We start from the raw sequence: 72089 nt of genomic DNA, 5'->3' as shown, positions 1-72089 counted from the left end.
TTTGCAGATCTCGCCCAGAACTGCAACAGGGACAAGAGAGGCTTCAGTCACCTCGTCAGGAGATGCCTGCCTGACTTACTGATAAAGTTACACAGCAAAGACCAGCAGGTTAAGGCATCCGGTATTGCAGCCTTGTTGCATTGTCTGCCTTACATCGGATGTTACAACGTAGAAGAACTGTTATGTGCTGATGGCGAAAAGTCCTGCAAAATATATGAACAACTCGGGCAAAAAGAACCTGCCCTTCTGGTGAAGATGATGATCCACAGTACCGAAATGCTGTATATGGTAGACGAGGTAGACGCTGTCCTGAAACACCTCACTATGATAAGAGACGCTTTACCCTATGAAGAACTCTATCCGTCAAAATTAGAAGACGTGTTTAAAGGGTTGAGGAGACTCACAAGTCAAATCTATAATCCAGGGCTGAAGGAGGCAAGTAACCGTGCCGTGGACATCCTGGCCACCAAGTGGAAAAGCATTGGAACTGTTAAAGTAGTTAAAGTTGGAACACGCAGTAACGAGATCTATGAAAAACTGGAGAGACTGGAAGTCATATTTTACGAGACTTCAGTGTGAAACATCTATCAATGGACATCCTGTGCACAAAGTGGAGAAGTACTGGGACTGTTAGCAGGATGGAGAAAACTTGATAGTCCCCAAATGTATATTTTTTTAAATAAATATTATAAAAAATACTCTTTGTTTGTTTTATTGCTGATAGTAACTAACTATGTCTTCTACATTTCGAAACTGTACCTATATCATAGAGATGAGCGAATAAATTGGAGTGGAATTCTACTTGAATTTTACAAAAATCCACATTCACCAAAATGTAGAGTGTTTGTAATTTGCTTCCAAGCGGATTCAGCAAAATTTATTTTGCAGAACCATAAAAGGCCATCAAAATGTAAAAAAATAAATGCCGGCTCCTCCGCTCCTCATCGTAACCTGTCCGGTCGTCTTCAGATCACCGACGGTCTTCAGAGCGTGCACGCAAATCAGGAAATCAATTTCAGATCAGTTGTGGATCAGGCAACAGTCACCCTTGGAGATCCGATGTTAGCAGGTCCCTGGTAGCAGAATTTATTCAATGTATGGAGCTGGAACAGCACAACTCCATTGTGTAATGGTTGTTCAAATGCTGAGGGACCTGATAACCTAGCTCTATCACTAGCCCTATATCTGACCCTGTACCTTACCCTAACTCTAACCCAACCCTAGCTAGGGGTAGAAAAGGGGTGTGTGTGTAAGAACATAAAATAATGAATACAGACGAGCAGATTACATTTACATTTACCAGCTTCACCAAACTTCTCCAAGACATTTGATTTCATCCAAATCAATGGCACTTCAAATCCCCTAGATGCCCTGATAAAACATCTATGACAGTCCTCACTATTCTCCTCCCAGCTGTGGTGTCACACACTATCTGTACAGTTCTTCAGTGTTTTATGGCTTTTTCTCCGTATCTGGATGGCTAGGCTGTGAGCTGTGATGTCTTCTCACTATGCATACGTCTTGTACGTACAGAAGTGTTGCACAACCAAGAAAACTTGTTGATTGCTGTGGATCCAACCTAACCATAAACCTAGATGGGCGGAAGAATAGCGAGTGAGGAAAGAGTGTCCTACAATCTGATGGCTAGTTACAATATGCAGATTGTTCTTGCCATATAATTAGGGCCAGTAAGTTTTGTGGTGTTGCCCTTCAATAATGCAGTGAACAGCGCCCTGCACTGGCATTAGTATCCTCGTACGGATACTGCCGAAAACCAACACTAAAGTAGGTGTCTACACTTAGCTCTAACTTCAGCAATGCCACATAGTGATGTGTAATGGCATAAAAAGGCCAATCCACTTCAGGGCTTACCTTCCGGAGAAGCCCCCTATCTCACTAGAGATGGCAGACAAAGGTAAGCAGCAGCGTATTTCACAACACATTGCAGTATCAGACTTTTTAGGCTAACTAAATTGTTTCAACAGTCTAAAAATTATCCCTTTTTTGGGGGTTGGGGGGGAAGAAAAGATGCAGGTCTTGCTGTCGTTTATAGACAGGTGGTGAAACTGGAAGTAGCCGTGGCATTTTCACATCGTTAAGTGTAATAATTATCCCTGTTTGAGTGGCTTTGCCCTTTTCTAAATGAATGAGCGATGTCCAAATAATTTCTATTTAATAGGGAGACAAAACAGGTGTACTGTGATGTTTTAATTGTGAAAAAAAAAATGGCCTGCCAACCAGAAGTGAAAAATTGAAATTGACATATCACAAAAGAACAATAGTTACAGAGTATTTGACAAGCAATTGTATAATAGTGATATATGAATTAGAATACAATAAAATAATAAATCAGTTCGGAGTCTAAAGTGCAAACTGGTTCTAGTGGGGGGAAGGGGCAAGCACAGTATTGGCAGGAACACTCTCTGGAAATTGATGTGGCTTCCTGGGCGTTGACATAGGCCACTGCTCCTTCTTGTTAGACGCACAACCCTCACAAAGTCTTTTAACGCTCTCTGGACTGCTCTTGTGTCGGGGGACCACCTCTGGTCTGCAGCCCTCCCTCTAACCATGCCTGGTACTGTATGTCTGTGCAGGAAGTGATGACCCATCTCACAAGTCTCCTTCAATCACTGCCCCATGTTAGAGTCTCTGACTGGGTGTTCTCAGGGCTTTTTGGTGCTTGACCATCGACGAGTGTCCCTTTGGTCCACACCGGTGGGGGCTGGTCTCAGACTGTTGACCGCCGTTGTCTGGGGTGGAAACCTTGACTGGCGTAGTTCAGGTCTTCAGTGCTTGACTGGCGTAGCTTTGGTCTTCAGTGCTTGACTGTTGTCGTCTAGGTCCGGGCCTGACTGGTACCCACTGCTGCGGCCTACTATCTCGGCCACTGGAGCTGCAGCAAGAGCGTCTGCCACCTCTCTTGGTGCCAAATCTCCTTCCGATTTGGCACGCTGACTTTTTATATCGAAGGCCGGTTTCGTCACTCACACCTGATAAATGGTACTGCCTAATTCTGTCACCTGCGCATCTCTTCTCTTTAGAAATAGTTCCGCAGGGTTTCTTCGAGTCCAGATGCTGCACGGTATATGTAGCACCCTGAGGATTCGGCTGCTACAGGGGTATTACACCTCAAGCCAGAGGTGTGGTATTCCACTCCCGGGTAAGGATGGAGTGTGGGACTGAGCTTAATAGGCTGCATGCACTACATACATCCCATTTCCGTGGGACAGAACTACGGTACTCCCACCAAGTATATGTGCAGGTACGACAGCGTCTGTCCCTGGCTGGAGTGGGAGGGGGGTGGAACATCCCAGTAGTGTAGGGGCAGATAGGGGGAGTAGTCTGGGTAAAGTTAGGAGCTCATTGGGTGCTGGTCACCTGGGCTCACACATAGAGGGAGTATATATGGTGGGCACCATCTTAGAATAGGGTCTTTTAGCCTGAGGAGCAGAGCAGAGGAGCTCAGCCAGGAGGGCTGACAGGGAGCTGTGGCTCCGGCTGGGCCCAGCTCCAGATCCAAGCCTGCAGAGAGAGAGAGAGGAGTAAGAAGGACCCAGAGAGAAAGACAGAGGGAACCCTAAGAACCCAGAATCAGACCAAAAAGGGTGAAGGGTTGGCGGACACGGGTACCGGAACCCGAACTGGTGGAGGCCACTAATCCTCAGCCAGAAACCGGAGGTCGTGGTCAAGATTTGCCACAACCCTCACCAAATCCACCAGAAAGGCACACCAAGCATAGGGTCAGGGAACCCAGAGGAGGTTTGACCACCAAGAGACCCAAGGGAGCCGGCCAAAGGTGGATCCCTGGTGGGAACGGCCAGGAGGAAGAGTGAGAGACAGGGAAGCTCAGGACCACGCTCCGGACTGCCTGGGATTTAGCCGAGTCCAGGACCTGGTGGACGCAGCACGGCTCGGGTGGTCACTCAAGGCCAGAATGACCAAAAGAACACCAGTGAGTAAAAACCCTGAAACTGCACCTCAAGTCTCTGACTCTCCTTTCTACAACATAACTACACCCATCATCCACACCTGCTGCCCTGAGGCCATACCCCTCCCGTTGGGGGTTATACCATCACTGCTGCACATATACCACCGGCCTCAGCGGACTGCTCTGCAGCGGCGGCTTCAAAGCCGCACTCAAAGGGTGGCGTAGTCGATCAAATTAACATCTACTGCCATAGACTGCCACTTAGTTTGACACCCTGGGCGCGGACCGGGTCACCGCCACAAGGACTACTACCCCCATCGAGATCCGGCTCCGGGTATCCCTTGCACATGGCCCAGGGGGCGCGTCATATATACTCCATTCTCCTACACAGGGACAAAAAAGAACCATCCCTATCTTTTAATAGTGCACATGTATGTGCCTTTCCTAAACCCACATAACAATTAAAGCAGGCCACTGGACATATAGTGGACCCTTCTCAACGCACCCAAAATGGGCCTTTTGTCATCTGCTCTTTTTTGACCTGGCACAACCAAAATCCAACAGAATCTACAATAAACAGAGCATCTTCACCCAATAGAACCCCCTATTTAACTGAAGATGGTGACACCAATTCCCTTTATGCTATGTTAATGAATTACCGATGATATCCTGGCTACATCACATCCTACCCATTCCAGAAATGAACTGAACACTTCAAACAAGGCACATGAAATTCAGCAGCCCTTTGGAAGACACCTACAGTATCCACAAAATAAGCATTGTTATGAGAAGATCAAGAAGCTCACTGGGTGAGGTGGATCCTCTAAGCCCAAGGTCCAGGTGGACACATGGGCCAATGGCATGGGTTCAGCATTTTAGTGAGTAGAGGGACTGGAAACAGTAGGTAGACAGGTGGAATGCTGGAAACCAAAGGCAAGCAGGAAACTGTAGACAGGAAACTGTAGGCAGGCAGGTGGCTGCCAAGAAACCGCAGACAGTCAGAGAGCGTCAGGTAAAAGCAGGAAGGCAGACAACAGGAAACCGCACACAGGTGGAGGACGTCAGGAAACTGCAGCGAGGTGATGTCAGGAAACCGCACACAGGCGGAGGACGTCAGGAAACTGCATGCAGGCGGAGGACATCAGAAAACCACAGTCAGGCAGGCGGATATCAGGAAACTGCAGGAAGTAAGGTGGATGTCAGGAAACTGCATGCAGGCGGAGGACATCAGAAAACCACAGTCAGGCAGGCGGATATCAGGAAACTGCAGGCAGGCGACGTACAGGAGACGATATGTAGCAAACCAAGTGTTAGAACCTTGCTCTTAGGTTTTTTCTATTGCTGGTCACATGACCTTGTTGGCCTATTTAATCCTGCTCCGCCCTTCTGGTTTTGCTGGACTTCATTGTATTACTACTCTTTAGCTAGCCTGTGCTCTGTATCTAACTCTGTTAGTTTGCTTGGTCTACGGACCTCTGTGTTCTATATATTTTGTTTGTTCGTCTGTCTGCTACTATTTCTGTTAGGAGGTGTCCCATTTTCCTCCCAGTCCTTAGTACTTGTAGGGATCCCTTCCCCCACATCTATAGGTCTCCGTACAGACTAGCTTAGGACTTTAGCAGGTCTGATCGCAGGATCAGGTCCCCTGTTACATCGTAGGGATAAAGCTGAGTTCTATCGTAGGGACAGATCTCCTCTCTTTCCTTAGCTCTGGTAGCAGAACATAACAGTAAGTCCAGCCTGCAAATTCTCTAAGGAAAGATTTTTCTGTTCCATCATGGTGTCGGTTTAGGATTTGGCTCATCGCCTGCAGGGACTCTCTCTGGAGGTGGCCGAGCTCCGTCAGCACGTGAGTAACTGTCCTGGAGCACATTTCTTGGAGCCTAAGGTACGTTTGCCGGATTTATTTTTTGGTGAACACTGAGAATTTTTTTCATTTAAAAATGCTTGCTTATTGTATTTTCGTTTGAGAATCAAGTCCTCTGGGGATGAATCCCAGCGCATAGGGTTCATAATGTCACTTTTGCGCAAAGAGCCTCAGGAGTGGGCCTTTTCTTTGCAACCTAGTGATACATGCTTCAGATCAGTGGATAGTTTTTTTTCTGCTTTGGGGCTATTATATGATGATCCTGACCGTGTCTCATCAACTGAGACTGAGTTAAGACGTTTGAGACAGGGATCAGGTAATGTGGAAAAATATTGTACTCATTTCCGTCGGTGGTCTACTCAAACAGGGTGGAACGATTCTGCTCTGAAAAGTCTGTTTCTTGCTGGGCTCAATGAAAGGGTTAAAGACCTGCTAATTGCTTATCCTACACCTGAAGATTTGCAACAGGCTATGCAATTAGCTATACGGGTGGATAGGAGACTGCGTGCAAGGGTTAATGAGAGCAAATCCTCTGCTATGTCAGTTTCTGGTTATGAGAATGTGTGTACTAACAGTGGTGAATCGATGGAGATTGCAGCGATGGCACCTCGCTCTCAAGAAAAGGACCGTAGATTCTCTGAAGGCTTGTGTTTCTATTGCGGAAAATCTGGTCATTTGATTAAAGGCTGTGAGCTTCGTATGAAGAAAGAAAAAAAAATGGTCAGTCATGCCCGTATTGCCTGTTTAAATTCCAAGGGTGTATTTTTAGCTGCTTCCACGATTGCTCAGGAAAATTTAATGGAATTTCGGGTGTTTGTTGATTGTGGGTCTACTCTGAATGTAATTGATGGGGGATTCTTGGAAAGACTCAATTTAAAACCCAAACCTTTATCATCCCCCATTGCTGTGGTTTCTGTGGTTGGCTCCCCTTTGAAGAATGTTACTCTCAAGGTCTGTGAATTTCCTCTCACTATTAATGGTGTTCACCATGAGAAATTGGATTTGGTAGTCTTGAATAACTTGCCTTCTCCGGTGGTCTTGGGATTGCCCTGGTTAAAATTGCACAATCCTGTACTGGATTGGTCTACCAATGAAATTAAATCCTGGAGCCATAAATGTTATGACAAGTGTTGTAACGGGCGTATTGCAGCTGTGGATAGGGGGGAATTGCCTGTTCCTATTCAGGATTTTTGGAGAGTTTTTTCTGAGAAGGAATCGCAGGTTTTGCCTCCCCATAGAGACTATGATTGTTCAATTAAATTTGTCCCTGGAGCGACTCTTCCTAAAAGTCGTTTATTTAACCTTACTATTCCTGAGAGGAAGGCTTTGGAGGAATACATACAGACAAGTTTGGCCGCCGGTCACATTAGGCCCTCTAAGTCTCCTGTGGCGGTTGGATTTTTTTTTGTAAAAAAAAAGGACGGCAGTTTACGTCCTTGTCTGGATTTTCGTGAGATTAACAAAATTACTGTACGCAATCCTTACCCACTGCCATTGATTCCTGATCTGTTTAACCAGTTAGTGGGGGCCAAGTGGTTCTCTAAAATTGACCTTCAGGGGGCATACAATCTGTAGCGCATGAAGGAGGGTGATGAATGGAAGACTGCTTTTAACACTCCTGTGGGTCATTTTGAGAATCTGGTTATGCCTTTTGGTCTTACTAATGCTCCTGCATTTTTTCAGAATCTTATTAATGACATCCTTAGACCTTTGATCGGCAAAAATGTGGTTGTGTATTTGGATGACATTTTGATTCATTCGCCGGATCTGGAGTCTCATTGGCGGAGCGTACGTGAGGTATTACAGTTATTAATGGACAATTCGCTTTTTGCTAAGCTGGAGAAATGTGAGTTCGCTGTACAGAGAATTAGTTTTTTGGGCTATATTATCTCCAGCGAAGGTTTTGAGATGGACCCGGTTAAAGTTCAAGCTGTGCAGGAATGGCCTAGGCCTATTGGTTTGAAATCGATACAGAGGTTTTTGGGTTTCGCCAATTATTACAGAAAATTCATAAAAAAATTTTCTATTATTGTCAAACCTCTGACCGATCTCACCAGGAAAGGTGCTGATGAGGTTCAGTGGTCTTCTGAGGCCATTGAAGCTTTTGTGTATCTCAAGGAGAGGTTCACCTCTGCTCCCATCCTTATGCAGCCTGATGTGACTAAGCCGTTTTTGGTTGAGGTTGATGCTTCCTCTGTGGGGGTTGGCGCAGTATTGTCTCAGGATAACGGGGATGAACTACATCCCTGTGCCTTTTTTTAAAAAAAAAAAATTTCGGAGACTGAACTGAATTACGATATTGGTAATCGGGAATTATTGGCTATTAAACTCGCATTTGAACACTGGCGCCACCTCTTGGAAGGTGCGGAATTTCCCGTTCAGGTTTTTACGGATCATAAAAATCTGATATATCTTGATGCTGCCAAGCGCCTGAATGCCCGTCAGGCTAGGTGGGCACTGTTTTTCTCGCGGTTTAATTTCTCCGTTACTTACATCCCAGGTACTAAGAATGTTAAGGCGGATGCCTTGTCTCGCAGTTTTTCTCCCATAGTCGGTGCTGAGAAAGAGGAGAACAATTTACAAGAAGGTGTTGTGATAGCTGCTTTGGACTCCATTTTGGAAGATGAGATTCTTAAAGCACAGGAGAATGCCCCATCTAACACTCCTCACGGGAGGTTGTTTGTGCCTGGGACCTTTAGGAGAGATTTGTTTGTTGAGTGTCACGAATCTCGGTTGGCAGGTCATCCCGGAATCTCTGAGACCAAGAGACTGGTGGGTCGCAGTTTTTGGTGGCCTGGATGGCAGAAGGAAGTCATTAAGTGGGTGCGTCAATGTACTATATGTGCTAGATCTAAGTCCTCACATACTCCTGCTGCGGGGTTACTTTGTCCTTTGGAGGTTCCCAGTGCTCCTTGGACACATTTGGCTATGGACTTTATAACTGACCTTCCCCCCTCTGAGGGTTTTACTGTCATCTGGGTGGTCGTGGACCGTTTTAGCAAGATGTGTCACTTGGTTCCCTTCGTCAAACTGCCCTGCGCTAAAACTCTCGCTAAGGCCTTTGTCAAGGAAATTGTCAGACTTCATGGCGTTCCTACTGACATTGTTTCTGATAGGGGACCTCAGTTCGTGGCTCGTTTTTGGCGTGCCTTTTGTGACAGGTTGGGAGTTCATTTGTCGTTCTCATCCGGATATCATCCTGAATCTAATGGCCAGACAGAAAGGAAAAACCAGGATGTTGAGCAGTTCTTGCGTTGTTTTGTGGCAGACAATCAAGAGGGGTGGTCTGAGTTTCTGCCACTTGCTGAATTTGCTCTGAACAATCATACATCTTCTTCTGCTGGTTGTTCGCCTTTTTTTTGTTGTTCTGGGAGACATCCGTCGTTTGGGTCGTTCTCCAAGTTGGGATCTGCCGTGCCTGAGGAGGAGAATTTTTCCGGTGATTTGGAGAGAGTTTGGATGGATGTGCGTGGTAATCTTCAGCAGGCCAACAGAAAATCTAAAGACTACTTTGATAGGAAACGACAGGAGGTTTTGTTCGCTGTTGGTGACATGGTTTGGTTGTCCTCTAGGAATCTGCGGTTGAGGATTCCTTCTAAGAAATTGGGTCCCAAGTTTGTAGGGCCCTTTAAGGTGCTTCAGGTTGTCAACCAATCTGCTGTTAGGTTGGAGGTTCCTACCTCCTGGAGAATTAATCCGGTGTTTCATGTCTCTCTGTTGAAAAAAGCTGTTGTATCGGATTGTGACGCCTCTGCCTCTGTTCCTCCGGTGGTGGAGGACGGGGAATATGAAATTTCTCGCATCCTTAACTCTAGACGGTATAGAGGTAGTTTGCAGTATCTCGTGGCCTGGAAAGGTTTCGGACCCGAGGATAACTCTTGGGTGAGGTCGGATGATGTTTCCGCATCCAGACTTATCAGAGCGTTTCACAGGAGATTTCCTGAGAAGCGCGGGCCTAGGGGATCCGGAGGATCCTCTTAGAAGAGGGGGTACTGTTAGAACCTTGCTCTTAGGTTTTTTCTATTGCTGGTCACATGACCTTGTTGGCCTATTTAATCCTGCTCCGCCCTTCTGGCTTTGCTGGACTTCATTGTATTACTACTCTTTAGCTAGCCTGTGCTCTGTATCTAACTCTGTTAGTTTGCTTGGTCTATGGACCTCTGTGTTCTATATATTTTGTTTGTTCGTCTGTCTGCTACTATTTCTGTTAGGAGGTGTCCCATTTTCCTCCCAGTCCTTAGTACTTGTAGGGATCCCTTCCCCACATCTATAGGTCTCCGTACAGACTAGCTTAGGACTTTAGCAGGTCTGATCGCAGGATCAGGTCCCCTGTTACATCGTAGGGATAAAGCTGAGTTCTATCGTAGGGACAGATCTCCTCTCTTTCCTTAGCTCTGGTAGCAGAACATAACACCAAGGTCCAGCAACACAGAAGTCTTAATGCAGTACTGACTCGCCCCCTGGGCCGTGTGGGGAACCCGGAACCGGACCTTTTGTGGGATGCTGGGGGTTGTAGTCTCCACGTGGCGGTGACCCGGTCCCGTGGCTCAGGGTGGTCAAACCAAATGGGAGTCTATTTATGGTGTTTGTTATTATTTATAAATTGTCCGACTACGCCACCCGTGGATTGCGTTCAGGTTGAACCGCCGCTGCAGGGCAGACCGCTGAGGCTGGTGTTGTGGGTGCAGCAGAGTGTAGTACAACTCCCCACGGGAGGAGTGTAGCCTCAGGGCAGTGTATGCGGAGGATGGGGGTGATGGTGCAGGAGTAGCAGTGACGACACAGAGTCAGTGATGCAGTCCAGGGTCTTTACTCACAGTTCTTATTATCCAGACCACTTCTGCAGGTAACGGCTGCCCACGTCGTACTGTGCTCACCAGGTGAGGGGCTCGGCCGACTCCCAGGTATCTCCGGAGTGTTTCACAGGACCCCCTTTGTGTGTCTTTTCTCTAGCCTGTCATACCCCGCCAGTGACATCGCTTCTGTCCAGCTGCCTCGGGCCTTCTCGGGCAAACGCAGGTGCCGTTTCCCTGACCCTATGTGGTGCTTTCCTAGCGGGTGTAGCGAGGGGCTGCGCCACTTGAAATGTTGCATCCTCCGGTTTCTAGCTGAGGTTAGTTCCCCGCCTCCACTAGTTTCGGGGACCGGTCTCCCCCTTGGCCTGACCCCTGTACACAGGTAGATACGGGCGTATGGTAGCTACCAGCCAGTCCACACCCCTTGGGTCCCTTCTTTCCTCTGTGTTCCTGGAGCCTCTTCCGCTCCCCTTCCTTCTTCCCTCCTCCTTCAGGCCCAGTCCTCCTGACAGAGCCTGCCTGTGGAGCAGAGCACATGCAAGAGCCCTGCTCCCTGTCTTCTCTCGGTCTTGGGCCTCTCAGGCTCCACAGAACCCTGCTCCTGCTCTTTTCCTCCTCTGACTGGCTACCCTCCTAAGATGGCCCCCACCTTTTATCTGCTTCTCTGTGTCTGAGCTCAGGTGACCTGCACCCAATGAGCTCCTTCCTGTGCTCCCAGAAACCGCCCCCTTACTGCTCCTACACCACTGGGTTCTCTTCCCCCTCCCCACTCCAGCCAGGGACATGGTCAGTTGTGCCCGCAGCTGGGAGCACGGTCGAGCTGTCCCCCGGAAATGGGGTGTAATGCATGCAGGTGTCGAGGTCCTGAGCCACACTCCATCCTTACCTGAGAGTGAGATATCGCACATCTGGTTGAGATGCAGTACCTCTGTAGCAACCGAGCCCTCGGGGTGCTACAGTACCAAGACACAAGGGTTGGTCTCAGTGAGCCTTATATACAGTACAGTAGGACTGGGCTGATGCTCACATGGGAGCACACCAGGCCATCTGCAAAGCCTGGAGCACAGCAGAATTTAGCGGACCAGAGTGAGGAAAGCAAAGTACGGATCTGGGACAAGTACATAACAACCACACTTTCTCAGAGTTCATTGAGGATGAGTCATCTTCTGCAGAAATCAACTGCTTGTCTGCTACAAACTGCTTTACTATCATGCCTCCTAAGCTTCCGGAATCCAGCGAAACTGTCACAAATTGGGGGAGCTGTCCAGCAGTCTTCGGAGGTCGGAAGTAAGTTCCAGCTTCAACAGCATTTGTGTTCCCTTGAAACACATACAATTTATTATGTTGGTTGAGCAGGGAGTCATCAGATTTCTTCTCCATAGGTCACCATACATTTCTTTACTACTTCTACTTTTCCATCACCTAATTTAACAGGGCGGGCAGGACCTTTTCCTGTGGTACCTATGTGCAATTTAGCAATCTCCACCCCTCCCTAACTATATGTAGGCCTGCTCTTTCCTACAAACACTCCCCTCTAAACACCCCTTAAACATTTAAGGTCAAACAACTTACACCCCTTAAAAGCTATTTTAATTAACCTCTGCTTTGCCCTAAAAACTTGATTCCTGGGTCACTACTAGTGATGAGTGAGCACTAAAATGCTCAGGTATTCATTGCTCGGGTTCAGCAAATTGGAATGGTCGAGTGCTCGGTCCGAGTAACGAGCCCAATGTAAGTCTATGGGAAACTCCAGCATTTTTCTAGCGGCCGCCCCCCCACCAGCGGTCTGCAGAGGGCCTCAAAATTGTCCAAATCAATGGGAGCAGTGGTCAAATGACATGGGAACAACATGGGGAAGACCCCTGGGAGCATCTCTGACTCCCAGGTCACTGCTGTCAACAATGTGGTCAGAGTATTACGCCACTTTTACGGACTCACAATAAAACATACAAAAACAAAACCAAAATGGATTGTTCTGGAAAAAAACGTTAAGGAACATCCTTTCCGGGGTAAAGACTTCCATATAAAGCAAAATAAATAACCCCCCAAAATAATGCTCCTCCACACCCTTGGGCTATATTCACACGTAGCTTTTTTGCACTTTTGCATTGCTTTCAATGGTGAAAATGCATTCACTGGGAATTGTCATTTTAACATTTTATTACCTTACCTGACCATGTGGTGTGTGAGGCATCATCAGACACATCCTGTTTCATTTATTGAGGGACTCTGAAAGTCACAAACACTATTTTTACAGCCTCACTATTCTTAAAGGGCCAGCAGTCGGCTATGCTTTGTTGTTCCCATTATTAAAACCCCTTTCCGATGTGGCCAGTAACAGTATGCACCACGTCAGAAAGGCAGGTTCAGCGGGGGCTCCGGCGATGAACCGGACACACTCCGGCGGTGAACCGCACTGAATCAGGCACATGTCAGCTGATTCTTACAGCTGACATGTGCCTGCAACAGCCGCGGGTGGAATCGCGATCTACTCGCTGCTGTTAGCCAGCTAAATGCCGCTGTCAATCTCAGACAGTGGCAATTAACAGCGCCACTCCGGAAGCGCGGCCTTAGCCCCGCCCATCAGTGACCCTGTCACGTGATCGCTGGTCACTGATGAGTGCGTATGGCAACCCCGAGTCTGCAGCAGACCCCTGTGGTTGTCATGAAAAGATTGCTATGAGCGCCACCTAGTGGTTGGCGCTCATAGCACAGGAGCATTTCTCTTGCATACAGGCGATCTGCTATCACCTGTGTGCAGTAGAAGCAATCAGAAAACTGCAGCTTCTAGTCTCCTATGGACACTATTGAAGCATGCAGAAAGTGTAAAAAAAGTTTTTAAAAATATAACAAAAATAAAAAAATATAAAACTTTAAATCACCCCCCTTTTATCCCATTCAAAATAAAATAATAATAAAAAAAACAACATACACATATTTGGTATCGAATTCTGAATCGCCCAATCTATCAATATAAAAAAATAATTAATCCGATCGGTAAACGGCGTAGCGATAAAAAAAATTCCAAACGCCAGAATTACGTTTTTTTGGTCGCCGCAACATTGCAGTAAAATACAATTAAGGGCGATCAAAACATCGGATTTATCCCAAAATGGTATCAATAAAAATAGCCAAAAAATAAGCGCTCACCCGGCCCCAGATCAGGAAACGCTACGGGTCTCGGAAAATGCCGTCATTCTTTTATATTTTTATTAAGCAAACTTTGGATTTTTTTTCACCACTTAAATAAAAAAGGGCCTACACATGTTTGGTGGCTACGAACTCGTAATGTCCTGGAGAATAATAATGGCCGGTCAGTTTTAGGATTCAGTGAACGTGGTAAAAAAAAACAACTAAAAACAACTGTGGAATTGCATTTTTTTGCAATTTCACCACACTTGGAATTTTTTTCCCGTTTTCCAGTACACGATATGGTAAAACCTGTGATGGCGTTTAAAAGAACAACTCGTCCCGCAAAAAATAAGCCCTCACATGGCCATATTGAATGAAAAATAAAAAAGTTCTGGCTCTGGGAAGAAGTAAAGCAAAAAACGAAAATGCAAAAATGGAAATTGCTCCGGTCATGATGGGGTTAAAGAGTGGGTCTCCTATAGGGGTAATGCCCATGCAGTGACTGACTGCAAGGGCTGGCAAAATTTAAGAAAAAGCCCACTAACAATTTAAAGACACAAAGAGCTAGGCCACAGTAACTTTAATGCTGTGCTGGTTGCACAGGAGAATATAGACTGTTCTGCATCTCTTAAAGGGCAAGCGGTCCCAATGGCACCAAGTTGGATTGGAGCTAGCCAGTCCGGCCACAACTGTCCTTGTGTTTTCCTGAACTTTCCTTACTGCAAAAATGAGTAGCACACTTACTTAAAGGGACAGTTCCAGCAAAATAGAGGGAGGGGGAAAACTGTCAGGATGAGCCGTGGATCGTGCCGGGTCTCTGCTCCAGGACTGTCGGAGCAGGAATTGTTGGCCAGCGGGCCTGTGATGGATATTTGTTCTTGTCAGTCCCAGGAGCAAGGGGACCGGGGTCAGACAGACCCATGTTCAAAGGAACTTGAACACTTGTACTGAGTCCATTCCAGCGGGGGGGGGGGGCTATGGTCAGTCGAACCCATTTGGTTCTTCGGATGACCCAATGTGCATGCCAGGTCAAAGGACTTTGCCCTTGTGCATATGGGCAATTACTGAAGTGGGCCAAAATGGCCAGTCTTAAGAAAAAGGCTTGAACTCTGTGTTCCAGGGTCCCAACCAGAGAAATTGGACGAAGAGTGTATTAACCTGTTGTGCATTTTATATAAACATGTGTGTTAAGTGTTTTGAAACGTGCATTGGTGTTTTACAGGTGTCGTTATGGTTGGGACGACCATATTTTAAAAGGGAGAAATGTAAGAGGGTCTTCGGGATGGTTATGTACCTCTTCCCTCTTTGTGCACATGATGTCTTACTTTATGTTTATATATGAGCATATATAAGACCTTGAGTCTGATGGGTTAAGAGACAGCTAGAGGTTATGCATGAGAGTACATATGTGGGCCTTATAGTAGTTGAAACAGTTAATAGTCTTGTGAGCTGCTCCATTGTGGAAGAGGCAGTTGTAGCAAAGAACAGATAGACTTCCTGGTGGCAGGCAGTTCAAGTTGAGTGAGGGACAGTGATTAGTAAGGACCTGTCAGGAGGACACAGGAGAAAGTACAGGAGTAGGGTGTGTGTGTGTCACATTCTGGGAGTTTTTGGACAACCTTATTTGGAAGGTGAATTTGAGCAGTCTAAACAGAGGGGACAACAAGAACAGATGTACATGGAGAGGTCAATTTGGGAACTTCACCTTACGTGCCGAGACAGGACAACCACATCAGGAAGGTGGATCCAAGAAGGTCAGGCAGTGGGACAGAGAATCAAGTTACCCATAGGGATGGCGCATTCGGCGTTAATCTTCATATCCAAATCTGTGTCTGTGTCTTTCATCACTGGTAAAGTGCCGCTGTATGTGAAGAGATTACAAAAAGACTGTATCACTTGTTACTCCCTGTATGTGACTGCTGCTGCAAGTAAAGAAGTTTTTAAGTTTTTAAGATGGTCTAGTTTTCTCCTTCTGAAGGCTAAAAGAGTCGACACCCGGGACGGCGGGTCAGAAGTGAGTATGGAGGTCTTCTCTACGGAAGCACCAGGGCACACACACACACCCAGGGATTCTCAGAGTCCCCATTGTCTGTAGCGGGCCAGGGTGAAGATCCAAACACTGAAACTGACATGCCAGTTGCCACCAACTACCACCCTTCTCCCCGTTACGTAGCCGTGGTGTACTTTAAAATGTCTTGGTGTTGTTTTCAATTGTGTGAGGTCATCTATTTCAAGAGCGTTTTTTATGTCTCTCACATGTTTTCTAATCCAAGTTTTTAATTGTCTGGAGGTCAGACCAGCATACATGAGTTGACAAGGGCAGATTATGCAGTAGACCACACCCACAGTGTTGCAAGTAATATTTTGGGTAATTTTGAAAACAGTACCCCCATCATTGGACTTAAAATCAAAAGTCCTAAGCATGTTAGGGCATGAAATACAGTCCATGCAGGGAAAAAAACCTCTGGGGTCCTTTTGATCCAAATGCCTTATCTAGCTTGAAGCCTTCGTAGTAGCTGTGCACCAGGATGTCCTTCAGATTTTTTGCTCTTTTATATGTCAAAGAGGGGTCTAGACTGATACATTTAGACAAGTCCTGATCTGTCTTCAAAATAGGCCAATACTTGTTCAAGGCCTTTTTCCTGCTGAAACTTTTGTCATTAAAGGTAGTAAAGGAGGGGGCTGGAGACAGCACAGCTAAGGGGAAGCCACCCATGATTGGCCTGGAGGTTTCACCTTTTTTAAAAGAGGCTGTCGTGGGGATTGGATAGTGGGAAGTTGGGGGCGGGCAGTGGGAGAGTCGGATATATGGGGAAAAGTGCGGGAAAACCGCCATTACCTGAGGAGCAGCAGAGAGAATTACCTGGAGAAATGGAGTCCGTAGAATCCCTGATGGTCCAGCTGAGAGACGTCGCCAGGTCACGCAGCGATAGATGGCTGGAGGCCCAGCTGTCTGCTTTGCTGGGAGCAGCCGAAAATCTGGAGGCGCCGTCAGGAGCGAGGAGAAGGAGCAGGAGGACCAAGCTCCCGGAGAGACTGTCACCGGAGGTAACCACGCGCAACAGGCGCAGGCTCCGGAGCCCCTGCGGGAAGCGAGCATGATGGTGCGGTCCCGTCCTGCCGCGCTCGCCCCGGCAGGAATCCACCTAGCCGGCCTGCTGGCGCTGTACAGCGTGGAGCGCAGCCCGCACCGGAAGTCAGGGCCGCGCCAGAAGTGAGGGCCGCATCGGATGTGCGGCCTGCGGGATCAGCGTTGCAGGAGCCGGAGGTCCAGGCTCCGGCATGCGCACCGCAGCTGGGCCGCACAGGCCAGCTATTATTCGCGGTGGGGGCCAAACTTCCACTAGAGGGAACAGGAGGATCGAGGGAGCAGCACAGCAAGCGGCAGGCACCACTGGCGATGCTCCTGTTGGGGTGCCTGCTGGGAGGAGCACCATGACACCAAGGAGGCAAGCATCTGCGGGCAGGCAGCAGTCCAGGGAACCCCTGCTGCCTGGCTCACATGGACGACGTGGAGGGCAAGGAGCGGCGGGCAGTGACACTCTGCTGCCTGGCAGTGTTCATTCCGTCAGCACGGACCAGGCCCGTGCATCTGGGTCTGGTAGTCGGAGGAGGCCCAGAGCTGCATCCATGAGTGCAAGGTGGTCCGGCGGGAGGCGATTCTCGGTGAGAAGCCTGTCTGCATCATCCGTGGCTGTTCAGGTCCCCCCTGGTGACGTGGAGGCCAGGGGCGCGGGCCTTGAGCAGCGAACGGACTCAGAAGGATCTGATTCCAGCGGCGACCGTGACGGAAAAAAACATCGTCATGACTCAGGAATTCCGGCTGGCGGGGACACAGAATCATTCTCACGCAGCTGCGCAGGTGCTATGTCTGGTTTTTCGTCCACAGGGGCTGTTTTGCTAGGGGGCGGAAGTGGTCAGTTTGCAGGGCCAGGGGGGAGGAATTTAGGCGGTCCCGGGGGTGCAGAGGTATCAGGGATTAGGGATATCTTGCATAGCATGTCACAGATTTTGCTTAGAATGGAGAGTGGGGCAGCGGGTGGGTTGGGTCAAGGGCATCCCCCGTAGGAGCCTGGTTGCCAGGCTGGGAGGTGTTGCCACAGCCTAGTTACGGTGCAGTTGGGTCTGCGGCGGGCACAGAGGTAGCATCTACGGGTGTTTCAGTGTCGGTTCAGACGGAAAAAGACAAGGGCGATACGGTGAAGCTGGATGACAGGGCAAAGGGTGAGATGTATGTGTGCTTCGAGGGGCCACTGGGGGCACATTTAAAAAAAGAGGTGAAAGAGAAAATTTAGCGCGATGAATATGTCGAAATTTTCTCCCTCCTTCCATTGGAGAAGTTTAATTTAGACAAAGGGAAGAAGGATGATAGCAAAAAGGAAGAGGAGGAAAAGCGCAGGTGGCGCCTGATCCCTCAGACTTTTGTAAATTGGCTTCAAGCATTTGCTATATTGGCCGGGGTCATTGGGAAAAAGTTTCCTGAAAATTGCTCGGGTTTATTCTGTAACTTAGACTCTATTGGTGAAGCACATCGTACTTATGGGGGACAAACATTGCTGAGGTACGGCAAGCAATTCAGGCAGAGGAAGGCGGTGCGGCCTGAGATTAAGTGGGACCAGAAGGATATTGGCCTTTGGTTAAAAGTGATGGCCCCGGCTAGATACAGGCAGTCCTTTCACGGGAGCGGAGGAAGCGGGAGTCAATTGTCAGGACGGGGGGGTGGGGAGTCAGGGAGCACAGGGAGGAGAAAAGAAGTCTGGAACGTGCTGGCAATTTAATGATGGCCAGTGCAAATATGGGAACGGCTGTAAGTTCAAACATATTTGTTCCCATTGTAATGGGAGCTCCCATGGGGCAGCAAAATGCTTCAAAAAAGGAAAAGGAAAGATGTCTGTGGGTACCAGTCAAGGGGGTGACTCCAGTGAATCTGCTAGGGATGGCCCCCTTTCTAAGTAGATATCCTGATCAATTGTGTGGCGCCCTGCTGCACAATGGTGCCACAGATCCCAGATGGGTGCATGGATGGACTTCTCCACAAGAGGCCCTCACAGCAAACACACACCTCCACCCTACCACCTCAGACCACCAGAGGGAGCCCGGATAGGGACGTATATATACGGAGGGTGGAGTTAGGCAGGCAGTGAAGTTCCTGCTCAGAAGCAGAGAAGAACAGAGCTCAGACAGCCAGAACAGAACAGAGTGAGTTCGAGAGAGAGTTCAGCAGTAGAGCAGGAAGCTGCTGCAAGTTCCTCTAGTGCAGTTCCTCTAGTGAGAGAGTCTAGAGTGGAGCTCAGTTCAGTCAGTGAGCTCAAGTTAGTGAGCTTAAGGTGTGCCGACGCCATAAGAGCGGTGAAGCGCAGCGTGCCTGCTGCTAGTGTGTAGCCTAGTGAGGGCCCCGAGTGAGGCCGAAGGCAAGTTGAGTGAGTAACATAAGGGGGCAGAGGAGCTTTACCAGCTCACCCCAAAAAAAGCACATACCAGACACCGGGTCCGCGTCTACAGGGCCCTATATCCCCTGTAGAAAGAATCGGAATCCCTGGAAGACTTCAGGTCCCAGGTTCACCAGAAGCTGATATGTACCAGAGCCAGGAGTCACGGAGGTCCCGCAAGCTGGGAGAGTGATCTCCAACAAAAGGCCCTACCACAAGGTCAGCCGGTGCAAGAGAGAGACCAAGTTAGGCCTAGCTCCAGGCAGGTCAGAAACTTACCAAAGAAAGGCAAGGAACAGGAGGCCCTACACCCGCTCACTGGGGAGAGTCCTGATATGCACCCTTCACCCTGCAGTGCCCCGGATCATGCCTGAAACACCACCAGTAAAGGTACTGAAGTGAACTACTGTGTGTGTCCCTGTTCTTACTCTGACCCGGCTGGGTCCCCTCTGTCCTGCATCACTACACCTACACTGCCCTGAGGCCTACTCCACCTGTGGGGAGTAATACTAACTAAGCTGCCTGAACACCGGCCTCAGAGGACTGTTGCAGCGCTGGTGATCCTCACCAGACACCACAGGTGGCATCACGAACATTTCCCTATCCCATCCAAACTTTTCTTCCTTTTTAAAAGAGACCCCAGGGTACGGGCCCGGGAGCCGACTACCGCAACATCCCCCAAGACCAGGCTAAAAAGGCCCGGGCGCCGAGTCGTCCCCATCCCCTGGGCGCGTCAATTGCAGGCCAGGATTATTAGTGATGTTTTTTTTGAGGGTTTCAGGATCCTGCCTCCTGACCATAAGGTTCCTATTTCTGTTAAGAATTTGAGGTCTGCTTTGTTGCATCCAGAGGATGTCAGTGTTAAGTTGTCAAAGGAAGTGGAGTTAGGTCGTATGGCGGGGCCGTTTGATAGTCTACCGGTTGAAGGTGTGATCATTTCTCCTTTGGGGGTAGTGCCTAAAGAAGGAGCCGAATAAATTTCGCCTGATTCAGCATTTGTCGTACCCAACAGATTGTTCGGTCAATGACGGTGTCGCGCCAGAATAATGTTCAATTGAATACACATCATTTGATGCGGCGGCGTCATGGATTCGCCGGTACGGGCCTGGGTCATTGTTAGCGAAAACAGACATCGAATCAGCTTTTAGGTTACTTCCGGTTCACCCGGCTAGCATTCCGTTATTGGGTTGTTTTTGGAACAAAGGTTATTACCTGGATAGGTGTTTGCCTATGGGTTGTTCGATTTCATGTTCATTGTTTGAAACTTTCAGTACTTTTCTGGAATGGGCGGTCAGGGACGTTGCAGGTGTGCAGTCCGTTATTCATTACCTAGATGACTTTTTGTTCATAGGTCCCCCAGATCCGTTTGTTTGTGGTAATTTGTTAGCAGCCATGGTGTGGGTTGTGGAACGTTTTGTGGTTCCTTTGGCTAAAGAGAAAACTGAAGGTCCTTGTACTGTATTGAGTTTTTTGGGAATACTGATTGATGCGGAACGTATAGAGTGTCGATTGCCCAAGGATAAATTGTTGTTGGTCAGGCAGGAGGTTGAGCGATTAGATAAATTGCGTAAGGTGACATTGAAGGAGCTGCAGTCTCTGCTAGGGAGATTGAACCTTGCTTGTAGAATTATGCCTATGGGCAGAATATTTTGTCGTAGGCTGTCAAGGGCGACAGCCGGCGTGCGGGCATCGCATCATTTCATTCGTTTGAATAGAGATCACAGGGAGGGAGTTTTTTGAATCAGAGAGTTAGGTTCCACTGTGATAACATGGGTGTGGTGGCAGTGATTAACAGCTTGTCGGCCTCGTCTCCTCCGGTTATTAAGCTGATCAGGGAACTGGTACTCCGGTGTTTGGCGTTGAATGCATGGATTTCGGCGGTGCACATGCCAGGTGTCCAAAATTCTATAGCTGATGCTTTGTCTCGTTTCCAGTGGGAGCGTTTTCGTGCACTGGCACCAGAGGCAGAAGTCGCAGGAATAGAATGCCCTTCGCAGTTGTGGCAGCTTATTACGGACGAGCTGGAAGATTGATCCAGGAGTCAGTGGCGAGTTCAACCTGGTCTTCTTACGAGGCATCGTGGCGAGTATGGCAAAGCAGGGTGTCACATTGGGGGGCGGTAGAGAGTGACGAGGATAGGATGCTGGCGGTCTTGTTTTTGGTTGGCAAGGCTGCGGAGTTAGGGTGGTCGGCATCTAGAATTAGTAAATTTGTTGCTGGGCTTGCATTCGGTTTCAAGTTTCAGGTATTGACTGATGTTACTGTGTGACCCACTTGTGGTGTAAGCCCTGCCCTGGGAGATGGCGGACTCGGAGCCGGGTCCTATGTTGTTGATGGGGTGCAGCCGTGGCCCGGACCCGCTCCGTGCCCAGGGCCGTCGCACTAAAAAAAGGGATGGTACGGGCTTATCCGGGTTGAGTGGCTGATCTCGACTACGCCACCTGTGGCACCTGGTGAAGGCCACCAGCGCTGCTGCAGTCCTCTGAGGCTGGATGTTATGGCAGCCGTCGTTGTTACTACTCCCCACAGGCGGAGCAGGGCCTCAGGGCAGAAAGACAGGATGAAGGGGGTAGTAGTCTAGGAGTTCTGGTGCTGCGTAGTGCGGTGTAGTGCAGAATAAAGAGTCCGGAGGCCATAGGGGTTAACTTCCAGGGTGTTTACTCACGTTGAAGAGTACAGCTGCAAGGCTTCTCCCTGCTCCTCGCGGAGTTCTGCGGCCACCAGGAACGAGGGTCCAACAACCTCCGAGTAATACAAGTGTTTAATCAGGACCCCGCACCAGAGTGTTCCTAGACTTCAGACTGGGTCATTTCCTGTCTGCGTGTGAGTAGATAGGCCGGGTCTCCCTCTGAACTTCTCTCAGAAACAGGGTACGGGTGGCAGCTTCGCTCCTTCCATTACCCGGTGGTATCCTCGGGGCCTACCGGACTTTCCCGACCAGGACGTGGAGTAGCAAGGTCGGGTGTCGGGGGCCGGTACCCCTCTTGCAGCCGGAATCCCTCTGAATAGATCAGAATAGCGAGGACAGGTGGCGTACACCGCTCCGTCTGCATCCTCCCTGGGATCCATTTGCGATGGAGCTACACTCTTAAGCTCCGGGCCTTCTTGGTCATGAACCTTGACCGGGTTGAGACATACATTATCTGCAACCTGCCCTCGACCCAAGGCCAAGGTACGAGGGCTGTGTCTCCATCCTCTGCAGGTCCACACAGGATCCACGTTCAGGGTGGGAGATCACAGTAAAGGACAGTCAAAGAACCATTGCAAAGGACTGACTGCGAGAGACCAATGACCAAGATGGCTGTGTATTAAATATGAATTATTAAGTGTCACTAAATGTGAGTCCTCCACCCTCACCCACTAAATGGTTCCCTTATCTCTTGGTTCCCCAGTCTCCCTGTAACCAGGAGGGCAGCACCTAGTGCATACAAGCCCCCTCTGGTGGGAGAAGTGTGATGTTGGATGTGGAGGTTGGGTGTCAGGGTAAAAAAAAGAATATATATATATTTTTCCACTTTTATACTTTTATACGCTTTGCTTATGTACTAACCACCATTTTGTGTCTTATAACAATAAGCTTTCCTTGCTACGTGTTACTTAGATCGAAACTTATGCTAAGATGGTGCCAGTATCAGCCAAGCACCTGTTTCAGAGAAATGAAACCAAAACATCAACTGACTGTTGTCTGCCCAGAGACTGAGTTAAGGAGTCATGGACCAATCAGGAGTGGCTGGATACTAGACATTTATGGCTTACCCCGCCCCGAACACTCCCTTTCCCCTCCCCATTATGTAGTGTATTTAGGTTTGTGCATGCGGAAATAAAGACAGAACATTGCTGAGATCGTGGCTTGCCAGTAGCCTTCTGAGCATGCTCTGAGTTTGAACCAGCTTGTTGTCTGACTCATTCTTTGAATGGTTGACCCATGCTCATAGACTTAATTTGGAGTGACTGGAGGACGAGTGGAATGTCGCTACGACCCCGACAAATGGCGCCCAACGTGGGGCGTGGCTAGCGGTACGCCGCCCTCTCGGACCCATATTGCTGACTTCCCTGGTGGTGACCGCGGTGGCTGAATTTGAGGCCTGATCAACCTCCATTGAACACGGTAAGTTGAGATATATTTTATATGTTTCACTTGCCTGTGTGTCAGCCGCAGCGGTTCCTGTGGGATTGTCAGGTTGGATCTGGGTGGGTGACCGGTCGAGTGGTGAGACCTTGGGCGTCCCGCGCCACGTCCCGTACCAGCAACTGTGAGACCGAGTGACGTCGCATGCCTGCGCGTTCTCGTGTGCACACCACCTCCTCCTCCCCCGGTCACTGTACTTTTCTTAGATAGTTGCCTCCCGTGACTGATAGCCGATTCCAAGCCATCCTTGAATTGAAGTGTAAGGGAGAAAGAATCTGTGACGAATTGAGGAGTGCTCTTCGTCTACCACAGAGACTGCTGTAAAGTCAAGGTTAGGAAAGGAGATAGATTGAGGTGTCTCTCTATCTCATCAGTGTATTGAGGTGTGCTCTACACTGACGGTTAGGAAAGGAGATAGATTGAGGTGTCTCTCTATCTCATCAGTGTATTGAGGTGTGCTCTACACTGACGGGTGGTGACCTGTAATCAGGGTGCCGTGGTGAGTCGCACTGTAAAGTCGCCATTCAAGGTTAGGAAAGGAGATAGATTGAGGTGTCTCTCTATCTCATCAGTGTATTGAGGTGTGCTCTACACTGACGGTTAGGAAAGGAGATAGATTGAGGTGTCTCTCTATCTCATCAGTGTATTGAGGTGTGCTCTACACTGAGGAGTGGCGACCTGTGGACTGCACCAGTGATCTGAGTCGCGACAGATCATTGCATTCTATAAGAAAATGTTGCGTACGTTCAAATCTGAAAGGCTTCACAAATTGCCGGATGGTGCAGTGGGAGTCATCCAATTAGTAGAATCACGGGAAGGCAAGAAGGCTGTTAAGAATGTTAGGAATTTGTATAAAATGATAAGGCTACCTAGTACGGGCAGACTCCAGCCTTCAGTGTGGAAAGAATACGTTACCCAAAATAAAGGGATGTTGAGTGATCAAGGACTCCTGCACCAGGCTCAAGCACATCTTAGAGTGGCGAATGAGTTAAAGGTTGAGGGCTGGAAAGAAGTAGATGGTGCGGGGGGGACAGAGAATGCCGAGCCTTTGTTCGGATACATGAAAGCTGCAGAATGTGATTTGTTATGTGACCCTAAATTGGCCGTAACCCCGTTGATGCCTGTCACTACACCGAGCCCTCAGCCACCACCCTATAATGGCGCCGACGCCAAATCATCGGAAGGATGGACATGTCGTATGTGTGGAGAGCAGAACCCGCCCTGGGCGGAGTTCTGCTGTGTCTGTGGGGCGGGCTGCCCATGGCACGATGCCCAGCCTGCCTCCAAGAACAATCCCACTCCCACTCCAACTCCTCCCTCCAACGGCCATCTTACGACACCTTTTCCTGCCCCCAAGAACAATCCCACTCCCACTCCAACTCCTCCCTCCAACGGCCATCTTACTACACCTTTTACTTGTTGTGGGAGGCCCGGAAAGCCCCAATCCGGCCTATATCCACTACTAGATCCGTCCGGTGCTTATTACCAGCCACCAGCACGGGTGGAAAAGCCCGCAGTCCCAGAGCACCCATCTGAAACTAATGTGATACCCTCTGCTCCAGTCCACGATGCTGAGGCGCTCCCTCTGTTCCCCATAGGGGTCGCCCATAATCCTGGGGATATCCTCCTCAACTCCTCAGAATTTCAGGCCAGACTGCTCTCCCTCCGCCAACATACTGTTACTCAAGACGATGCGGAGCCAGATGAGGGATGGGCTCAAGATACTCCAGCCCCCCCCCCTTTATCCCATAAGTCTCCTATGGCATCCTCCACCCCACATCCATTACCCATACTCCGGCCCTTGCTCCAAGCAACTGCTGAAAGAACACCACCCCCCAGCCCCTCAGAAGTCTGGGACCCCTGCCACTCCAGGAATCTAGTAGACCCATCAGGATGTCCTGTCACTCTGCCAATAGGCTATGGTGACATCCTTACACATCGGGTGGGGGCCATAGTCAACCCTGCAAACACCCGTATGAGCCATGTTGGAGGATTGGCTCGTAAAATTGCCCTTGCTGCTGGTTCCACTCTGGCTGCAGAATGCCAGGCTCACTTAGCCGAAAACGGAGAGCTTTCAAAATGCCAGACCTTAGTCACCCGTGCGGGTAGACTGCCCGCTGATGTTATCATACATGCAGTGGGTCCTATTTATGACCCCCAGAACCCCGAAGAGTCACGTTCCACTCTCACATCTACCATCCGTTCAGTACTCCTTCATGCAGGAAAATTGAGTCATCAGGATATGCCCAGACGCACTTTAGCGATACCACTTATATCTTCTGGAATTTTCGGCTACCCACTCGGGCCGTGCATGGAGGAACACGTACTAGCCCTCAAGGAAGGCATGGAGACTCTCCCCCATGGATTGGACTCAATACGCATTGTATGTATCCGTAGTCCAGCAGTTCATGCTGCTATGCCTTTGGCCCTTAAGCTACTAGTGGCAACCTCCTCCCCAACACCGATACCTAATGCGGTTCTGTTGCCTGAAGAATCCTCCCTAACTGCCACCCCAAACACCACCAAGGAACATGCGACGCTGCCCGGTCCTCAACAAGTTCCTGGACCTTTAGGGATGATCAAATATCAACCCTTTACCCCAGTACAAGTAGACACTCTGGTCTCAAAGCTTCCTGATCCCGATAAATCTCCCATGCAGTATGCTAGACGCTTGGACACAACCAGAGCCATTTATGGTGCAACCTGGGCTGATTTGGCAGGTATCACATCTGTGAAGGCCAAGGAATATTTCTTGCCTACTATCGAAAAGGCCATGGATTCCACAAAAGCAGGATCCCTTAGTACGTATGAATCCGGCCTAGAATACATGAAACAGTTAAAAGCCTGGGCTCAGGATCGCTTGTCAGATCAAGCTGGGTCTGTACAAGATGTTCAACAAGACCCTGATGAATCTGTGGAAAGATATGCTGCAAGACTCAGCATGCATTTTGAGGATCTCGGATACAGTCCTCACGTCAAGACGCAGGCCTCCCTGTTGGTTCAGGCCCTAGTAGATGGCCTACAAGACGCACTCAGAGATGAGGTTCTGAGGGTACGCCCCGAGATCCGTTCTTCTTCTTTTAACGACGCGGTGGACATTGTCAAAGCTTTCCAAAAAGCCATGCTAAAAAATGGAAAAGGATACTAAGCCAAAGAAGAAAGCTGCTCCTGCCATGGTATATCAAGCTCAAGAAAGCTACCCACCCCCTGGCAACCAACATGGAATCAAGTGGGTAATGGTTAAAGGCACAGGTGATGATACTCCTCCCACATATAGAAAACAAGACAGAAGAAATGACGGGGGGCCACCTAGAGACAAGAGATAATCTCGTGATTCTGAAGGACGCATACTGTGTTGGGAATGTGGTAGCCCTAATCACATTCTCAGAGACTGTCCAACCCGCAGACAATACCATGACCGCTCGTTTCATGACGGTCCACGCAATCATGGACCTTCCCGTGAACCATCTCACCCACGCCAATGACGGCCCGGTCAACCAGTGTCCACTTTCCCGGCTACGCACCCCACGGCCACCTGTGGGACCGTCACTTTACAGGTGGACCATCAACCATTGAAGTTCCTAGTGGACACTGGGGCGGCCACATCTGTCATTTCTTCCTCACAGTTCCCTCACTCTCTGTGGTCCAGCGGGCCAGAGGACGTTGGCCTCCTGCAGGTTCCCCCGGTCCAAGTACACCTCAAGCCTGGACACAGGTACCCACGGTTGCCACAATACCCCCTCAAGGCGGCACAAGAACAAAGCTTGGGTACCCAAATCGCTTCCCTCCTGGAGTCAGGAGTCCTTGTCAGATGTGTATCTCCATGCAATACACCCCTCTTTCCTGTAAAAAAAAAAAGAAAACCGCTCCGGGAGAGCCTCCAAGATACCGGTTGGTTCAGGATCTCAGAGCCGTCAATGCAGCTACCATTTTAGAAACTCCGGTGGTACCCAACCCAAACACCCTCTTGTCTCAGGTGCCTCCAATGGCCACCTTGTTTACGGTGTTAGATCTGGCCAACGCCTTCTTCAGTATACCCTTGCATGAAGATTCGTGGTTTCTTTTTGCATTACCTTTCAAGGAGCACAGCTTACATGGACCAGGACTCCACAAGGAGCCCAGAACTCTCCTAACCAATTCATTCATTCTATGAAGTCTATTCTGGAGCCATGGGTTCAAGAGAACCCTCAGGTCACTCTTCTACAATATGTGGATGATCTTTTACTCTGCGGCACTGAAGAAAATTTGCCAGAGATGTCAGCATCCCTTCTCTGGTTTCTTCACTCAGCTAACTGTAAGGTCTCGAAAGGCAAAGTCCAATGGTGTCTGCCCAAGGTCATTTTCCTCGGACATTGTATATCACAAGGTGCTAGACATCTGACTGAAGAAAGAAGACAAGCCATCATGGATATCACCTTCCCAACCACCTACTCCGCTATGCAGACTTTCCTTGGCCTCATCACTTACTGCAGGCAATGGATCCCGGATGCCTCAAAGCTTATGCAACCCCTGTATGACTGTCTTAAGGACGAAGGCTCCGTCTGGCTTCATGCTGAAGATCCACGTGTCTCTCACCAACGCAGACTATGTTTTGACCGCCTTAAACAGGCTGTTGTCTCTGCCCCGGCCTTGGGCTTACCAGACTATACTCAGCCATTTCACCTCTTTGTCTCTGAATCGGAAGGTCATGCCTCTGGAGTTCTAGCACAACGCTATGATCATAAGTATCGGCCTTTAGGCTACTACTCAGCCCGCCTGGACCCTGTCGCTCGAACTGCCCCCACGTGCCTTAAGGCGGTCCACGCTGCTCACATCCTCCTTGACAAGTCAGCTGATATCGTCCTTGGACATGATCTAGTTATACAGGCTGGCCATGATCTCTCGGCTGTTCTGCAACAAACATCTCCGAAACATCTAACCAACCAAAGACACCTGCGGCTGCAGTGTTCCCTATTGTTGCCCTCCAATATAACATTTACCAGATGTCTGACTATCAACCCTGCCACTTTGCTTCCACCTTCTAGGGGGGAAGATGAACAGGGTGAAGGTCCATTGGTGGAACCTCATGATTGTATAAAAATTTTGCAGGAAGAGACTTCTGCTCCAGAGAATATGGTGGCACATCCGCTCGCACACCCTGCCTTGCATCTATGGACTGATGGATCCCGTTTCGCAGACCCTCAAGGGAAGTTCCACACGGGATATGCTGTCACAACAGACCTAACAGTCCTCAAGGCTGAAGCTCTACCACCATACATGTCTGCACAAGAAGCTGAACTTGTAGCTCTCACAGAAGCCTGCCACCTGGCAGCTGGAACAACGGCAAACATATATACCGATTCTAGGTATGGACATGGAATTTGCAATGATTTTGGACTCTTGTGGAAGTCTAGAGGATTCATCACAGCTGCAGGTACACCAGTGAAACATGCCTCATGGATTAAGGCCCTAATGAAGGCCCTGGAACTACCCATTCAGGTTGCTGTTATCAAGGTCAAGGCTCATGGAAGACTAGATTCCAGGGAAGCCAGGGGCAACCACCTAGCTGACCAAGCAGCCAAGACTGCAGCAGTGGAGAATGTGTCATCAAAGTGGCAGGAAAAGGAAGAAGAGATGGGGGAGACCCTGCAAACCGTAGCTGTGGCGCTCACTAGAGCAAGGGCCAAAGAACAGCCGGCGGAAGACCATACAAGTCCAGCGGAGACACGAGTGGAATCCAGGGGGGTCAGGATGCCTGAAGAAAAATTGTGTGAGGAACAAAGGAAGACCCCCACTGAAGAAGTCAAGCAATGGAAAGCGGCAGGAGCCGTGCAGGCAGGTCGCAAAGATTTAAAGATCGACTCAGCTCTTTATCAAGTGGACGGAAAACCTTGCTTGCCCAGGCGCATGTACTCAGCCGTGGCAGCATGGGCTCACGGGCCTACACACAGAGGAAAGAATCAAGCCTTGGCATGTATCAAGAAACTGTACTTTGCACCCGGAATCTCTTCCACTGTGACTGCATACTCAAAATCCTGCTCTGTCTGTGCTACCTGCAACCCAACGTGTACGGCACGGGTCCCTCTCCAACACCTGGCTAAACAAGACTACCCTTGGCAGAGAATACAAGTCGACCATATCCAAATGCCTAAAGCAGGAAAATATGAGTACGTTTTGGTAGCCGTGGATATGTTCTCAGCCTGGCCCGAGGCCTACCCGGTTGTCAACATGACTGCTAAAGTCACAGCCAAGAAACTGATCACTGAAATTGCCTGCAGATTTGGAGTTCCCCAAGTCATAGAATCGGATCAAGGACCAGCTTTCACAGCAAATATCTACAAAGAACTTTGGAACATGTTGGGAACAGATTTGGGCCTCCACACTCCATACCATCCTGCCAGTTCAGGCAAAGTGGAAAGGATGAATTCCACACTCAAGACCCAGCTCTTGAAAATGACCCAAGATCATCCCCTCCCCTGGCCCGACCTACTCCCTATAGTATTGTATCATATCAGACACACCCCACAAGCTAAACATGGGCTAACTCCCTATGAAATTTTGTTTGGGACCCCACCTAAAATAGGAGAAATTAGGCCCCAAGAGTTGTCTGAAACACATGATAAAGTAGTAAAATTTGTGATTGCTCTGTCTAAAGAATTGACTAACACCCGCTCTACAGTATCTGCTTCTCTCCCAGAATCCACAGGTGATGCGGTACATGATTTCACCACAGGCGACCTGGTGTACGTAAAGAAGTTTGTCCGGAGGGACTGTCTCCAACCCAGATTTGAGGGCCCCTACACTGTGATCCTGACTACTCCTACAGCTCTGAAGCTTGAGTGCAAGAGCACCTGGATTCACGCCTCCCACTGCAAGAGAGACAGAACGAGCCTATAAAAGATGACTACCTTCTTCTATATCCTTTCCATATGCTTACTGTCTGTCCCAGGGTGGACAGCTACCACATTTTGGGTAGATACTCACGCAAAAATCCAGACGTATCGATTTGATTACTGTGACATAGTGGATTGTGCAGGAATAACATGGTACTGGTATAATGCTTGTGCCCGAGGAACGTTTTATCTCTGTGTAACCCGTCCAGGAAACGAAAATTGCTATTATTGGTCAGATGTGGGGTGGAATACGGGAGATACTGACTGGGAATACAAACCAAAGGAAGCTGTAAACAGGAAGGACCGAGAAGGGAGATCTCTATTAACCCGAATGACCCTGAGCACTGGATTTATAGATAAGGTACAGTGGCCACGTAGACCAAAATGTTCATGGGAAAAAGACTGCTTCCCTTTATATCTGAATCTGGAGAACCCTCAAACAGGAGATTTGGGGAAATATGTTTTGAGTAGCTACAATGGTGCTATAAACCCTGGTCAAGGAATAATAGAGCTAAAAGATATACAAACAAAACCTACACCAGCCCCTTTGAACACAAGTCAATCTAGCGGAGGTGTTATGCTGCAAAAAATTTTAAACGAGGTCATTCCCATCCCAGGGCTTGGGTGGGAAGAAGTTTTCTCCATAGAAACCCAGGTAAATCCCCGTAAAAATCTATGGTTAGAATGGGTACGGTACAATGTTAGAGCCCAGAACATATCCGTAAGTTGCGTGGCCTGTGCAGCCGCCAATATTCATCTGTACACCCATGCTTTCCCAGCTGACCATAATAGTACCCTCTGCTTATTAAAGTTGCTGAAAAATAAAGTAGACGATAGCTCTTGTCCTGAATACATTCCCCTGGTTAGCTCCAAGGCAAAAATTCGGACCCCAGGTGAAGTAACAATAACCAAAGATAATTATACATGCTATTCCCCTGACAACTCTACCGGTCGTTCTTTAGGAATTTTCAAAGATAGTTTCTGTCAGACTAACGAGACTGTGGACACTGATCTACTAAGCAATCATTCCAGATATATATATGATAGTTATTGGCTCTGTGGGGATGGACGACTCAGACCCAGGCTTCCCACCACCTGGACCGGACAGTGCACCCTAGTAAAATTAGCCATGCAATTCAGAATCCTGCCCTGGAACCCGGAAACAACTCCTGAACTGACCAGGAAAAAGAGAAGTCTGGAACAGCTGCATATGAGCTATGCAGAAGACCCGAAGGTCTATATAGACTCTAAAGGAGTCCCTAGGGGGGTCCCAGATGAGTACAAGGCCCAGAATCAAGTAGTTGCTGGATTTCTCTCTCTCATCCCGGCTATACAGATCAATAGGAATGTAGATTGGATAAACTATGTCTATTACACTGAACAGAGATTTATAAATTACAGCAGAGATGCCTTCCAGGGCATAGTTGAGGCACTAGGGCCCAATACAAGGATGACTCTTCAAAATAGATTGGCAATAGATATGATTCTTGCTGAGAAAGGTGGAGTATGTGGGATGATAGGGGAAGAATGTTGCACATACATTCCCCAGAACTCTGGAGTGAATGGGAAAACCGTGGAAGCTCTTCGAAGGATAACAAGTCTGGCAGAGGAAGTGAAGGCGAACGCAGGGGTAGATACCTCCTTCTTCTCAGGTTGGTTGGGAGGGCTCAAGGGATTCCTCCAGCAAGCTTGTCTAGTGATAGGAGGTCTATTAGTATTGGGCCTGGTGGTCCTATGCTGCATAGTCCCCTTATACAGGAAAGCTATAAACAATGCTGTTCCAACCTCCGGGACCTTTTTGAATCAAGAAACCACATCTCTGTTACATGATGATACCAGTAAGGAAGACATGGAGAAATACACTCCTTTAAACAAGCCTGACCAGACCCCCCATGAGATTTAGTTTAGGGTCAGTTGGGAGAACTCCATGTGTCATTTAGGGTAGGGCTCAATTGTTTGGGGGCGTCCCATAAGGGGGCAGCTTCTAAAATAATTGGGTGAAGAAATCCACCTCCCCTCTCCCCACACATGGACAGTCTCAAAGGCCCCGAAGCAAGGGAAAGCTTAGTGTTTAGGGGGGAATGTCAGGGTAAAAAAAAGAATATATATATATTTTTCCACTTTTATACTTTTATACGCTTTGCTTATGTACTAACCACGATTTTGTGTCTTATAACAATAAGCTTTCCTTGCTACGTGTTACTTAGATCGAAACTTATGCTAAGATGGTGCCAGTATCAGCCAAGCACCTGTTTCAGAGAAATGAAACCAAAACATCAACTGACTGTTGTCTGCCCAGAGACTGAGTTAAGGAGTCGTGGACCAATCAGGAGTGGCTGGATACTAGACATTTATGGCTTACCCCGCCCCGAACACTCCCTTTCCCCTCCCCATTATGTAGTGTATTTAGGTTTGTGCATGCGGAAATAAAGACAGAACATTGCTGAGATCGTGGCTTGCCAGTAGCCTTCTGAGCATGCTCTGAGTTTGAACCAGCTTGTTGTCTGACTCATTCTTTGAATGGTTGACCCATGCTCATAGCCTAATTTGGAGTGACTGGAGGACGAGTGGAATGTCGCTACGACCCCGACAGGGTCATGACCATCACACTGTTCTTACCTCAGAGGAGGAACACTACACTCCATTACAGAAGTGCAGCATCCCTGTGGCGGTCGAACCCTCAGGGGCGCCACATTACGAAATCCTTTTTGGTCAAGCAGGCACTTAGAGGTTTTCGAAAAGGTAGTAAGAGTTTGGATAAGCGTAGGCCAGTCACGTTTAGTATGTTGGAGAGGTTAGGTCTTGTTTTGGAAAGGATTTGTTGTTCTACTTTCGAGGCGGCTCTGTTTAAGTTAGCTTTTTCCTTAGCTTTTTTCGGGGCGATGAGAGTAGGCGAGTTGGTCGCTCCCAGCCAGAATAGGGTGGGAGGTTTATTAGCCGAAGGCATGAGTTGCTGGGCCTGGGGTATCGATTTTTGGATTAGACGTGCAAAGACTGATCAGTTGGGTAGAGGTAAGCGCGTTGTCTTAGGTAGAGTGGACGGGGCTCTGATGTGTCCAAGAAGGTGCTTGGAGGTTTATTGGCAAGTGTGGTCAGGTAGATCCGGGCCACTGTTATGTCATTGCGACGGGTCTTTTCTTTCCAGGTTCCAGTTTATAGCGGTCCTAAAAAAGGGGGTGCAGGAGTTGGGCCTTAGCCCAGGTGTTTATGGTTCACATTCTTTTAGAATTGGCGCAGCGTCTGAGGCTGATAGGCGCAGCTTGGGGGCGGAGGTGATAAAGCGGATTGGTAGGTGGAGTTCGGACCGTTATTTGACGTATATTCGGCATTAAATACCCCAGGACTTTGTTATTTGCGAGTTGTTGAATATGCTTGTTTATTATTCTTTTAGGTGGCGTTACCTTGTTAGCCTGGATTTTCGGACATTCATATGTGCATTGGGGGGCGCTGTGTGCTGAAGTAAGGCGTGACGGTAGGCAATTGGGCTTTCCGAGGGGACAAGTGGTTATCAGGTGGCTAGGTTTTTAGGGGGATGGTATGGAGCCGGTTTATGCCTGAGTTTCATAAAGTGGTGAGATTGGACAGAACACCTGATATTCTGGTTGTGCATTTGGGAGGGAACGATTTGGGGGCAAGGCCCATGAGAGAGTTGATTCGGGATATCCGTTTTGATTTTTTGAGATTGTGGACTTCGTTCCCGGGGGTTCTGACGGCTTGGTCAGATATAGTGCCTAGGAAGAAATGGCGGGCGGTCAGATCAGAAAAAGGTATAAATAGAGCAAGAGTAAAATTAAATAGGGCCGTGTCCAGCTTTGTTTCAAGGAATGGTGGGATAAGTGTTAGGCACTTTGAGTTGGAATCGGGGGTTGGTAATTTTTGGTTAGAGAACTAATCGGTATCGATCTTTGGGTCCTTGCAATACAGGAGGAGATTGAAAGGGCATTGGTGGCTTTGGGGCACTCACGTGCCTAAGGTTTCAGGGCTGTTCGTGGTTGGCGGGGGGGGGGGTTCTTGGAGTTGGTACCGAATTGTCGGTGGAAGGAATTGGGAAAATTACAGGTTGTTTAAATTGAGTGGGGGGTGATCTGGAAGTCGGTTCTGGGCTCTGGACGGGGTTTTACCCCTGGAGCATTTAGTTGGTTGGTCTTTCACAGAATGTGGAAGTTTTGGTGCCCTCGAGCTGGTGGTGCACGGCTGAGGGTAACATGGTGGTTGATTTTTATAGTTGATTTAAAGCCAGATCTATTAGCTCCAAGAACCCTCCCTCCATATATATATATATATATATATATATATATATATATATTTATTTCATTGTTATTTTGATTGTTATTTGTTGTTTGTTAATAAACGGCCGCTGTGGCAAAATTTATCCAACGAATAACAGGTTGTAGCATTTTTATTTTGGGACGGGATCGAGGGATCCTTGGGTATGATGGGAAAAGGTAAGCCATCAGGTAAGAAACCATATTGGCCGTAACAGGTCAAGGAGGGGGCTGGAGACAGCACAGCTAGGGGGAAGCCACCCATGACCGGGATTGGCCTGGAGGTTTCACCTTTTTTAAAAGAGGCTGTCGTGGGGATTGGATAGTGGGAAGTTGGGGGCGGGCAGTGGGAGAGTCGGATATATAGGGAAAAGTGCCGGAAAACCGCCATTCCCGGAGGAGCAGCAGAGAGAATTACCCACCCACCCTCTCCTTTTTTGATTATTGTTTTCTTTTAGTTTGTAAGTAGTGTATTAACAGGTTCTTTTTTGCTTGTCACAGTGGCTTAGTTGGCGGGGAGTAGGGTTCTTGGAGTTGGTACCGAATTGTCAGTGGAAGTAATTGGGAAGATTACAGGTTGTTTAAATTGAGTGGGGGGTGATCTGGCAGTCGGTTCTGGGCTCTGGACGGGGTTTTACCCCGGGAGCATTTAGATGGTTGATCTTTCACAGAATGTGGAAGTTTTGGTGTCCTCGAGCTGGTGGTGCAAGGCTGATGGTAACATGGCGATTGATTTTTATAGTTGATTTAACGCCAGATCTATTAGCTCCAAGAACCCTCCCTCCATATATATATATATATACAGTACAGATCAAAAGTTTGGACACACCTTCTCATTTAAAGATTTTTCTGTATTTTCTTGACTATGAAAATTGTACATTCACACTGAAGGCATCAAAACTATGAATTAACACATGTGGAATTATATACTTAACAAAAAAGTGTGAAACAGCTGAAAATATGTCTTATATTCTAGGTTCTTCAGAGTAGCCACCTTTTGCTTTGATGACTGCTTTGCACACTCTTGGCATTCTCTTGATGAGCTTCAAGAGGTAGTCACCGGAAATGGTCTTCCAACAATCTTGAAGGAGTTCCCAGAGATGCTTAGCACTTGTTGGCCCTTTTGCCTTCACTCTGTGGTCCAGCTCACCCCAAACCATCTCGATTGGGTTCAGGTCTTGAGTCTGTGGAGGCCAGGTCATCTGGCGTAGCACCCCATCACTCTCCTTCTTGGTCAAATAGCCCTTACACAGCCTGGAGGTGTGTTTGGGGTCATTGTCCTGTTGAAAAATAAATGATGGTCCAACTAAACACAAACCGGATGGGATAGCATGCCGCTGCAAGATGCTGTGGTAGCCATGCTGGTTCAGTATGCCTTCAATTTTGAATAAATCCCCAACAGTGTCACCAGCAAAGCACCCCCACACCATCACATCTCCTCCTCCATGCTTCCCGGTGGGAACCAGGCATGTAGAGTCCATCCGTTCACCTTTTCTGCGTCGCACAAAGACACGGTGGATGGAACCAAAGATCTCAAATTTGGACTCATCAGACCAAAGCACAGATTTCCACTGGTCTAATGTCCATTCCTTGTGTTCTTTAGCCCAAACAAGTCTCTTCTGCTTGTTGCCTGTCCTTAGCAGTGGTTTCCTAGCAGCTATTTTACCATGAAGGCCTGCTGCACAAAGTCTCCTCTTAACAGTTGTTGTAGAGATGTGTCTGCTGCTAGAACTCTGTGTGGCATTGACCTGGTCTCTAATCTGAGCTGCTGTTAACCTGTGATTTCTGAGGCTGGTGACTCGGATAAACTTATCCTCAGAAGCAGAGGTTACTCTTGGTCTTCCTTTCCTGGGGCGGTCCTCATGTGAGCCAGTTTCTTTGTAGCGCTTGATGGTTTTTGCAACTACACTTGGGGACACTTTCAAAGTTTTCCCAATTTTTCGCACTGACTGACCTTCATTTCTTAAAGTAATGATGGCCAGTCATTTTTCTTTACTTAGCTGCTTTTTTCTTGCCATAATACAAATTCTAACAGTCTATTTAGTAGGACTATCAGCTGTGTATCCACCAGACTTCTGCACAACACAACTGATGATCCCAACCCCATTTATAACGCAAGAAATCCCACTTATTAAACCTGACAGGGCACACCTGTGAAGTGAAAACCATATCCGGTGACTACCTCTTGAAGCTCATCAAGAGAATGCCAAGAGTGTGCAAAGCAGTCATCAATGCAAAAGGTGGCTACTTTGAAGAGCCTAGAATATAAGACATATTTTCAGTGGTTTCACACTTTTTTGTTAAGTATATAATTCCACATGTGTTAATTCATAGTTTTGATGCCTTCAGTGTGAATGTACAATTTTCATAGTCAAGAAAATACAGAAAAATCTTTAAATGAGGTGTGTCCAAACTTTTGGTCTGTACTGTATATATATATATATATATATATATATATACATATATATATATATATATATATATATTTATTTCATTGTTATTTTGATTGTTATGTGGCGCCCCTGAGGGTTCAGTCGCCACTGGGGTACTGCACCTCAGAAAGAGGTGTGGTATCTCCTCTTCCAGGTAAGGATGGAGTACCACTCAGGACCCCAATCACACACTCAACACTACACCACTCCAGTTCTGAAGGGGGCCTAAAGCACCATAGTGCAGCCCCGGGCCTGAATGGAGATTTGGGGGGAACCAAAGTGAGGGGGAACCACGTAGTGGGTGAGGGTGGGGGAAGCACTTACCTAAGCACTTTACTAGAATTCTTTATAACTGGAGGCCATCTTTATAGCGAGGTCTTTGGTTGTGGGTCTTTGGACGGTAGTCAGCACAAGGCTGCAGCCGGCTGAGGGTCCACGGTCCCCGGTCTCAGGCCTCGAGACGGGGAGCGGGGCAGAGTTATTACCGGCTCTGTCCCCGATCAGGGTCCTGAGCAGAGAAGGCCCAGGAGGGTAACAGAGGAGATAGGCTCCACAGGTGAAAGGATCCCAGGGGGATACGGAAGGAGCGGAGTCGCCACCTGTATGCCTTATTCTGGCCTAGCCAGAGGGACTCTGCCGCAAGAGGGGTGACCGGTCCCCGACTATCTGACTTTGTACTTTCTCTGTCAGAAAAATCTGGAGGCTTATGTGGATCCCAGGGGGATATGGATGGAGCGGAGTCGCCACCTGTATGCCCTAATCTGAGTTTATCCAGAGGGTCCCGGCCTTATGCCACAATCTCACCACAAGTCACCAAACAAAGGGCACCAAGTCGGTCGGGGAACTACACGTTACCCACAAGGGACATCGCAGTACCCGTGCGGGACTTAGTGGGGGACTCAAGGCGGGAGAAGTTGACCAAGAGAGGAACACACTAGAGCGGGGTCCTGGCAGGTGCTTCTGAACTACCTGGAAAGTGCTAAACCCCACCCTGGCAGCCGCAGCTCGCCGTGTGACAGCAGAGAGAAGCTCTGAGCTGACTAATCAACAAAGTGAGTAAAGACTTGGATGATTTCAACCACCGCCTCTGTCTGTTCTTTCCTCCGCGGCACCTCACCCGCCATTTCTCTACACTCTCTAACTAAGCTGCCTTGAGGCCTCGCTCCACCTGTGGGGAGTCGCACCAACTAAGCTGCCAGAACACCGGCTTCAGTGTACTATCGCAGCGCTGGTGATCCTCACCAGACACCGCAGGTGGCGTCACGAACATTCCGCTATCCCACACAGTAATCATCATCTCCCCCGCTCTTTATTGACCACCCTGGGCCACGGGGCGCGGGCCAGCTGCTGTGATCTTCCCCCAAGAACCTAAAAGAGGGCCCGTCACCCGAGTAACCCCCACTGCCCCGGGGGCGCGTCAGTTATTTGTTGTTTGTTAATAAACGGCCGCTGTGGCCAAATTTAACCAATGAATAACAGGTTATAGCATTTTTATTTTGGGACGGGATCAAGGGATCCCTGGGTATGATGGGAAAAGGTAAGCCATCAGGTAAGAAACCATATTGGCCGTAACAGGTCATAAATCTTACCTCTGTTGTTGCAACGCGTATCCTATCTATAGACTTCAGTGCAGAGAAATCCATCCTCCCCCTTGGAAATCCTTATGTCCAGGAAGTCAATGGTGGTCTGACTGTATGAGGAGGTAAAAAGAAAACCAATACAGCTAAACGGAGGTCTTTTTTTTAAATTTAACAACTCTTTATTTCATACATAATTAAAAACAGCAACAATAAAAAGGCATGAAATATTACAGTAATGGGCATCAAGTGGCGTGACCAATAAACACTATGTCTTTATTCACACACAGGACGCATAACATATACAGTATATCTAAAGTGCATAGTGCTGGGAAAATACTAACATTTCGCCACCTAGTGGTGATAGTTATACACAACAGGCAACCAAAGTTTATTTAAATAAATCACACAGGAATCAATGTTTTTACCACAGATTTTTATGCACTATTGCCGTCCTATCGACTGTCATACTGATGGTGTAACATGGGCATTGGAAAAATACAAAATCTAGAAGAATAATAGTAATATAGTAAATCTACGCCCAGGGAGCACCATCAGAACGCACAGATCCTCATGCATAATCTATAACATAATTACCCAAGAAAGGGAGAAATGGTCAGACACACAGAAATGTCCCCCTTAACGTGCGTTTCGCACGAGCTTCTTCAAAAAGGGAAGTGAAGAGGGAAAGGAAGCCCAGACTCTAGGGAAAGGGGTAAGTGGAGACCTCCTAGCTGATAGAATATCACCCTGTCTCCCCTAACATTCCTATATTGGCTCTTCACCAATCGCTGCACGTGTTCCTCGCCCTGTCTTTTCCTGGCGTTTGCCTAAGGCTAGAGAAGGGAGGAGATGAGCATTAGTCGATCCCCCTGAATACTAAAGACAACAAGGGAGGACAAACAGGGGGAAATTGCTTAGCTTTAGATGACTCCAGACAAATGCGCACACATCCTCAGCACCAGAGAGGAAGAAGTACTGCTCTTGCTAAAGCCTTCACAAGGGGTAATGAATATCGCCAGCACCTCCCTCTGGAACACAGCAGGTATTTATACACCCAGGCCAGGGTGCTAATTAGTCAGAGGAAGGTAACAGCTGGGTCCTAGAGATAGCCTCTAAGAAGGTGTCTGCAATGCCAAACGGAGAGATCTCCTGCAACCCACTGCAGGGCGACTGTCGGTCACTTCTGACACACCCCTGACAGTAGGCCCCCTCTACGACTGGCCTTCGGACACTCAGGATAGATTGTGCGGGTGCGAGAGTGGTGGAAGGGAGGTCACAGAGCAAAAGCTGGTAGTAAAATAGGCAGGAGATGATGAGGGCATGCCCTGGTGTTTTTCTAGATGCATGGTTGAAGAATGTGCGGATCCCCGAGATACTTTGGAGTTGGAGTCAGCAGCAAGTGGAAAAGGCTTGGATCTGAAGGACAGATCAGAGTAAAGCTTGTGGGACTGGGGAGAGTGGGCAGCCATTCACTTTGATGGATAGGTCAGTTGGGGGGGGATGAATGAGATGGTGGAAAGACGATGCATTCGGTTTTATCCATGTTAACTTTTACAAATCTAGCAGAGAAGAAAGATGAAATACAGGACACACATTGTGGAATTCTGGTTAGTAAGGAGGTAATATCAGGTCCAGAGAGGTAGATCTGTGTGTCATCAGCATAGAGATGATACTGAAAGCCATGAGGCCATGAACTGTCCCAGGCCGAAGGTGTAGATGGAGAAGAGCCTGGGTCCCAGAACATTACCCGTGCCCTCCCCAGTGCACCTACTGGGATGAACCACCTAAAAACAAACACGTGGACAATTGAATGTGGCCAGGGACGGTACGGAGCCAGTCCACAGCTTGTCAGTGAGAGTTGTATTTCACCACAGCCATATTCTTTAGCTTGGTGAAAGGACTTGGGAAACCGTATCTACTCCAGCTGTCATTTCTCCCAGGAAGTCCTCTAATGCAGTTTCTTGCATTAGCAATGGCAGTCCTTCCAACATCAGCTCACACTTCTCGTTGGTGCTTAGCCACAGAGAAAGATCTTTTTTTTTTTTACGCCTTGAGTTTAATCACTATAGAGTTGGACAATGGCCTGATCTGCAATGCGTTTTGAGAAATAACGTGCATAAGCAAAGCCACGGATTAGGCCACTGAAGGTCATTAAGCAAAACTCATACAGCTTTCCCACAGACTGAAAGAGGGGTTTCAAGGATTCCAAGACAAGTAAGACTTCCCTGTCCTCCCCAAGAGGACGACTGTCCATGTTCTCCTCCTCATCCTCCTCCTCCTCATTATCACCTAATCCGCACTGAGATTAGCTGAGGCTGGGCTGCATAGTTCCTTGCTCCGCCTGCAATGCCTCCTCTTTAACTGTGAGCAGCGAGCGATTCAGTAGACAGAGAAGCGAGATGGTGACGCTAGTTATGGCATCATCGCCACTCACCATCTTGGTGGAGTCCTCAAAGTGTTGGTGGATGGCACAGATGTCAAACATCCATGCCCACTCATCAGCTCTTATGTGCAGAGGCTGACCTGAATGCCGATGGGCGTGTTGAAGCTGGTACTCAACAACTGCCCTCTGTTGCTGACAAATCCTTCCCAACATCTGTAACGTTGATTTCCAATATGAGGTGACATCGCACAACAGTCGGTCAGCTGGAAGCTGCAATTGCTGCTGAAGCACTGCCAGGGTGGCGGAAGCTATAACTGACTTTCTCAAATGGGCACACATGCGTTGTAGTTTCACAAGCAGCTGTGGCAGATGTGTGAGGTTTTCAGAAATCGCTGAACCACATTTAGCACTCTCTCATTGCTTTATATACCATGGTACTAAGAAAACCAATTTCGATTCTATCTTCAGTACCCCTGTGACAAAAATATCTGCAGCAAAAAATTAATTTCACTAGAGTAGAACTAGTATAATGGTGACCAACAACTCTTCTACTGCAGCCAAACTCAATGGCGACCCAATCAGGATTCTCCACATTTCCAAAAATTAGTGGCAGATACCAGCAAAGTGGCATCAATGTCACTACAGTACAAATAGCATAATTAGGACCGACACCCCTTCAACTACAGCCAACCCAGTAGATGGAGACACAATCAGGACTGTTCACATTTAAGAAAATTAGGGCTTAAGACCCTTCCGTGGCCTACAGATTGGAGTTGCTGGAGTTCATCCCTTTAGCCTTGTCATGTGTAGGAGTAAACAATCTTTTACGTGACAGCAACTGCGGTACCGAGGGCTGGCTGCAGCGCTGAGAGAGGGTGGAGTACGGTGAAACGCACAAACGGCTAGACCGTGAGTGAGGTGCAGGCGGAGATTTTTCGGTGGATTGAGAAACATGTGGTGTGCTCAGTTACACAAACAAAGCAGGCATGTCTGCTTCTGTTACAGCTGGAGGACTCTCACTTAGCCTGACTGAAGCGACTATACAACCGCAGTTTCTGCAGTCGGAGACCTGCGTGACAATACTTGGTGTAGTAACAGAGGAGGAGGAGGAAACAGCAGATGTATTTGATGGGGCGGCTGATGCTTGTCTATTGAAAACCAATTTTGAGTTCATCATGTTTGTGTACCCCTTTGTGGAGAGCAATATCAGCACCAAATAATTGATTTCACTACAGTATAACTATACAAACGGATGGAGACCCAAACCTCTTCCACTACAGCCAACCAATAGATGGAGACCCAATCTGGATACTCCACATTTCCAAAAATTATTGGCAGACACTAACAATGTGTAATCAATTTCACTAGAGTAGAAATAGTGTAAATAAGACCTACACCTCTTCCAGTACAGCCAACCCAGGAGATGGAGACCTAACCAGGACTGTTCACATTTCCCTAAATTAGGGCCTAACACCACCAAAGTGGCATCAATTTCACTAGAGTATAAGTATTGCAAAGGAAACCAAAACCTCTTCCTCTACAGCCAACCCAATAGATGGAGACCCAATCAGGATTCTCCACATTTCCAAAAATTAGCGTCAGACACCAGCAAAATGGCATCAATTTCACTACAGTAGAAATAGTGTAAATAAGACCCACACCTCTTCCAGTACAGACAACCCAAGAGATGGAGACCTAACCAGGAGTGTTCACATTTCCCTAAATTAGGGCCTAACACCATAAAAGTGGCATCAATTTCATCAGAGTACAAATAGTTTAATGGAGACCCAAAGCTCTTCCACTACAGCTAACCCAATAGATGTGACCCAATCAGGATTCTCCACATTTCCAAAAATTAGCGGCAGACTCCATCAAAATGGCATCAATTTCACTAGAGTAGAAATAGTGTAAATAAGACCCACACCTCTTCCAGTACAGCCAACCCAGGAGATGGAGACCTAACCAGGACTGTTCACATTTCCCTAAATCAGGGCCTAACACCACCGAAGTGGCTTAAATTTCACTAGAGTATAAGTATTGCAAACGAGACCAAAACCTCTTCCACTACAGCCAACCCAATAAATAGAGACCCAATCAGTATTCTCCACATTTCCAAAAATTAGTGGCAGACAACATCGATGCGGCATCAATTTCATCAGACTACAAGTAGTTTAACGGAGACCCAAACCTCTCCCACTAGAGCCAACTCAATGGATGGAGACTAGTGTTGAGCGAGCACTAAAATGCTCGGGTGCTCGAAGCTCGGGCCGAGCTCACCGTGATACTCGGGTGCTTGACCCGTGCAACGAGCCCAATGTTAGTCTATGGGAGACCCGAGCATTTTTGCAGAGGCACCCCCGGCAGTCTGTAGAAAGCCTAAAAAGTGCCCAAAACGATAGTGACAGTGCTCAAATGACATGGGGACAGCATGGGGATTGCCCCAGGAAGCATTTCTGACCCCCAGGTCACTGCTGTCAACAACGTGGTCAGAGATATTAAGCCACTTTTACGGGCTCACAATAAAACATTCCAAAAATGAAAGTGAAACGGTTTTCCTGTGAAATATGTAAAGGAACTTCCTTTCCAGGGTAAAGACTTGTGTATAAGGTAAAATAAATAACCAAAAACAAAAATACTCCTCCACACCTTGGGCTATGTTCACAAGTAGCATTTTTTATGCGTTTTTGCACTTTTGTATTGCTTTCAACCGTGACAAATGCATTCACCGGGAAATGTCATTTTAACATTTTACAATCTTATCTGGCCATGTGCTGTGTGACACATGCATACAGTGCTGAAAAGACTTGGGAACAGCATGGGGAAGAACCCTGGAAGCATCTCTGACAACCAGGTCACTGCCTAAAAGTGTGCCCATCAGAAGTGATCCTTGCCGCATCAAAAGATGTAGACTTGCAACTATCCCCGTGCAAGTCCTTGTCCCAGGGCAGTGTTCAATTGTACCTCACCCATTCCTTGCAATGCAAGTGCAAGTATGCAGCCTGCCACCCACCCCCAGGCTGCAATACCATACTGCTTGCTTGCATTTGAAATTGGGCCTTTTAGACATGTGAAGGCGGAATCTGGCCACCACATCATGGCTGCGTCGGCAGCCTGGTATCCATACTCGGTCCCCAGCCGCCCTGCGGCCGGGTGCCCACACACAGTCCCCAGCCACCTGGGGGCGGCCGGGTGTCCATAAACTGTCCCCAGCCGTCCCTATTTGTCCCGGTGCGTCCTATACACAAGCGCGCATACCAAAACATTACCTGTGCCCTCCCCAATGCATTTAGTGGGAAGGACAGCCTAACCACAAACACGTGGACAAGTGAATGTGGCCAGGGATGGTCCATCTCACTGACGCCTTCACACTGGGTTAATATTGTGGAAGCTGGGACACATTTGGACACTGGGATGCAACACATCCTCCAGACATAGAGGATTGCAGGTCCTGGGTCAATCAGGCTTCAACACAAAGTTCAGAAAGTAGACAGAAGCAGTGGTCGGCCTCCTACACAACGTGTAAATTATTCAAGATCATGAGGCAATCCATCTCCTTAGCTTTCTGCTCCTTGGAATGCAAACGCATGTATGTAGTAGCAGCTAGGCCTGAGGTGGTCAGCGTTTTGGCGCATATCCTACCTCCTCCGAGGATTGCTGGATGTTTTCCTGCTACTATCCAAGTTCTATGACTCCCGTTAAAACAAAGCTTCAGGTGATGAATGATGGATGAGGTGGTGGCAAAGGAGAAAGAGCAGGAGGAGCAAGGGCCATTCACATCAATATCAGACCAACCACACATGTCTTGTAGGATATGTTTCTGTAGCAAAAGGAGCGGTTCGGCTACACAGTTATAGGGCATACAGTGAGTGCAATGCTTACCAAAAATTTCGAGGCACTACAATGCCCCTTGGAAGTGACATGGAGGTCAGAGGGCCTTAACTAAACTGTTTTTTCCATTTATAGGAACTGGATCTCCTGTGCACTGTTGGCCTAAGCAGTAAATGGAAGGCTTTCCAAAAATTATGAGGAACTGCAATGCCCCTTGAAACAGACCTGGATTACAGCGTACTAAAAACCTTCTACCTATTATTTGGGAGTGGGTCTCACTTAGTGTTCGCCTATGCATTGAAAAGCAAAAGCTGACTAAAATTAGGAGGAAATGCAATGCCCGTTGGAAGAGTTGTGGAGGTAAGAGATAATTAAAAACAACATTTCAATGCCCCTTGGAAGAGCTGTGGAGTTCAGAGTGGTTTAACAAGATGGTTTTAATGCCCCTTGGAAGAGACGTGCAGGTCACAGTAGCTTAACAAGACGCTTTTAATGCCCCTTGGAAGAATGGTGAAGGTTACAGTGGAATAAAAACACAATATCAATGCCCCTTGGAAGAGACGTGGAGGTGACAGTAGCTTAACAAGACAGTTTTAATGCCCCTTGGAAGAGTGGTGAAGGTTACAGTGGAATAAAAAGACAATATAAATGCCCCGTGGAAGAGACGTGGAGGTGACAGTAGCTTAACAAGACAGTTTTAATGCCCCTTGGAAGAGTGGTGAAGGTTGCAGTGGAATAAAAAAACAATATCAATGCCCCTTGGAATAGACGTGGAGGTCACAGTAGCTTAACAAGACGGTTTTAATGCCCCTTGGAAGAGACGTGCAGGTCACAGTAGCTTAACGAGACGCTTTTAATGCCCCTTGGAAGAGTGGTGAAGGTTACAGTGGAATAATAAGACAATATCAATGCCCCTTGGAAGATATGTGGAGGTCGCAGTAGCTTAACAAGATGCTTTTAATGCCCCTTGGAAGAGTGGTGGAGGTCGCAGTGGAATAAAAAGACAATATCAATGCCCCTTGGAAGAGACGTGGAGGTCACAGTGGAATAAAAAGACAATATCAATGCCCCGTGGAAGAGACGTGGAGGTCACAGTAGCTTAACAAGCTTTCTGGTTCAGCTCGTACCAGCGACTGCATAGCTGAGAAATGAGCCAAATTGCCAGACTGCAGCTGCTGGGCCACAAAGACAACTACATCTGAATGCTTTTATACCAGCAAACATCATTGTAATCATCTGCTTTGGGCCCTGGAGCTTCAAGTTGAGTGCGTTGAGGTGTTCTGTGACATCTGTTAGAAACGCAAAGTCAGATAAAAAAGCTGGGAAGGAAAGTTGGAAAACGTCTTTATCTTTCAGTGCCATAAAAAGCGCAATCTCCTGTCTCAAAGCAAAAAATCTTTTCAACCCTCTTCCCCGTCTCAACCATCTGACCTCGGTATGATACAGCAAGTCTCCATATTCACTGTCCATATCAGACAGGAATGAAGTGAACGGCCTATGGTTAAGACCTCTTGCCCGTATAAAGTTGCCAGTCTTAACCACAAAGTCCATAATTTCTTTAATTTGTAGACTTTTTCCGCACAGCGCCCCCTGATGCAGAATGCAGTGTATAGCACTAAAAGGACCTGACAATGAACGCTGGCCTCGTTTTGCTTTCAATAATCCCAATGTTTTCAGAACCCATTGCTGGTGCACCATCCGCTACCACAGACAGCAGTTTATCCCATGGCAGTCCTGCTGGGTTCATACAACCTTCAAGGTCTTTACAAATGTCACCACCGGTCGTTGTGCCTTTCATTGGTAATAAATCCAATAATTCCTGGGTTATGTTTAGGTTTTCATCACCCCCAGGAATGAACAAAGCACAGTATGAAGCATCTGTTACCCCGGGGGTCTCGCCAAGCGCTATGGAAGATGCTTCAAAGCTTTGCGCTGCTGTAATCAGTTAGTGATGAGCGTCACTGGCAGAGTCACTGATTCTACTAGGAACAGGATTCGCCCACAAGCTTAGACCTTCAAACAGTTTCTTCTGTCCGGACAAATAATGTCACTTGCTTTTATAAAACAGTCTTTAATAAACCGGCCCTCAGTAAATGGTGGTGAATGTTTGGCTCTCATGTCAGACAATGTTATTTTGATGGCCTATCATTAGGACAGGTGATGGATATCTGATGGGTGGGATGTAACATCCAGCCCCCCCACTGATCAGCAGTTCCCGGTGCCCGTGGTATGTGCTCACTTGCAGAGGGAACTACACAGCTCCATCATCTGCATAGTGGCCACGGCCGGGCACTTCATAGCCACTCTTATTGAATAGGCCTAGATTTGCATTACCCAGTTGCAGCCATTATTAAGGATAGGCCATCAATATAAAAGCAATGGACAATCCCTTTAAGTCCTGCAGAATCTCTTTATGTAGTTTCTCACCATAGCAATACCATCCATGTCAATATTAAAGAGAACCTGTAATGTCAGAAAACGCTATTTACCTGGAGATATAGGGTCAATCTGCAGGTAAATATCTTTACAATGCTACATGGCCGTCTGACTGTAAGTGCGGCTACCAGGAAAGAAGTAACTTATTTCCTCCTGGGAGCTCTGGGCTTTCAGTCATAGGAGAAGTTACATTCATGGCTCACAGAGCTGCTCACTATACTGTGTGGCTGTAAGCACGCCCCAGAGAAGATTTCCTCCGCACAGATGCGCTGCACATTGAGCTGGCAATCCAAGTGCTGGAGCGTGCTTACAGCAACTACTCATAGTGGAGTAAGCCAGCTTAAGCAACTCCTTGCATGACTGAAAGCCCATGGCTCTTGGAAGAAATATAGTTTAGTTTCTGCCAGTAGCTGAACTTTTAGTAAAGTTCTAGTAAAGTTTTAGTAAAGTTTTAGTTAGCGCTGTTCCCAAAGGCTGGGTCTTGAATGCTGCCCTCATCATGGTTCCCTATCGCTGCTGCGATCAGCACCAGCAGGGACAATGATGAGGGTAGTAGTGTCTGATATCGCAGTGTCCACCTGTAAAAATAAGAATAAAAATAATCAAATTCATATACTCACCTCTCCTAGGTGTCCCCCGCTATAATCCTCTGACCGCTGATGCTGATAACCCGGGGAGAATGAGTGGCTCCGGAGCTGCGCTCAGTGAGTGACAGGACACGGCTCCTGAGCTCAGCTCCAGAGCCACTCATTCTCCCCGACTCCTCGGGGTCAGAGGATTACACCGGGGGACATCTAGGAGAGGTGAGTGTATGGATATTATTATTTTATTCTTAGTTTTCCACAAGGACACAGCGGGAGCAGACACTACTACTACCCTCATCCTTGTCCCTGTTAGTGCTGATTGCAGAGAAGGAAAGGAATCATGATGAGGGCAGCGCTCAGTACCTGGCACTTGGGAACAGTGCTAACTGTACGCTGATTCCCAGGAGCCAGTATGTGTGATCCTGATCTGGCACATGGGCCGCACACGGATGCAACATGTAAAACGCACACGGACACGGATATCTTCAGTAATGGAAATATATGTGAAACCGGCCTAAAGAACAGGTATTGTGCTGTTTTTTGGTGGAGATTATAGGAATCTACAGTACGTTTAATAAAGTCAGTTTTATTCATCAAAAAGCTGCAAAATCAGTGTTTTCCCACTTTCTTATTGCTATGGGTGAAAAACGCTGCAAAAACGCTTTTGTTCAATGCCCCCGTTGGGGCATGCGTTTGAACCTACAAGAAAAAGGGATACGGATAAATGTGCCTACAGGGCCATAGACTGTAATGATGCCGGCAGAGCAAACGTGCGCTCTGCATAATTTTCGTGAGTGCACATGTGGCGCCCCTGATGGTTCAGTCGCCACAGGGGTACTGCACCTCAGATAGAGGTGTGGTATCTCCTCTTTCAGGTAAGGATGGAGTATTACCCAGGACCCCAACCACACACTCAGCACTACACCACTCCAGTTCTGTAGGGGGCCTAAATGCGCCATAGTGCCGCCCCGGTCCTGAATGGAGGAGTTGGGGGGAAACAAAGTGAGGGGGAACCAAGTAGTGAGTGAGGGTGGAGGAAGCACTTACTTAGCACATTAGCATTTTCTATATAACTGGAGGCCATCTTAAGTTCAAGGTCTTTGGTTGTGGGTCTTCAGTCGGGGTCCAGCTGAGCCTGTAGCTGGCTGAAGGTCCACGGTCCCTGGTCTCAAGCCTCGAGACAGGGAGCGGGGCAGAGTATTACTGGCTCTGTCTCAGGTCAGGGTCCATGCAAGAAGGCCCGCGAGGGGTGACCGGTCCCCGATTATCTGACTTTGCACTTCATGTCTTTGTCGGAAAAGTCCGGAGGCTTAGTGGATCCCAGGGGGACACGGACGGAGTGGAGTCGCCACCTGTATGCCCTAATCTGAATTTATCCAGAGGGAATCGACCTTACGCCACGTTCTCACCACAAGTCACCAAAAGGGCACCCAGTCGGTCCGGAAACTACACGTTACCCACTAGGGACATCGCAGTACCTACACGGGACTCAGTGGGGGACACAAGGCGGGAGAAGACGAGGGAGGAGAGGAACACACTAGAGAGGGGTCCTGACAGGTGCTCCTGATCTACTTGGAAAGTGCTGAACCCCTTCCTGGTGGCCGCAGCTCGCCGTGTGAAAGCAGAAAGAAGCTTTGCAGCTGATAAATCATCAAAGTGAGTAAAGACTCGGATGACTTCAACTACCGCCTCTGCCTATTCTTTCTTCCGCAGCACTGCACCCGCCATCGCTCTACATCTCACTACACTGCCCTGAGGCCCCGCTCCACCTGTGGGGAGCCGCACCAACTAAGCTGCCAGAACACCGGCCTCAGAGGACTGAAGCAGCACTGGTGATCCTCACCGGACACCACAGGTGGCGTAATCGAACATTACAACACCCCCCTTTTTAGTGACAACCCTGGGCCACGGACCGGGCCACGGCCACGACGACATCACCCCACACCATCTACTGGCCCAGCACCGAGTATTCCCCATTGTCCAGGGAGGGCGTCACACACGCCTACAGAAGGCGGACACTCAGACATAATAGACTGCATCTGAAAGTCCGCTTCCAGTAAGTGTACACTTCCGAAAATAATGCCAGCAGAACGCACGTTCACTCTGTCAGCACCATTACAGTATATGGCCCCATAGGCACATATGTCTGATCCCGTTTTGTGGGGGGTCTGGACATATCCCCCGACGGGGACATTGAGCGTAATGTGAAAGCACAGTAAGCCAGGGATATGGTACAGATTTACAGTTTGGATCATTTCATATGGGAAGATACCACAAAGGTGTACTTTTTTTTCACTTTCAAGTTTAGTAGCAGAATACTTTTATTTCATACTTTATTTAGATTTATTTTTTACGTAGCTTTAACTTTTACTTTACAGTCACTGATCTAATATCCTGCAATACTTCAGTACTGCAGAATATTAGGTCTGTCTGTTTTATATTGACAGTTCACATGTAGGACCCTGCATATTCCAGGCCCCAAAGATGGCTAACCTAAAGCCATTACTTGGCCTCAGGTTACCATAGGCTTAAGAGTAAGCCCTTCCCCTGCAATAGCCATCTAGATTCCGCTGTCACAATTGATGGCGGTATCTAAGGGGTTAAAAAGTATTGGTTACTACGCTGCATTGTGGCATCATCACTTACCTTATATGGAAGCTGGCAGTGATGTCACACTGGTGAGTGATGTCACAATAGAGCGGAACCTATAAACATTCCGTCCCATCTCACACCGGTCAGACTTGGTATTTGTTCGTCTTCTGACAGCACTTACTTAGATCTTCTTCTTGTGGATTAGCGATTTACTTGTGGATTAGCGAATTATTTGCGATTTCCTTGTGGATTAGCGGTTTACTTTTGGATTAGTGGATTACATCTGGATTATCGAATTACTTCTGGATTATCGGATTACTTCTGGATTATCGGATTATTTCTGGATTTTCTTGAAGTCATTGACTGAGGACTTCTCCATTTGGAGGTAAATCTAATCTATTCTGTGCTGTTAATTATAAGACTGCTCGTTTTTATCCCATCATTATTTTTTCCATATTATTATTTCCAAGACCCGTAACGTTATCATTTTTCGGGATCTGGGGCCGGGTGAGGGATTATTTTTTGTGCACGGAGCGGTCATTTTTCATTATTTCGGGGGTAGATACAATGTTTTGATCGCCTCTAGTTGCATTTTATTGCAATATTGCGGTGGCCAAAATAACGTAATTCTGGCGTTTGGATTTTTTTTCTCGTTTCGCCGTTTACTGATCTGATTACTTAATATTTTGATAGATTGAACATTTCTTAACGCGATGATACCAAATATGTGTATTTTTTATTATGAGCCGGCGATCTCAGGAGATTCACAATGAAAGGCACGGGGGTCTTCTGCAGACTCCGGTTTGTCATGACAGCCCACTGATGCCCTGCGATCACGAGACAACATCGCTGATGTGAACGTTGATAGATAGATGGAGATTATAAGGTGGGAGGGGGGATAAAGAGCAAAAATGCCTTCATCTCTTGCTGTACTGTACGTATATATGTGAACCCGCTCCACATGTACAGCGCTCTGGAATTACCAGGGTGGTCCGCTCTACAAGTCTGCAGTCACTCTATGATTCTCCGCCAGTGGGCGAGTGACTAGTGCTGGACTAGTCTTGTCTCTGGCGATGGTTTCCCGCTCGCTCTTCATTGTACATAATGTACCTTGCAGCAATTGTGCTGGCAGACTGCAGTTCATGCTCCCGGGGTTTGGGCCGGAGAAATCAGGTGACAGGTTCCCTTTAGAAATAAAGAATAGTAATAATAATGGCAGCCAGCTATTTACTGTGTATGGGGCATGGCAAGCTGCTCAACGTATTATGACCCCATGTATTATAGCATCAATATGTCTTCATCTCCTTCAGATCTTCCTCCTGACTCTGTCTGGTCAAGGACCACAGAGGGGACGTCAGTCACCACCGTCCATCAGCTGAGAAGAGACCTTCAGCGTGTACAGGACACAGCAGAGAGCCGGACATCTTTAGGGTGAGTGTCAGGGATGTACCCCATAGCAGAAGTTCTAATTGGGTCCCTTCCAACAAAAAAATAAATAATAATATTCGTCTGGGTCACAGAAGAGCATATCTCACAACTTTCCAGCCTGTACAAAGTACATTTCCTCCTACTAAAGACATATATTCCCGTTTAATTGCACCCATAAGGTACGATACCCACAAAAGTGCCTCACAAACACTGTATGATATCCCCCACAGTGAAATCCACCACAGTACCCTCCACACACACAGTATGATGACCCTTCTGCACCCCTCCCCTCAAATACCCTGGAAAGGTATGGTGACCCCAACACAGTATGATCCCCCAACTGTGACCCTCACAGAGCCCTCCATGCAGTATAATGGGCATACATGAAGAATAATGGCCTCACACCTCACCACACTGTATAATGGCCCATACTATCCCTCCAAACAGTATAATGGCCCCCACACAGTATGATGGACCCCATACAAACCTTCCCACTGTGTAAATGCTTGCATACAGTATAATGGCTTCACCATAACCCTCCATAAAGTATAAATGCTCTCACATAGCCCTACAAATATTATAATGGCCCCACATAGCCCTCCAAATATTATAATGGCCCCCACATAGCCCTTCAAATAATATAATATTATAGCCCTGCATATAGTATAACCACTCGGCATAGTTATCATATGGTATTATGCACTCCCATACAGTATAATGCATACAGTATACCATCCATACAGTATAGTATCCCATACAGTATAAACCAATTCCCATAGTCCTCCATACAGTATAATACACTCCCCATAGTCCTCCATATATTATAATGCATTCTCCATATTCCTCCATATAGTATAATGCACTCCACATACTCCTCCATATAGTATAATGCACCCCTCATAGTCCTCCATACAGTATAATGCACCCCATGGTCCTCCATACAGTATAATGCACCCCATAGTCCTCCATACAGTATAATGCACTCCTCATAGTCCTCCATACAGTATAGTCACTCTCCTTATTCATCCATACAGTATAATACACTCTCCATAGTCCTCCATATAGTATAATAAACTCCTCACAGTCCCCCATACAGTATAATGCACTCCTCATAATCCTCCATATAGTGTAATGCTCTCCTCATAGTCCTCAATACAGAATAATGCACCCCTCATAGTCCTCCATACAGTACAATGCACTCCTCATAGTCCTCCATACAGTGTAATTCACTCCTCATAGTCCTCCATATAGTATAATACACTCCCCATGGTCCTCCATACAGTATAATGCATTCCCAATAGTCCTCCATACAGTATAATGCCCTCCACATAGTCCTCCATACAGTATAATGCATTCCCCATAGTCCTCCATATAGTATAATGAACTCCTCATAGTCATCCATATAGTATAATGCCCTCCCCATAGTCCTCCATACAGTATAATGCACCCAACGGTCCTCCATACAGTATAATGCACTCCATAGTGCTCCATACAGTATAATGCACCCCATGGTCCTCCATATAGTATAATACACCCCATAGTCCTCCATACAGCATAATACACTCCCCATAGTCCTCCATACAGTATAATACACTCTCCATGGTCCTCCATACAGTATAATGCATTCCCCATGGTCCTACATACAGTATAATGCTCTCCTCATAGTCTTCCATACAGTGTAATGCACTCCCTATAGTCCTCCATACAGAATAATGCACTACCCATAGAACTCCATACAGTATAATGCATTCCCCATGGTCCTCCATACAGTATAATACACTCCCCATATTCCTCCATATAGTATAATGCACTCCACATAGTCCTCCATACAGTATAATACACTCCTCATAGTTCTCCATATAGTATAATGCACTCACCATAGTCCTCTATAAAGTATAATGCAGTCCCCATAGTCCTCCATACAGTATAATACACTTCCAATAGTCCTCTATGTAGTATAATGCCCTCCACATAGTAGTCCATATAGTATAATGCATTCCCCATAGTCCTCCATACAGTATAACGCATCCCACATAGTCCTCCATATAGTATAATGAACCCCATAGTCCTCCAAACAGTATAATGAACTCCCCATAGTCCACCATACAGTATAATGAACTCCCCCTAGACCTCCACTTCAGTATAATGCACCCCCCATAGACCTCTATATAGTATAATGCATTCCCCATAGTCCTCCATATATTATAATGTGCCGCATAGTCCCCCATACAGTATACTGCTCTCCTCATAGTCCTCCATATCTCATTTTCACAAGGGTAACAGGAGCAACAGTACCCAACAATGAGTGGTACAATTTCTCCTGAGTGCAGTGATCTCCCATATGTGGGCAGAATCTACTCTATGGCCACGTGGCCGGGCTCCAGAGGGAAGGAGCACGATTTGACATTTGGACCTTGTTTTTAAATGGAATAGTTTGCAAAGTTCATTTGCAGATGCCCTAAGTGCCAGAACAGCAGAATCCCCCCTCATGTGACCCCATTAAGGACATTACACCTTTCTGGGAATTCATCTACAGTGTAGTGACAATTTTGACTCCATTGGTTCTTTTTCATAAACAAGAGCGTAGTGGATATTACACAACGTATTATGACCCCATGTATTATAGCATCAATATATCTTCATCCCCTTCAGATCTTCCTCCTGACTCTGTCTGGTCAAGGACCACAGAGGGGACGTCAGTCACCACCATCCATCAGCTGAGAAGAGACCTTCAGCGTGTACAGGACACAGCAGAAAGCCGGACATCTTTAGGGTGAGTATAATGGCGGAGGTGCTGGGCTCCTGTGTCCCTCTTACTTAGACTGATTAGATAAGTGGAGGAGGTCGGACCATGGCTGTTGGCACCAAGTATTATGGCACATGGTACCACTTATTGTGGTACATGACACCATTTGTTATGGCATGATGTAAAATGGCATCAATATGTCTTCATCTTCTTCAGATCTTCCTCCTGACTCTGTCTGGTCAAGGACCACAGAGGGGACGTCAGTCACCACCGTCCATCAGCTGAGAAGAGACCTTCAGCGTGTACAGGACACAGCAGAGAGCCGGACATCTTTAGGGTGAGTATAATGGCGGAGGTGCTGGCTGTTGGCACCGACCATTGATTTAGGCCGGGGTTGTACAAGCCAACTTATGGCATTTAACGACTATCATTCGGTTACTTGTTGGCTGATTGTGTTACTTAATTGCCTATTTGAGCATTTCTTATTGCTGCAAAATAGTGACCAAATACTGGACGTGTGAACGTGGCTTAAAGATGAAAATTATTTGGTTTAGATCTAAAATAAAACCTGTGTCAAGTTGTGTTTTGTGCTGATGGGGTCTACCATCGCTGTACACACAGGACTGGGGGAAATAAAATGGTAAAATCTAATCTGTGACTTGGATTATAGGTTGGAATAACACTCTACTGCTCGGAACTTATCACACTTTTCCTTGTGGAGCAGTGAAAACGCTACTTTAAAGTTTGTTTTTGGCTAAGAAACCTGATTTCCATTGTGGAATTCACCAGCTATTACTGTAAGTATTCTGAGGTTAATAGAACAAACATTTCCTGCTGAAAAATAAAAGAATAAAATCTGACCAATCTATTCTTCATTTTAGGGTGGATAAACTACTACAGAGCTGAAATCTTGACAAGAAGATCCCTGTCTATTACTAAGATATCAGCTGAATTCTTTATTGCTACTATTGACATCACATGTAAAAGTAGTTAAAGGGTAACTATAATATTGTGTAACATTGAAGCATAAGTGGCAATGTGTGCACTTGATGGGAGGAATAGCGCTCATTGATCATTTTATCACTGATTGATACAATTTGTTGAAGGTTCAGTTCCCATGTAAAGTAAATACTTTCTATATATTTGGCTGTTTCAGGTTGTCCTGCTTTATCTTCTCATCCCTGCTACTTATTTTGACTGTTACAAGGAACATATCTTGTTAGATGTAAGTGTTTTACTTTACTCAAATGTGAAAAAAATCAAAGCCGAGCACTAAAAATGACATTTTCTGTGTAACATAGATGTTGCTTTAGTCCTAAACTTCTCATTTTCACAAGGGTAACAGGAGAAACTGGAAGCCACAATGAGTGGTACAATTTCTCCTGAGTGCAGTGATCTCCCATATGTGGGCAGAATCTACTCTATGGTAACGCGGCCGGGCTCCAGAGGGAAGGAGCACGATGTGATTTTTGGAGCAGGTTTTCTACTGGAATAGTTTGCAGAGGCCCTAATTGCCAGAACAGCAGAATCCTCCTTCAAGTGACCCCATTTAGACATTACACATCTCCAGAAATTCATCTACTGTGAAGAAACAACTTTGACTCTATGGGTTATTTTTCAGTGGATATTGCAGAGTAAAAATTGCAAATAGTGTTGTGCTGGTACATTGTAGCGCCCAATACATTGTATCCAGCTTGTGCTTCTGGAGACACGCACTCCGTAAATTACCTGGGCTCCCCCCACTAGAGTAATGCCAAAAAGTGATAAACCGCAGATTAGTAACTACTGACGGGTTCTGATCTCTAATTACAATATGCAGATTGTTCTTTCCATATCATTAAGTCCAGTAAGTTTTGTGTTGTCCTCCCATAAGGAGGTGAACAGATCACTGTATCGGCATTAGTATCCTTGTACCGATCCTGCCAAAAACCAACATTACAAAAGGAGTCTGCTCTTAGCTCAAACTTCAGAAATGCCACATAGTGATGTGTAATGGAATAAGAAGGCCGAGGGCTTACCTTACCCTGCACGGTGAAGCCCCCTGTGCCAATGGGTAATGGATGTAACGAAAACCCACAGCATCCATTGGTTTTCAATATGGCGTTGGCTGCATCCTCCTCTGTTCTCCAGCTGTAATGTGAAATATTATTTTATTATTTGCATTTATATTGCAGAAATAATGATAATTTACCTTCAATTATTGAATGTTAATTCCATTGATAATTTACATGACATTTCTTCTAACATAATATTCCTTTCTTGGCAGATTTCCTCTGATTACATGATGAAGCATTCCAGCATGGCATCCAGCGATCAACATAAAGACCTGTTGGCCTTGCTGGATCTGCTCGCTGTCCCACTCCTGGAGGACACTATTCCAGGCATTGTCACATCATATGAGCCTGAAGAAATGAAGACCATGACCAGCGTGCTTATAGAACATCTGCATGATCTGGATGGACAGGATTTGGTGAATGCCCTCTTGTTCTTGGCAACCGTAACATCTGCCAGAGCGGACGCTGAGAACTTTCTGACTGATGAGCTGATTGATGAGACCTACTGTCTCATGCTCAAAGCAGAAAGTGAGAGACATCAGGGAATAACTGGTGCAGCTATGACGCTCCTGGCTAACATTGCTGTATACCGCTCTGAAGACATCATGGAGCTCTTGGAAATCGATGAGGAGCATCTACAGAGCAGCGAACTGAAAACACTGGATCTGATTTCCACCAAAACCATCAGAGTTTGGAATGAGATAAGTGCAGCGCAGAATATACTGACAGTGGATGACTTGATTGTCCATACACAACACCAAGCTGGACCATCTGACAGCTTTGATTTTTATTATCATCTTCTGCACCCTAGCTATGGGTTCATTAACCATCAGGATGACTCTCATGTCCTCCAAGACACAGACACAACCCAGGCTGCGATGTGTCGTTACATTACTTGTGTCTTAACTGATGAGGAAAGGAAAAAGGTCATCCATTACCTGCTTATAGCAATGAGATCGGCTGTAAGAACCAGCAAACTCATCAGCATCATGTTCTTCTCGGAGCTCCTACTCCACCCTGAGCTCCTGGAGGGGAAAATGGCAAAAGACTTGATCTTATTCATGGCTTCAAAGATGGACAGCTCGGACGAGCTTGAGGTCTGTCTTGCTGTAGAAGCTATGGGAAATGCTAGTATAGGTGCACCAAGACAGGTGCATCAACTGAAAGACGTCATCTATGGCTGCCTTTACAGTAAACTAACGGATCATAGGAAGCTAAAAGTTGTCATCAAAAGCTTACAAGCCCTATCAAAGTTTGTCATACTGCTGAAAAGATCAAAACTTGGCAGGAAATTTGGGAAGATTGTCAATCGTTGTACTGACTACCTAAACGCCCCAAACCCACTGATCCGCACATACTCTACTTCACTATTTGCAGATCTCGCCCAGAACTGCAACAGGGACAAGAGAGGCTTCAGTCACCACGTCAGGAGATGCCTGCCTGACTTACTGATTAAGTTACACAGCAAAGACCAGCAGGTTAAGACATCCGGTATTGCAGCCTTGTTGCATTGTCTGCCTTACATCGGATGTAACAACGTAGAAGAACTGTTATGTGCTGATGGCGAAAAGTCCTGCAAAATATATGAGCAACTTGGGCAAAAAGAACCTGCCCTTCTGGTGAAGATGATGATCCACAGTACCGAAATGCTGTATATGGTAGACGAGGTAGACGCTGTCCTGAAACACCTCACTATGATCAGAGACGCGTTACCCTATGAAGAACTCTATCCGTCAAAATTAGAAGACGTGTTTAAAGGGTTGAGGAGACTCACAAGTCAAATCTATAATCCAGTGGTGCAGGAGGCAAGTAACCGTGCCGTGGACATCCTGGCCACCAAGTGGAAAAGTATTGGAACAGTTAAAGTAGTTAAAGTTGGAACACGCAGTAACGAGATCTATGAACCACTGAAAAGAGTGGAAGTCATATTTTACGAGACTTCAGTGTGAAACATCTATCAATGGACATCCTGTGCACAAAGTGGAGAAGTACTGGGACTGTAAGCAGGATGGAGAAAACTTGATAGTCCCCAAATGTATATTTTTTTAGATAAATATTATAAAAAATACTCTTTGTTTGTTTTATTGCTGATAGTAACTAGCTATGTCTTCTACATTTCGAAACTGTACCTATATCATAGAGATGAGCGAATAAATTGGAGTGGAATTCTACTTGAATTTTACAAAAATCCACATTCACCAAAATGTAGAGTGTTTGTAATTTGCTTCCAAGCGGATTCAGCAAAATTTATTTTCAGAAGCATAAAAGGCCATCAAAATGTAAAAAAATTAATACCGGCTCCTCCGCTCCTCATCGTAACCTGTCCGGTCGTCTTCAGATCACCGACGGTCTTCAGAGCGTGCACGCAAATCAGGAAATCAATTTCAGATCAGTTGTGGATCAGGCAACAGTCACCCTTGGAGATCCGATGTTAGCAGGTCCCTGGTAGCAGAATTTATTCAATGTATGGAGCTGGAACAGCACAACTCCATTGCGTAATGGTTGTTCAAATGCTGAGGGACCTGATAACCTAGCTCTATCACTAGCCCTATATCTGACCCTGTACCTTACCCTAACTCTAACCCAACCCTAGCTAGGGGTAGAAAAGGGGTGTGTGTGTAAGAACATAAAATAATGAATACAGACGAGCAGATTACATTTACATTTACCAGCTTCACCAAACTTCTCCAAGACATTTGATTTCATCCAAATCAATGGCACTTCAAATCCCCTAGATGCCCTGATAAAACATCTATGACAGTCCTCACTATTCTCCTCCCAGCTGTGCTGTCACACACTATCTGTACAGTTCTTCAGTGTTTTATGGCTTTTTCTCCGTATCTGGATGGCTAGGCTGTGAGCTGTGATGTCTTCTCACTATGCATACGTCTTGTACGTACAGAAGTGTTGCACAACCAAGAAAACTTGTTGATTGCTGTGGATCCAACCTAACCATAAACCTAGATGGGCGTAAGAATAGCGAGTGAGGAAAGAGTGTCCTACAATCTGATGGCTAGTTACAATATGCAGATTGTTCTTGCCATATAATTAGGGCCAGTAAGTTTTGTGGTGTTGCCCTTCAATAAGGCAGTGAACAGCGCCCTGCACTGGCATTAGTATCCTCGTACGGATACTGCCGAAAACCAACACTAAAGTAGGTGTCTACACTTAGCTCTAACTTCAGCAATGCCACATAGTGATGTGTAACGGCATAAAAAGGCCAATCTACTTCAGGGCTTACCTTCCGGAGAAGCCCCCTATCTCACTAGAGATGGCAGACAAAGGTAAGCAGCAGCGTATTTCACAACACATTGCAGTATCAGACTTTTTAGGCTAACTAAATTGTTTCAACAGTCTAAAAATTATCCCTTTTTTGGGGGTTGGGGGGGAAGAAAAGATGCAGGTCTTGCTGTCGTTTATAGACAGGTGGTGAAACTGGAAGTAGCCGTGGCATTTTCACATCGTTAAGTGTAATAATTATCCCTGTTTGAGTGGCTTTGCCCTTTTCTAAATGAATGAGCGATGTCCAAATAATTTCCATTTAATAGGGAGACAAAACAGGTGTACTGTGATGTTTTAATTGTGAAAAAAAAAATGGCCTGCCAACCAGAAGTGAAAAATTGAAATTGACATATCACAAAAGAACAATAGTTACAGAGTATTTGACAAGCAATTGCATAATAGTGATATATGAATTAGAATACAATAAAATAATAAATCAGTTCGGAGTCTAAAGTGCAAACTGGTTCTAGTGGGGGGAAGGGGCAAGCACAGTATTGGCAGGAACACTCTCTGGAAATTGATGTGGCTTCCTGGGCATTGACTTAGGCCACTGCTCCTTCTTGTTAGACGCACAACCCTCACAAAGTCTTTTAACGCTCTCTGGACTGCTCTTGTGTCGGGGGACCACCTCTGGTCTGCAGCCCTCCCTCTAACCATGCCTGGTACTGTATGTCTGTGCAGGAAGTGATGACCCATCTCACAAGTCTCCTTCAATCACTGCCCCATGTTAGAGTCTCTGACTGGGTGTTCTCAGGGCTTTTTGGTGCTTGACCATCGACGAGTGTCCCTTTGGTCCACACCGGTGGGGGCTGGTCTCAGACTGTTGACCGCCGTTGTCTGGGGTGGAAACCTTGACTGGCGTAGTTCAGGTCTTCAGTGCTTGACTGGCGTAGCTTTGGTCTTCAGTGCTTGACTGTTGTCGTCTAGGTCCGGGCCTGACTGGTACCCACTGCTGCGGCCTACTATCTCGGCCGCTGGAGCTGCAGCAAGAGCGTCTGCCACCTCTCTTGGTGCCAAATCTCCTTCCGATTTGGCACGCTGACTTTTTATATCGAAGGCCGGTTTCGTCACTCACACCCGATAAATGGTACTGCCTAATTCTGTCACCTGCACATCTCTTCTCTTTAGAAATAGTTCCGCAGGGTTTCTTCGAGTCCAGATGCTGCACGATATATACTCCATTCTCCTACACAGGGACAAAAAAGAACCATCCCTATCTTTTAATAGTGCACATGTATGTGCCTTTCCTAAACCCACATAACAATTAAAGCAGGCCACTGGACATATAGTGGACCCTTCTCAACGCACCCAAAATGGGCCTTTTGTCATCTGCTCTTTTTTGACCTGGCACAACCAAAATCCAACAGAATCTACAATAAACAGAGCATCTTCACCCAATAGAACCCCCTATTTAACTGAAGATGGTGACACCAATTCCCTTTATGCTATGTTAATGAATTACCGATGATATCCTGGCTACATCACATCCTACCCATTCCAGAAATGAACTGAACACTTCAAGCAAGGCACATGAAATTCAACAGCCCTTTGGAAGACACCTACAGTATCCACAAAATAAGCATTGTTATGAGAAGATCAAGAAGCTCACTGGGTGAGGTGGATCCTCTAAGCCCAAGGTCCAGGTGGACACATGGGCCAATGGCATGGGTTCAGCATTATAGTGAGTAGAGGGACTGGAAACAGTAGGTAGACAGGTGGAATGTTGGAAACCAAAGGCAAGCAGGAAACTGTAGACAGGAAACTGTAGGCAGGCAGGTGGCTGCCAAGAAACCGCAGACAGTCAGAGAGCGTCAGGTAAAAGCAGGAAGGCAGACAACAGGAAACCGCACACAGGTGGAGGACGTCAGGAAACTGCAGCGAGGTGATGTCAGGAAACCGCACACAGGCGGAGGACGTCAGGAAACTGCATGCAGGCGGAGGACATCAGAAAACCACAGTCAGGCAGGCGGATATCAGGAAACTGCAGGAAGTAAGGTGGATGTCAGGAAACTGCATGCAGGCGGAGGACATCAGAAAACCACAGTCAGGCAGGCGGATATCAGGAAACTGCAGGCAGGCGACGTACAGGAGACGATATGTAGCAAACCAAGTGTTAGAACCTTGCTCTTAGTTTTTTTCTATTGCTGGTCACATGACCTTGTTGGCCTATTTAATCCTGCTCCGCCCTTCTGGCTTTGCTGGACTTCATTGTATTACTACTCTTTAGTAGAGATGAGCGGTGTTCGACTAGAACTGTTCACCAATCTCAAATTCGAGCTGTTTTGGGCGGTGTTCGAGTTGTTCGACGAACCCGAATGATTTGCAAAAAATTCGGCTGTTCGAGGTTATGTTCGATAACTGTTCGTGCACCAAAAGCGTGTCCTGCATGTCTGGCGCTATTTAGAGCACCAATCATGCATGGATTGTCTGCCACTCACTGTAATGCCACAGCCATGGTGGTTGTGGCATTACAGTGATTGCCCAAATCGATGGGAACAGTGCCAACAGTGAAACATGAAAAGCCGGCAATTCAGCAGCGGCATACACCTGTACCCGACAATTTAGAACCGAAAGAATAGAGCTTCACACATAGATTAGATAGATATAAACATGTCAGCCACATATATACGAAGTACAGTGAAAGTGCTGCTTACTGTACTTGTCATTTAGCGTAAAGGATTTATCAAAAAAAATAATAGTGTTTTCATGCACCGTCTCTTTAAAAAAGCCGGCCGGCAATTCAGCAGCGGTACCCGACAATTTATAACAGACAGAATAGAGCTTCACACATAGATTAGATAGATAGAAACATGTCAGTCACATATATATGAAGTACAGTGATAGTGTTGGTTACTGTACTTGTCATTTAGTATTAAAATAAAGGATTTATTATTAAAAAAATTGGCGTGGGGTTCCCCTTAATTTTAGGCTCTAGTGGAGGTTAAGCAGACGGCTGGGGCAGATGTTTGAAGCCTGGGAAGGGGGTAATACCCACGGAGCTTCCCAGGCTACTAATATCAGCCCCCAGCTGAATTCATAGCCTTTACTAGCTATTAAAATGGGGGACCCCCCAAAAAAAATGACGTGGGGTCCCCCCTAATTTAATAGCTAGCAAAGGCTAGGCAGACAGCTGGGGGCTGATATTAATAGCCCAGGAAGGGAGCCATGAATATTGGCCCCCTCCCAGGCTAGAAACACCAGCCGTCAGCCGCCCCAGAAATGGCGCATTCATAGGATGCGCCAATTCTGGCACTTAGCCTCGCTCTTCCACGCTGCCCTGGTGCGGTGGCAGGGGGTAATAGGGTTGGGGTTGATGTCAGCTTATAATGCCAGCTGACATCAAGCCCAGGTTAGTAATGGAGAGGCGTCTATAAGACACCCCCATTACTAACCCCATAGTCAAAGTTAAAAAAAACACAAACACCCAGAATAAAGTCCTTTAATTGAAATAAAGACACAATCCTTTATTGTTCTAAATTAAACCATACTTACCGTCACGCCCATTCCAGCTGAAGCCAACGATCTCCTGCAATAAAAGAAAAATAATAAAGCAACCTCATCCTTACCTTTCCATGGTTCCCACGACAGCTTCAGCTCTGCTACATCGAGATGACAGGCTGGACCGCAGCAGAACGCTGCCATCCAGCCTGTCATCCCGCAGACACTGAGAAGCGCAGGCTTGCTTGCGCTGCTCAGCGTCTCTCTGTGACGACATCCAGATGAGCCGAGTTCATGTCCAATGAACTCGGCTCACCTCATGCACGTCACTGACAGCGTGGGAAAATTCTCACGCTGAAGCGGTGAATGCAGGAGAATTCTCCCACGCTGTCAGTGATGTGCATAAGGTGAGCTCATGTCCAATGAACTCAGCTCACCTCCTGCACGTCACTGACAGCGTGGGAGAATTCTCCTGCACTCAGCGCTTCAGCGTGAGAATTCTCCCACGCTGAAGCGCTGAGTGCAGGAGAATTTTCCCACGCTGTCAGTGACGTGCATAAGGTGAGCTCATGTCCAATGAACTCAGCTCACCTCCTGCACGTCACTGACAGCGTGGGAAAATTCTCCTGCACTCAGCGCTTCAGCGTGAGAATTTTCCCACGCTGTCAGTGACGTGCATGAGGTGAGCCGAGTTCATTGGACATGAACTCGGCTCATCTGGATGTCGTCACAGAGAGACGCTGAGCAGCGCAAGCAAGCCTGCGCTTCTCAGTGTCTGCGGGATGACAGGCTGGATGGCAGCGTTCTGCTGCGGTCCAGCCTGTCATCTCGATGTAGCAGAGCTGAAGCTGTCGTGGGAACCATGGAAAGGTAAGGATGAGGTTGCTTTATTATTTTTCTTTTATTGCAGGAGATCGTTGGCTTCAGCTGGAATGGGCGTGATGGTAAGTATGGTTTAATTTAGAACAATAAAGAATTGTGTGTTTATTTCAATTAAAGGACTTTTTTCTGGGTGTTGTGTTTTTTTTAAATACTTTACTAGAAATTCATGTTGGTCATGTCTAATATTGGCGTGACCCCATGAATTTCGGGCTTAGGGCCAGCTGATAATGCCAAGCTGGCCCTAACCCCTTTATTACCCAGTGAGCCACCGCATCAGGGCCCTGGATGAGTTGGGTACAGCGCCAGAAGATGGCGCTTCTATGAACGCGCCATTTTCCGGGGTGGCTGCGGAGTGCAATTTGCAGCGGGGGTGGCCCAGAAAGCTTGGGCCTCCCTGCGCTGCAGATTCCAGCCCCCAGCTGCCTAGTTGTACCTGGCTGGACACAAAAATAGGGCGAAGCTCCACGTATTTTTTTTTTAAATTCATGAAATTCATGGAATAATTAAGAAAAAAAGGGCTTCCCTATATTGTTGTGTCCGGCCAGGTACAAATAGGCAGCTGGTGGTTGGGGGCAGCCCGTTCCTGCCTGCTGTACCTGGCTGGACACAACAATATAGGGAAGCCCTTTTTTTCTTAATTATTCCATGAATTTCATGAATTTAAAAAAAAAATACGTGGAGCTTCGCCCTATTTTTGTGTCCAGCCAGGTACAACTAGGCAGCTGGGGGCTGGAATCTGCAGCGCAGGGAGGCCCAAGCTTTCTGGGCCACCCCCGCTGCAAATTGCACTCCGCAGCCACCCCGGAAAATGGCGCGTTCATAGAAGCGCCATCTTCTGGCGCTGTACCCAACTCATCCAGGGCCCTGGTTCGGTGGCTCACTGGGTAATAAAGGGGTTAGGGCCAGCTTGGTATTATCAGCTGGCCCCAAGCCCAAAATTCATGGGGTCACGCCAGTATTAGACATGACCGCCATGAATTTCTAGTAAAGTATTTAAAAAAAACACAACGCCCAGAATAAAGTCCTTTAATTGAAATAAAGACACAATTCTTTATTGTTCTAAATTAAACCATACTTACCATCACACCCATTCCAGCTGAAGCCAACGATCTCCTGCAATAAAAGAAAAATAATAAACCAACCTCATCCTTACCTTTCCATGGTTCCCACGACAGCTTCAGCTCTGCTACATCGAGATGACTGGCTGGACCGCAGCAGAACGCTGCCATCCAGTCTGTCATCCCGCAGACACTGAGAAGCGCAGGCATGCTTGCGCTCCTCACTGTCTCGCTGTGACGGCATCCAGATGAGCCGAGGTCATGTCCAATGAACTCGGCTCACCTCATGCACGTCACTGACAGCGTGGGAAAATTCTCACGCTGAAGTGCTGAGTGCAGGAGAATTCTCCCACGCTGTCAGTGATGTGCATGAGGTGAGCTCATGTCCAATGAACTCAGCTCACCTCCTGCACGTCACTGACAGCGTGGGAAAATTCTCCTGCAATCAGCGCTTCAGCGTGAGAATTTTCCCACGCTGTCAGTGACGTGCATGAGGTGAGCCGAGTTCATTGGACATGAACTCGGCTCATCTGGATGTCGTCACAGAGAGACGCTGAGCAGCGCAAGCAAGCCTGCGCTTCTCAGTGTCTGCGGGATGACAGGCTGGATGGCAGCGTTCTGCTGCGGTCCAGCCTGTCATCTCGATGTAGCAGAGCTGAAGCTGTCGTGGGAACCATGGAAAGGTAAGGATGAGGTTGCTTTATTATTTTTCTTTTATTGCAGGAGATCGTTGGCTTCAGCTGGAATGGGCGTGATGGTAAGTATGGTTTAATTTAGAACAATAAAGGATTGTGTCTTTATTTCAATTAAAGACTTTATTCTGGGTGTTTGTGTTTTTTTTAACTTTGACTATGGGGTTAGTAATGGGGGTGTCTTATAGACGCCTCTCCATTACTAACCTGGGCTTGATGTCAGCTGGCATTATAAGCTGACATCAACCCCAACCCTATTACCCCCTGCCACCGCACCAGGGCAGCGTGGAAGAGCGAGGCTAAGTGCCAGAATTGGCGCATCCTATGAATGCGCCATTTCTGGGGCAGCTGACGGCTGGTGTTTCTAGCCTGGGAGGGGGCCAATATTCATGGCTCCCTTCCTGGGCTATTAATATCAGCCCCCAGCTGTCTGCCTAGCCTTTGCTAGCTATTAAATTAGGGGGGACCCCACGTCATTTTTTTTGGGGGGTCCCCCATTTTAATAGCTAGTAAAGGCTATGTATTCAGCTGGGGGCTGATATTAGTAGCCTGGGAAGCTCCATGGGTTTTACCCCCTTCCCAGGCTTCAAACATCTGCCCCAGCCGTCTGCTTAACCTCCGCTAGAGCCTAAAATTAAGGGGAACCCCACGCCAATTTTTTTAATAATAAATCCTTTATTTTAATACTAAATGACAAGTACAGTAACCAACACTATCACTGTACTTCATATATATGTGACTGACATGTTTCTATCTATCTAATCTATGTGTGATGCTCTATCTTTCTGTTCTAAATTGTCGGGTACAGATGCTGAATTGCCGGCCGGCTTTTTTAAAGAGACGGTGCATGAAAACACTAATATTTTTTTTAATAAATCCTTTACACTAAATGACAAGTGCAGTAACCAACACTGTCACTGTGCTTCTTATATGTGTGACTGACATGTTTCTATCTATCTAATCTATGTGTGAGGCTCTATTCCTTCTTGTCTAAATTGTCGGGTACCGGTGTATGCCGCTGCTGAATTTGCCGGCCGGCTTTTTTAAAGAGAGTGTCTTCTGAGCAGTTTGTCAGCTTTTGGACACCTTTGCAGGTGTTTTCTATGTGTTTCTATGTGTTTTTGTTTGCCTGCCATTGGTTTTAACGGTGTTCGACGGTGTTCTAAGGTGTTCGACGAACAGTTCGACGAACAGTTCCTCGAACATCCCGGTGTTCAACGAACCGAACCGAACCCGAACACTACGGGGGTGGCTCAACACTACTCTTTAGCTAGCCTGTGCTCTGTATCTAACTCTGTTAGTTTGCTGGGTCTATGGACCTCTGTGTTCTATATATTTTGTTTGTTCGTCTGTCTGCTACTATTTCTGTTAGGAGGTGTCCCATTTTCCTCCCAGTCCTTAGTACTTGTAGGGATCCCTTCCCCACATCTATAGGTCTCCGTACAGACTAGCTGAGGACTTTAGCAGGTCTGATCGCAGGATCAGGTCCCCTGTTACATCGTAGGGATAAAGCTGAGTTCTATCGTAGGGACAGATCTCCTCTCTTTCCTTAGCTCTGGTAGCAGAACATAACACCAAGGTCCAGCAACACAGAAGTCTTAATGCAGTACTGACTCGCCCCCTGGGCCGTGTGGGGAACCCGGAACCGGACCTTTTGTGGGATGCTGGGGGTTGTAGTCTCCACGTGGCGGTGACCCGGTCCCGTGGCTCAGGGTGGTCAAACCAAATGGGAGTCTATTTATGGTGTTTGTTATTATTTATAAATTGTCCGACTACGCCACCCGTGGATTGCGGTCAGGATGAACCGCCGCTGCAGGGCAGACCGCTGAAGCTGGTGTTGTGGGTGCAGCAGAGTGTAGTACAACTCCCCACGGGAGGAGTGTAGCCTCAGGGCAGTGTATGCGGAGGATGGGGGTGATGGTGCAGGAGTAGCAGTGACGACACAGAGTCAGTGATGCAGTCCAGGGTCTTTACTCACAGTTCTTATTATCCAGACCACTTCTGCAGGTAACGGCTGCCCACGTCGTACTGTGCTCACCAGGTGAGGGGCTCGGCCGACTCCCAGGTATCTCCGGAGTGTTTCACAGGACCCCCTTTGTGTGTCTTTTCTCTAGCCTGTCATACCCCGCCAGTGACATCGCTTCTGTCCAGCTGCCTCGGGCCTTCTCGGGCAAACGCAGGTGCCGTTTCCCTGACCCTATGTGGTGCCTTCCTAGCGGGTGTAGCGAGGGGCTGCGCCACTTGAAATGTTGCATCCTCCGGTTTCTAGCTGAGGTTAGTTCCCCGCCTCCACTAGTTTCGGGGACCGGTCTCCCCCTTGGCCTGACCCCTCTACACAGGTAGATACGGGCGTATGGTAGCTACCAGCCGGTCCACACCCCTTGGGTCCCTTCTTTCCTCTGTGTTCCTGAAGCCTCTTCCGCTCCCCTTCCTTCCTCCCTCCTCCTTCAGGCCCAGTCCTCCTGACAGAGCCTGCCTGTGGAGCAGAGCACATGCAAGAGCCCTGCTCCCTGTCTTCTCTCGGTCTTGGGCCTCTCAGGCTAGGCCCGCCTCCTGGAGCAGAGCTCCACAGAACCCTGCTCCTGCTCTTTTCCTCCTCTGACTGGCTACCCTCCTAAGATGGCCCCCACCTTTTATCTGCTTCTCTGTGTCTGAGCTCAGGTGACCTGCACCCAATGAGCTCCTTCCTGTGCTCCCAGAAACCGCCCCCTTACTGCTCCTACACCACTGGGTTCTCTTCCCCCTCCCCACTCCAGCCAGGGACATGGTCAGTTGTGCCCGCAGCTGGGAGCACGGTCGAGCTGTCCCCCGGAAATGGGGTGTAATGCATGCAGGTGTCGAGGTCCTGAGCCACACTCCATCCTTACCTGAGAGTGAGATATCGCACATCTGGTTGAGATGCAGTACCTCTGTAGCAACCGAGCCCTCGGGGTGCTACAGTACCAAGACACAAGGGTGGGTCTCAGTGAGCCTTATATACAGTACAGTAGGACCGGGCTGATGCTCACATGGGAGCACACCAGGCCATCTGCAAAGCCTGGAGCACAGCAGAATTTAGCGGACCAGAGTGAGGAAAGCAAAGTACGGATCTGGGACAAGTACATAACAACCACACTTTCTCAGAGTTCATTGAGGATGAGTCATCTTCTGCAGAAATCAACTGCTTGTCTGCTACAAACTGCTTTACTATCATGCCTCCTAAGCTTCCCGGATCCAGCGAAACTGTCACAAATTGGGGGAGCTGTCCAGCAGTCCTCGGAGGTCGGAAGTAAGTTCCAGCTTCAACAGTATTTGTGTTCCCTTGAAACACATACAATTTATTATGTTGGTTGAGCAGGGAGTCATCAGATTTCTTCTCCATAGGTCACCATACATTTCTTTACTACTTCTACTTTTCCATCACCTAATTTAACAGGGCGGGCAGGACCTTTTCCTGTGGTACCTCTGTGCAATTTAGCAATCTCCACCCCTCCCTAACTATATGTAGGCCCGCTCTTTCCTACAAACACTCCCCTCTAAACACCCCTTAAACATTTAAGGTCAAACAACTTACACCCCTTAAAAGCTATTTTAATTAACCTCTGCTTTGCCCTAAAAACTTGATTCCTGGGTCACTACTAGTGATGAGTGAGCACTAAAATGCTCAGGTATTCATTGCTCGGGTTCAGCAAATTGGAATGGTCGAGTGCTCGGTCCGAGTAACGAGCCCAATGTAAGTCTATGGGAAACTCCAGCATTTTTCTAGCGGCCGCCCCCCCACCAGCGGTCTGCAGAGGGCCTAAAAATTGTCCAAATCAATGGGAGCAGTGGTCAAATGACATGGGAACAACATGGGGAAGACCCCTGGGAGCATCTCTGACTCCCAGGTCACTGCTGTCAACAATGTGGTCAGAGTATTACGCCACTTTTACGGACTCACAATAAAACATACAAAAACGAAACCAAAACGGATTGTTCTGGAAAAAAACGTTAAGGAACATCCTTTCCGGGGTAAAGACTTCCATATAAAGCAAAATAAATAACCCCCCAAAATAATGCTCCTCCACACCCTTGGGCTGTATTCACACGTAGCTTTTTTGCACTTTTGCATTGCTTTCAATGGTGAAAATGCATTCACTGGGAATTGTCATTTTAACATTTTATTACCTTACCTGACCATGTGGTGTGTGAGGCATCATCAGACACATCCTGTTTCATTTATTGAGGGACTCTGAAAGTCACAAACACTATTTTTACAGCCTCACTATTCTTAAAGGGCCAGCAGTCGGCTATGCTTTGTTGTTCCCATTATTAAAACCCCTTTCCGATGTGGCCAGTAACAGTACGCACCACGTCAGAAAGGCAGGTTCAGCGGGGGCTCCGGCGATGAACCGGACACACTCCGGCGGTGAACCGCACTGAACCGGGCACATGTCAGCTGATTCTTACAGCTGACATGTGCCTGCAACAGCCGCGGGTGGAATCGCGATCCACTCGCTGCTGTTAGCCAGCTAAATGCCGCTGTCAATCTCAGACAGTGGCAATTAACAGCACCACACTGGAAGAGCGGCCTTAGCCCCGCCCATCAGTGACCCTGTCACGTGATCGCTGGTCACTGATGAGTGCGTATGGCAACCCCGAGTCTGCAGCAGACCCCTGTGGTTGTCATGAAAAGATTGCTATGAGCGCCACCTAGTGGTTGGCGCTCATAGCACAGGAGCATTTCTCTTGCATACAGGCGATCTGCTATCACCTGTGTGCAGTAGAAGCAATCAGAAAACTGCAGCTTCTAGTCTCCTATGGACACTATTGAAGCATGCAGAAAGTGTAAAAAAATGCTTTTAAAAATATAAAAAAAATAAAAAAATATAAAACTTTAAATCACCCCCCTTTTATCCCATTCAAAATAAAATAATAATAAAAAAAACAACATACACATATTTGGTATCGAATTCTGAATCGCCCAATCTATCAATATAAAAAAAGAATTAATCCGATCGGTAAACGGCGTAGCGATAAAGAAAATTCCAAACGCCAGAATTACGTTTTTTTGGTCGCCGCAACATTGCAGTAAAATACAATTAAGGGCGATCAAAACATCGGATTTATCCCAAAATGGTATCAATAAAAATAGCCCGGTGCACAAAAAATAAGCGCTCACCCGGCCCCAGATCAGGAAACGCTACGGGTCTCGGAAAATGCCGCCATTCTTTTATATTTTTATTAAGCAAACTTTGGATTTTTTTTCACCACTTAAATAAAAAAGGGCCTACACATGTTTGGTGTCTACGAACTCGTAATGTCCTGGAGAATAACAATGGCCGGTCAGTTTTAGGATTCAGTGAACGTGGTAAAAAAAACAACTAAAAACAACTGTGGAATTGCATTTTTTTGCAATTTCACCACACTTGGAATTTTTTTCCCGTTTTCCAGTACACGATATGGTAAAACCTGTGATGGCGTTTAAAAGAACAACTCGTCCCGCAAAAAATAAGCCCTCACATGGCCATATTGAATGAAAAATAAAAAAGTTCTGGCTCTGGGAAGAAGTAAAGCAAAAAACGAAAATGCAAAAATGGAAATTGCTCCGGTCATGATGGGGTTAAAGAGTGGGTCTCCTATAGGGGTAATGCTCATGCAGTGACTGACTGCAAGGGCTGCCAAAATTTAAGAAAAAGCCCACTAACAATTTAAAGACACATACAGCTGGGCCACAGTAACGAGTACAACATGTTCCCATTAGACAGGAGAGAATCTGCTATCCAGTTATAGGTATGCAGTGAGTCCAAGGGCTGCCAAAATTTAGGGAAAACCCTACTAACAAGTTAAAGACACATAGAGCTGAGCCACAGTAACAACATTTTCCCATTAGAAAGGAGAGGGTCTGCTATCCAGTTATAGGGTATACAGTGAGTCCAACGACTGTCAAACTTTAGGAAAAACTCCACTAACAAGTTAAAGACACAAAGAGCTAGGCCACAGTAACTTTAATGCTGTGCTGGTGGCACAGGAGAATAGAGACTGTTCTGCATCTCTTAAAGGGCAAGCGGTCCCAATGGCACCAAGTTGGATTGGAGCTAGCCAGTCCGGCCACAACTGTCCTTGTGTTTTCCTGAACTTTCCTTACTGCAAAAATGAGTAGCACACTTACTTAAAGGGACAGTTCCAGCAAAATAGAGGGAGGGGGAAAACTGTCAGGATGAGCCGTGGATCGTGCCGGGTCTCTGCTCCAGGACTGTCGGAGCAGGAATTGTTGGCCAGCGAGCCTGTGATGGAT

This window comes from Phyllobates terribilis, unplaced genomic scaffold, assembly GCF_046119375.1.
Source record: "Phyllobates terribilis strain yellow unplaced genomic scaffold, ASM4611937v1 Scaffold_3__8_contigs__length_932513732, whole genome shotgun sequence".
Lineage (NCBI taxonomy): Eukaryota > Metazoa > Chordata > Amphibia > Anura > Dendrobatidae > Phyllobates > Phyllobates terribilis.
Note: the sequence above shows the minus strand (reverse complement) of the source record.